Source organism: Balaenoptera musculus, chromosome 10 (assembly GCF_009873245.2).
Source record: "Balaenoptera musculus isolate JJ_BM4_2016_0621 chromosome 10, mBalMus1.pri.v3, whole genome shotgun sequence".
Classification (NCBI taxonomy): domain Eukaryota; kingdom Metazoa; phylum Chordata; class Mammalia; order Artiodactyla; family Balaenopteridae; genus Balaenoptera; species Balaenoptera musculus.
This window is the reverse complement of record NC_045794.1, coordinates 7,941,806-7,998,498: the sequence shown is the minus strand read 5'-3', so window position 1 is coordinate 7,998,498 and position 56,693 is coordinate 7,941,806. Positions and strand designations below refer to the sequence as shown.

General features: G+C 36.8%; 1 protein-coding gene across 2 annotated transcripts; it reads left to right on the top strand.

Moving 5' to 3' along the window:
• The first annotated feature begins 14,806 nt into the window (after window positions 1-14,806).
• LOC118901786 (pregnancy zone protein-like) lies at window positions 14,807-55,932 on the top strand. Of its 2 annotated transcripts, XM_036865381.1 has the most exons (36): window positions 14,807-14,959; window positions 16,985-17,165; window positions 17,945-18,098; window positions 18,246-18,298; window positions 18,864-18,884; window positions 19,344-19,512; window positions 20,792-20,876; window positions 22,978-23,101; window positions 24,562-24,676; window positions 26,311-26,420; window positions 27,817-27,978; window positions 28,607-28,834; window positions 30,135-30,198; window positions 32,669-32,811; window positions 35,596-35,745; window positions 37,822-37,986; window positions 39,950-40,049; window positions 42,790-42,952; window positions 43,345-43,573; window positions 44,078-44,204; window positions 44,404-44,525; window positions 44,744-44,795; window positions 46,793-46,876; window positions 47,411-47,587; window positions 47,875-47,962; window positions 49,573-49,729; window positions 50,113-50,187; window positions 50,469-50,646; window positions 51,085-51,308; window positions 52,192-52,410; window positions 52,582-52,712; window positions 53,082-53,172; window positions 53,719-53,787; window positions 54,184-54,286; window positions 55,082-55,123; window positions 55,760-55,932. In XM_036865381.1, exons 1-36 carry the CDS (start codon window positions 14,877-14,879, stop codon window positions 55,780-55,782), a joined length of 4,461 nt encoding a protein of 1,486 aa, XP_036721276.1. In that variant the 5' UTR covers window positions 14,807-14,876; the 3' UTR covers window positions 55,783-55,932. The 2 variants fall into 2 exon arrangements, with proteins under 2 accessions (XP_036721276.1, XP_036721277.1); XM_036865382.1 differs by lacking the exons at window positions 14,807-14,959; window positions 16,985-17,165; window positions 17,945-18,098; window positions 18,246-18,298; window positions 18,864-18,884 and having other exon boundaries at window positions 19,413-19,499.
• The last annotated feature ends 761 nt before the right edge of the window (window positions 55,933-56,693 follow it).

Below are 56,693 nucleotides of genomic sequence, written 5' to 3'. Positions count from 1 at the left end.
AAATGTTTAAATTAGGGATAGGAAGAGAGTATAAGCAGAGGAACAATGTTAGTGAAGGCAAAGGGGTGGAGAATCCAGAGAACTTTGGGAATAGCAATAATCCAGCTTTGCTAAAACATATAACAAACATAGTAAGAATGCACTTTACAGAGGAAGATTGTCTTTATTTAAATTGTCACAAAATTGTTTATTTCATGCAACCATACTCAAGAGGATAGAAATAGTTTTTTTAATATGACTCCTATTAACATCTACCAGTTAATAATTAAGCAAGTATGATTTCATCTCATTTTATGCTTATTTATTGAATGTATATAAATGTGCACTTACTATTTTATGCATTAGGGATAAATTATGGCTTACCTTAAGAAATCAGAGACAGGCAATAAATTAGGCTTGTAAAAAATAGCAGCTCCAAAATATACCAAGGGCTACAATATGTAGCTATGTGAACCCCGATGGGTTCAATTCTCCCTAGGGAATTAAAGGACATACTGATGTTTTGAATGAATAGGTTAGAATTTTAATAATTGGGAAGTTCCTTGCTAAAATTTTCCAATAAATGAAGAAATCCACCATGCCTCAAAATACACTTTATTTTCAGGCTCCACGTGGTAACTGAATACCGTAGTAGGTAAAGGAGGAGTCTGTGGGGTATCCTACAACTTCCAGCCAAAAGACACAGAAGGACAAATATTACATGATCTCACTTATACCAGGAATCCAAAATAGTCAGCCTTAGAGAGAGAGGGTTCATGATGGCAGCATAGAAAGATCCTGAACCCACCTTCTCCCATGGACACAACAGATCTATAACTACATATGGAATAATTTCCTTGGGAAGGGACCTGAAAACTGGATGAACAGAGTCCCCACAACAGAGGGTAAAGGAAAGCATCAAGATGGCTAGGAGTGATAGACAGATGGTCTCACCAAGGAAAAAAAACACACCCCAGTGATCCACAATCAGGAGGGACCACAAATATACGGATCTTTTCCCTGAGGAGTGAGGGATTCAAGCTCCATGCCAGGCACCCCAACCCCTAGACTCTACACAGGAGAAACACATGGCTTTGAAAACCAATGGGGACTATGTCCAGGAACACCATAAAACTGCAGAGAATGGAAAAACCCTCTTTTTTTCCAGTCCTTAGTGCTCAAGATTTCTGTTGATATATTCTTTTTTATTTTTATTAATTTTTATTGGAGTATAGTTGCTTTACAATGTTGTGTTAGTTTCTGCTGTGCAGCCAAGTGAATCGGTTATACATATACATATATCCCCTCTTTTTTAGATTTCCTTCCCATTTAGGTCACCACAGAGCACTGAGTAGAGTTCCCTGTGCTATGCAGTGGGTTCTCATTAGTTATCTATTTTATACATAGTGGTGTATATATATATGTCAATCCCAATCTCCCAATTCATCCCACCTACCCCTTCCCCCTTGATAACCATAATTCGTTCTCTAGATCTGTGTCTCTATTTCTGCTTTGCAAATAAGTTCATCAGTACCATTTTTCTAGATTCCACATGTAAGTGATGTTATACGATATTTGGAAAACCCCGCTTTTAAAAGGGCTCGTGTGCAGACACACTCCACCCAAAAACCAGTGCAAAAACACCAGATTAAAAAGCACATGGAGGGCTTCCCTGGTGGCGCAGTGGTTGAGAATCTGCCTGCCAATGCAGGGGACACGGGTTCGAGGCCCGGTCTGGGAAGATCCCACGTGCCGCGGAGCAACTGGGCCCGTGAGCCACAACTACTGAGCCTGCGCGTCTGGAGCCTGTGCTCCGCAACAAGAGAGGCCGCGATAGTGAGAGGCCCGCGCACCGCGATGAAGAGTGGCCCCCGCTCTCCGCAACTAGAGAAAGCCCTCGCACAGAAATGAAGACCCAACATAGCGAAAAATAAATAAATTAATTAATTAAAAAAAAAAAAAAAAGCACATGGACCAGAGGTGAAGGATAACCACTTGCTAACCTTGAAGCATCCGCCATAGAGGCAGGAACCAGTTGGGATGCTCACCAGGCACTGAAACTGGTGGGAGCCATTTCTACGATCTCAGGCTACCTTGCAAATACTGGCACTGGCGGGTACCTTTTTGAAATTCTCCCTGTCACCTATCAGTGTCAGTGGTCATACCCCACTGAGAGTCCCACCTACCCTTGAGACTCGGCAAAGCCTCGCTGCCAGCTCAGTGATAGTCCCACCCACCAGCACCCGGCAGCTGGCCCAGGGGTCAGCCCTGCCCACCAGCACCCTGTGGCAGATGCAACCCCACTGCAACATGAAGGCGCATTCAGCCCACGTAGGGAACATCCCTTGAGAACCTGGTGCTCTGGTGGCCAGAGGGGATTGCATTTCTGAGCCCCACCAGACATCTCCTAAATAAAACCACTCCTTCAAGACTGAGAAAGATAGCTGATATACCTAGTATGTAGAAAAGAACACAAAGAATTAAGCAAAATTCAATGACAGAGGAATATGTTCCAGTCAAAAGAACAAAACAAAACTTTATAAAAAGAACCTTATAAACCAAAGAGAGGTGAGCAATCTACTTGATAAAGAGTTTCATGTAATGGTTATAAAGATGCTCACTCTGCTTTTTTACTGGATGAGTAGCAGTTAATTGGACAGGGGAGGGGCGACTGACATTGAAAGGGGTCCAGCTCCACGAAGGAGAAGCATTTAGGACAGTTAACCTAATCAAGTCCATCTTGCCTGGCTGGGGATTAGGTCAGGCCCCAGCCTAAAACATAGGGTTAATTCAACCAGCAGTTTTAATGGGTCTGTAATTTTGAGAAAATGTTAACATTTCCTTTAAAATACTTCATGTCTTTCCTGCTACTTCAGAATGAAAATACATGTGTTGATAAACTTAAAATAATTGGTAAAGATGAGAGATAAGTGTAAGCTTAGTCCCTAATACAATTTTGTTTCACAAAGTCTTACTAAAATTGCATTTCTTTTGTACTCTGTTATGACACTTATCAATGTTCAAACAAAAACTATCAGTTTGAAGTGTGTATCTCTATTTTTGGACTTTCATCTTAATATCCCATTCTATTTTCATTTTCCTTAGGGCAAATCTCTCCACCTGTTTGGAGACCTGAACAAATCACCTTTTCCCAGTTTGCTAACTCTTCCTAAGTCTCTCCTCTTTTTCATCCAAAAGATGACCTTTCAGTTTAAAAGCAAAGTGTGACATCTATATTCCTAATAATACTTTTTCCATTCGCTAGGTTGCTGTGGAAGACACAGGTTACATTTATTTGGGATCATCTTTCTCTGAACATCAAAACCATTTCTTTTCAAATTCCTTTAACCTCATTATCGTTTTGGTCTTAACTCATACTTATTATCTATGTCAGTAGTTCTACCTTGAACCAGATTTATCAATTTTTAATTTTAAAGTAATATTTGATAATTTTAATGATGTTATTTTAGCTCAGTATATTTGAATATATTTATTTCTCTTATCTTCTTTTCCATTGTATTCCTTTTTATAAATAAACATGCACTTGAGTAATTGTTATATTGATACTTGTTGGTGATGAAGTTTTAAGTTTAAATTTCTGTCTAATTTATCTAGTAAATTATTTTTAAAAACTTAAGCTCTTCCTCTGAGTCAAATTTTATGGTCATTTTTTCTTGATATGTAGATTTTTTTTGTATTTCCATTTTTTTGCATCTTTATCCTCAAACAAACAGCAATCTTGCCAGACTCACTTGCTAAAAGGCTTGTAGATTTCCCTTGGTTTTGTTCACTTGATATACACATAGGTGGGTTGAATACTTTTCCAAGACCTATACCTATAGGTCTATTTGTGGTCATTAGCACTTATCTCAATTCCCAGTGCTTTCCTCCCACAATCTTTCATCTAGGGCGGTGTTTTTCAAACTGAGGATTCCAACCTCTTAACAGATCTTGAAATCAATTTAGGAAATCCCAGCTAGCAATGTCAGTGTGCATTGCACGTAACTGTTGAAATATTGCTCAGCTATCACTTTTTTCAGTTGTATGTACATACACGTATATGTATGTTAACTGCATTTCTTACTGCAGTCACAGTTAAAATTGTTTGAAGAGCACTGATCTTGGCTGAATCTGCTGTGCTAAACAGTCCCACTGCTTGTTTCTGTAATCCTGTGAAATATTGGAGCATAACGAAACTCAAATCCACCTTCAGATGCAGGCATTTTGTTACACATCAGGATGTCATCAAACTTCCTTCGATACCCAGATACATTTCCCCTTTCCCCTATCCCCAGCCCCTTCTGGCCCTGGCTTCTACAAAGGCTGCTATCAAATGCAATAATGGAGTTGCTGTCTTCCTCCGATAGACAACATACACAGTTTAGGTATAACTTCAATTTAACACAACCCTGAGGCTCTAAACAATGGAGCAGGAAATGAGGCGAAAATAAAGTGTCTGTCAGCCATCTTTCATGTAGGTGGAGCTGCTATATCTGTTTGGAAACCTCTCACCACCAGCCGTGCATTCAGTGGAAGGAGATACGATTTGCTTTGTCTTTTATTTAGCTATTATTTTCAAACTTGTCGGTTTCAATCAAGATGTTTTACAGAGTTTTGATCTGCATTTCTCTAATAATTAGTGATGTTGAGCACCTTTTCATGTGCCTCTTGGCCATCTGTATGTCTTCTTTGGAAAAATATCTATTTAGGTCTCCCGCCCATTTTTTGATTGGGTTGTTTGTTTTTTTAATATTGAGCTGCATGAGCTGTTTGTATATTTTGGAGATTAATCCCTTGTCATTGCTTCATTTGCAGATATTTTCTCCCATTCTGAAGGTTGTCTTTTCATCTCATTTATGGTTTTCTTTGCTGTGCAAAAGCTTTTAAGTTTAATTAGGTTCCATTTGTTTATTTTTGGTTTTCTTTTCATTATTCTAGCAAATGGGTCAAAAAAGATCTTGCTGTGATTTATGTCAAAGAGTGTTGATGTATCACCTCACACTGGTCAGAGGGGCCACCATCAAAAAATCTACAAACAATAAATGTTGGAGAGGGTGTGGATGAAAGGGAACCTTCTTGCACTGTTGGTGGGAGCGTAAGTTGGTACAGCCACTATGGAGAACAGTATGGAGGTTCCTTAAAAAACTAACAATAGAGCTACCATATGACCCAGCAATCCCACTATTGGTCATATACCCAGAAAACCATAATTCAAAAAGACACACGCACCCCAGTGTTCACTGCAGCACTATTTACAATAGCCAGGACATGGAAGCAACCTAAGTGTCCATCGACAGATGAATGGATAAAGAAGATGTGGCACATATACACAATGGGCTATTACTCAGCCATAAAAAGGAATGAAACTGGGTCATTTGTGGAGATGTGGATGGACCTAGAATCTGTCATACAGAGTGAAGTAAGTCAGAAAGAGAAAAACAAATATTATCACATATATGTGGAATCTAGAAAAATGGTACAGATGAACCTATTTGTAGGGTAGGAATAGAGACGCAGACATAGAGAACAGACATGTGGACGTGGCGGGGGGAATGGGGGGTGGGATGAATTGGGAAATGGGGATTGACATATATACACTACCATGTGTAAAACAGATAGTGGGAACATGCTGTATAATGCAAGGAGCTCAGCTCAGTGCTCTGTGGTGACCTAGATGGGTGGGATGGGGGAGAGGTGGGAGAGACGTCCAAGAGGAAAGAGATATATGTATACCTACAGCTGATTCACTTCATTGTACAGTAGGAACTAACACGACAGTGTAAAGCAACTATACCCCAATTTAAAAAAAAAAAATGATGTTTTATGGAGAAACTACAGTAACATTTCTAGCCTGATGACATTGGAAAGCACCTATTTGACTTTTTTCTTTAGCTTAAACTTATTCTATTGCTTCTCTTTTTATTTTTCATTTTAAGTGGTTTATTATTTTAGTAGTTTATTACACTATTTTAACCATGTATTTTTATTTTGCGTTTTCATGAAATTATTTATTTGTTTTGCATTAGGAAGCATTACTCTAAAGGTACAATTGTTTTGGTTCCTGGACTTTTCTTTCAGCCTCAAAAAAGTTCTAATTTCCTTAATAGTCACTCTGTTATCTAACCTATAGCCTCTCTTTTTCCAACCCCAATGCTAAAAATTTTTAATGGTTAATTCTAAACACTTACAATCCAAAATTTCCACCACTGCCCCTTAATATCTCACGTTAGTGGGCACTGTAGTTTTATTTTTTCAGATAATATATAATCTAATTCTTCTAAGAGAACAAATGAAATATAAAATACATGGTATCTAATATGTACAATCACTCAGTACTGATTAAATCCTGAAGAGGTATTACAGCAAAATAGGAGAGATTACAGTTTACAGAAAAACATTAAATACAAACCCCAGATTTAACTGTAAACAGTAGCCAGCTTGCTTCCAAGAGCCTCTCGAGAGTTGCTTGCCTCTGATTCTTGTAATAAATTTGTCAATTGGTTTGTCAACAGAAAATTAAGGAAATAAAACCTACTTTTGTTTACGTTTTTGACAAATAGACCTCCTTTTTTCTGCTTCTGATGTGATGAGTATGCCTAATAATAATAAATGTTAGATTGATTACTAAGGGAAAGATGTGAAATGAAATGCTTGAGAGGATCTTCTGAAATTTATTTTAAACACTTAAAACATGGCAACATTTTGTCATCTCAAAATCTTGAGTCCAATAAATCCCCACAAGAATGTGTGAAAAGTCTGGAATTCTTGTACACTCCTTGGGATCCGCTGTGGAAACCTGGTGTGTGTAAGGGGTGGAAGAAGGGGAAGGGATGCTCTTCTTTCCTGTATCAAAGCTACCATCTCGCTTGTCCTTGCCTTGCCTCCTGACACGAAGAGCTTCAGTGGGCTTGTTGTTCTCAGAAGCCCCAGATCAGAAGTTGGGCAGCAGCTCTTCCTGGATTTTCCACACCCTAAAGAGGTGCACTCTCCATGATGTAATTTGTCCCCCCTTGAGTCAGCCCAGTAGTTGGGGAAGGAACATAAGGCCATGTCTAACTTACTGTTCTCCCAACATCTCTCCTCTCTCCTCTAGCTTGGAGCTCTTTTATGTCACCTTGGGAACTGAGGGGTCCCTTTTAGATTTTCAAAATAGGGCAACATTCCCCCAAAACAATAAACCTATTTTTTTGAGTGGTTCCTTAAAAATGTCTGCTTATTTTCTTTTTAGGAAATTTCAGATTAGCGTCTCTCAAGTTCACATTTTTATTATTTACTATTAATTACCACTATCCACTATCATTTTCTTGCAAAATCAGTCATGAAAACATGAACCTGTTTACTACTTAAACTGACCTTCAGTTGACCTTTGACCCTCTGGTCATTCACTGGATATGGAATAAGCTAGCTGGACTCAAAATAGAGTTTTATCATCTTACAAAATCTTTATTTTAATACTACCTCAAAAAATAATTATATAGAAATATTCTACCATCAGAAAGTGACAAGTGCTATGCTGACCACAGCATCTAAACTTTCTATTTTGGGGCACTACTGATCTCCCTTGCTCTATTTTTTTCCATAGCACTTGTCACTTTTGACATATTATATAATGCACTTGCTTATTGTCTTTATTGTTTATTGCCTGGCTCCTCTCGCTGGAATATAAGGCAGAGATTTCGTCCTGTTGCTCGCTGTTCCTTGGCAATGAGAACTATATCCAGTAATAGCAAGCACGCGGTAATTATCTGTTGAACAAATGAATGAAGAATCATGTTCCCATGAGACATGACACTTGCTTCTCATTGAGAAGTTGATCGATGAGCAAAGGTTTACTGTAAGGAAGTTAGCAGTGTGAACATCTGGGAGAAGAGAAATACAGGAGAAGGGAACAAAAGCACAAGTCCTTAAGATAGGAGGGTTCTCAGGTGCTGGAGGAGAGCGAGGCATCAGTAGGACTGAAACAGACAAGAGGAGTCAGCAGGTTGGGGGGTGGAGGATGGGGGAGTACCAGCGTTTGGGAGGGGTGTGCAGGCATGGAAAATGTCCTTCTCCTGGACAAAACTTCCACGGATGACTCAGAGGAAGAAGATGGGGCTGGATGGAACATTATTTTGCCACTAGGTCAGTTTTTCATTATGTGTACTGAAGAAAATACTACTACAGTCTTGAATAAAGTGGGCTGGAGGAAGCACAGCTGGGTTGACAAGTCCACTGGCCTGATCTCTGAATCAGCATGCTAGTGTTCACCGTGAGTCTTTCTAATAAGACAGAAAAAGAGCACGTACCTTATATTCTTTTTATCATTTGTCCTGCCTCTCAGAATTGGTGCAGGGAAATCCTCGAAGCATGGAAATGTGTCATATAAGCCCCAGCATTTTCCAGTGTGCTCTCTACCAGACCAAGTACTCACAAAAATACTTGGAAATATACACAAGGTTAATCAGCAAGTTAATCATGGAGGACTATCACAACCAAGATTCCTTCTTCTTTTATTCATTAAATATATCGGTACGAATGTCCCGTTTGTGTTAATGTGATTTTCAATTTCATTCTACTTATGCCAGCGATTCTAACTGTACCTCCCCCAATGTACACTAAGTGACAAGGACACCTCCGTTCTCACCCACTCACGGTTGCTCAATGTTCTGTAAACATATTTTTCTTTGGAAGTAACAGTTTAGAAATATGTCCAAAGGTAATGATGTCTTTCATAGAATATTTTTTAAATAGCTTCATTTTGAGATTTTAAAAAATCTATTTTTTATACAATTAAAATTGTATCAGAATTATCAGCAATTACAAAGTCAACTCTTTTCACTTTTACTTATTCTCCTCTCTTCCTAGTTTATGTCAAAATTTAATGCTATTATTATAGTCAAAGCTTAGCTTTTGTTCCTTTTCATTTAGCAGTAAGTAATTAAAGCTTTTGATGTTGTGATAAAGTCTTCCTATTTTGATGGATGTGTAAGACAGATTCTACCAAGGCAATATACAGCATGTGTCTTCGTTGTTATTAAGCATTTCAGTTCATCTCAAGTTTTATGAATATTAATTTTTGCTTTAGTGAATGATTTGGTTTGTGCAATTGTACTCTTTGTGTGGGAATTTCTTGGCTGAGTCATTTACACTTGGTGCTCAAAACCATGAATCTTACACATCAGTATTTCAGGGGACAACAAAGGGCCCCTGCATAAAAAAAGTTTCTAAGATAAAAAACTGGAAAGCCAGTTTTACTAACAATAACGAACATTTATATAGCACTCACTCTATGACAGATACTTTCTAAGTACTTTTAAGTGTGTTAACTAATGTAATCTAATCCTTGGAGAGCTACCCTTAAGCCAACTTTATATATGAGCTGAAGCACTGAGAGGTTATGTAATTTGCCCAAGATGGCACAGTAAGTGAGGAACCTGGGATCCATTCCCAGGAGTTTGACAATTGAGTCTATTCTCTTAACTACTATGTCATCCTGCTTTTAGGTCAGTTAGAATATTCCCATACTGTATTTCAGATTATTTCTTTTCCAGATGTTTTCCCTGATTATATGAACATTACTTTAGACAAGAAATGATACCAATTTGTTTTATTTATTCTTTCACTCAACAAATATTTATTGAGTGCCTATTAAACCGATGACTGGAATTTCATTACTATATTTTCATTCATGTGAGTTAAGTGGCCACCTACTATTAAAAGTTGGAATACCGTAAATTGATCTTTGACATTTGGCTAGAATCTGCCGTTAAGGTTCAGCTTTGGCCTCAACCTATTTCAACATCATTTTGGAATCCCTAAAACTGTGCATGATCAATAATCTTATGATCTTTGTAGATAATAATTATATAAGATCACTATCATAATGTTGATAATTCAATCAGGACATGACTTGTGGATTTATTTTAATATATGAATATTTACTTATGTGTTTTAGATATATCTTGGAGTGAAAAACTTGCTTGTCTTTTACAAAAAGACATTCAAAATATTGATATTTGCACAAAGTCTCTTAAATCAAGTAATCATAAGCCCATTGTAGGCCTCATCCATCCATCCATCTTAAACATATTTCTGGTATAAAAAAAAGCATGACGTTAAAAATGGGTACTTTTGGCTCATTTTGGAATTTTCTGTACTCATTCATATTGTGGTGGTGGATGGCAGAAATAATACAAAATTTCGTTTTAAACCTCACCTCTTCCTTCCTCAACTCTTGTCAATGTTTGTATTGCCCCTGAGAGTTGCATAATAATAAAATAAAGAGCATGGAAAGAAACACTGAATCCAGGTAACAAATACCCAGTAAAGTTCTTTACCTTATCTTAGAAATCAGAAATGGGATAATTATCATAAGAATATATATTTGTGAGTTTATTACAATTAAAAATGAAATAATATTCTTCCTATCGGTCGTAAAACTAATTTTACTGATTATCTGGACAATGACACCTGGCTTTGCAAATCAGATTATTGGTAGATGCTTTCTAGAAATTTAATCAGCTACATGTGCAAGTCATAGTTTTGACAATAATAAAAAGCACCTTGTGAGGTTTTCTATTGACAGAAGTATATTGAAATGAATAATATTTCAATCTCCCCAAAGTTCTTGAGTATATCAAGTGTCTTTAAGTAAGACAGTAACAATTAGCAACCATTTATAAGTGCTGGTAAGCCTTTTTTGCATTCTTTCGAGACACTGAGAATGAGAATGACTCTAGTGACTGAATTCCAAACCCTTTTGCAATTGACCTAGCTTCCAGTGCTTTACTTTCAATAGAATTAAGGAGATCGTATTTGATTTATCAGCTGATAGGTAATTAAAATTCTTCTTTAATGATGATTACAGTGTGACCTTTGGCTTATAACTTAGACACCTAAATATTTAAATGATAATGTTATAACGGAACTTCTCACATTTTTATCTCTCTCTTTATGTGAACGAGATTTCTTGGTGCTTACATCTATAGGATAGGACGTAGATAGGAATATTCTAGAATAAAATAGAGTAGAATAGAAAACATAGCAAGAGAATAGATAGTTGAAACTTGTGTCAATCTAGCAGTAAGTAATATAAATCCAAAGACACATGATCTGATTGGGGGAGCCAACAGGATGGAATATACATTTAATTTCATTAAGAAATGATTGTCAAATAAGATTTTTTTCTTGTGTTTAATATACATTGAGATAATAGTATATATATATATATATATATACACACACACACACACATACATATATACGTGTGTATATATATATATACAGTTTTGATAAAGAATATATTGACAGGGACTTCCCTGGTGGCGCAGAGGCTAAGAATACGCCTGCCAATGCAGGGGAAACAGGTTCAAGACCTGGTCTGGGAAGATCCCACATGCCGCGGAGCAACTAACCTGTGCGCTACAACTACTGAGCCTGCACTCTAGAGCCGGCGAGCCACAGCTACTGAGCCCACGTGCCTAGAACCCAGACTCCGCAACAAGAGAAGCCACCACAATGGGAAGCCCGCATGCCACAACAAAGAGTAGCCCCCGCTCGCCACAGGTAGAGAAAGCCCGCACGCAGCAATGAAGACCCAACGCAGTCAAAAATAAATAAATAAATAAATAAAATTTATTAAAAAAAAAGAATATATTGACAATACTTGTAATGATAACTTGATCCAGAAAAGTTTATTACTACTCAGAACTGTATAGGTACAAGAACCTCTTTTACAGTTTTGATTATCTTTAGTTTCAGTAATGTATGATAGGGTGATCTTTAAAGTATATTGAAGCATAAAATACCAGGATAAAATTATCTGGGGAATTAGAATGGAAATCCAAGATCAAGGAAAAACAAGAATGATGTAAGATTTCCAACTTGTAAAAGAAGAGTTCATGTATGTTTTAAATGGATGATGGTAAGCAATAAATGACTGCAGTATTTACATTTCATTGGATACATTTTATTTATTTATTTATTTCTGGCTGTGTTGGGTCTTCGTTCCTGTGCGAGGGCTTTCTCCAGTTGCGGCGAGCGGGGGCCTCTCACTATCGCGACCTCTCTTGTTGGGAGCACAGGCTGCAGACGCGCAGGCTCAGTAGTTGTGGCTCACGGGCCTAGTTGCTCCGCGGCATGTGGGATCTTCCCGGACCGGGGCACAAACCCGTGTCCCCCTGCATTGGCAGACGGATTCCTAACACTGCGCCACCAGGGAAGCCCCTGGATACATTTTAAAAATGGTATTACAGTTTATTTTTTAAGTGTCAGTATTTATAATACACTTTTTGTTATCTTACTGGTGAAGAGAAGTTTTAGAAATCAAGTATGTGTGAAGGGTTACATGCTTAATAAAATTCTTTTAGAGAATACAAGGAAAAAAGAGTTGAAGACCACAGGAATATGTAAGCCTTAGCTGAGAATTCTGAGAACATATTGTTTATGCTCTACAATAAATATTTTAAATGTATCTACTAATATTTTCAATTAAAAATCACAACAATAAAGTTTTGATAATACTTCAGATTTATTCTTCTATTCCAGAAGTTTAAACTACAATGGTGATTTTGCTTCATGCAAATGTGGATTTTTATACTTAGTCATTAGGCATTTGGCCAAAATATAGGTTTGGTATATATCCAAAAAGTATAATTATGCCTGTGAAAAATAACATAGAGACTTCTTAAAAGTCATTTTTTATTTATTGTAAGTTAATTTATTCAGTATTAAGCTGGCAGAGAATGAAGATATTTATTTATGGCAGTGTAGGAGTGCAGGATGGAAGTGGAGAGAGCATAAAGTTTCTAACGAGAGAGGAAACCAAACTGAAGCAGAAGAGTTTTATATTCATTCAGCAAGCATTTACCAACTACCAAGAGCTCGCACAATGTATTATTACATTTTACTCTGACCTGGCATTATATCACTCATAGTCTATCATCATGATTGGGGGACTTCCCTGGTGGTCCAGTGGTAAAGAATCTGCCTTAGATTGCAGGGGACGTGGGTTCGATCCCTAGTCAGGGAATTAAGATCCCACGGGGCAACTAAGTCTGCATGCCACAACTACTGAGCCCTTGTGCCTCAACTAGAGCCTGTGTGCTGCAAACTAAAGAGCCCACGCGTCCTGAAGCCCGCGTGCCACAACTAGAGAAGAGAAAACCCGCACACCACAACTAGAGAGAAGCCCGCTCACCACAACAAAGAGCCCACATGCCTCAATGAAGATCCTGCGTGCTGCAATTAAGACCCAACGCGGCCATAAAAAATAAATAATAAATAAATAAATATTATCATGATTGGCATTTTATTTATTTTTTAATTAATTTTTATTGGAGTATAGTTGATTTACAATGTTGTGTTAGTTTCATGTGCACAGCAAGGTGAATCAGTTATACATATACATATATCCACTCTCTTTTTAGATTTTTTTCCCATATAGGTCATTATGGAGTACTGAGTAGAGTTCCCTGTGCTATATGGTAGGTTCTTATTAGTTATCTATTTTATATATAGTAGTGTGTATATGTCAGTCCCAGTCTCCCAAATTATCTCTCCCCCACCCCTTAACCTTAAGTTTGTTTTCTACAGCTGTGACTCTATTTCTGTTTTGTAAGTAAGTTCGTTTGTACCATTTTTTTAGATTCCACATGTAAGTGATATCGTATGATGTTTGTCTTTCTCTGTCTGACTTACTTCACTCAGTATGACAATCTCTAGGTCCATCCATGTTGCTGCAAATGACATTATTTTGTTCTTTTTTATGGCTAGTACTCCATTGTATACATGTGCCACATCTTCTTTATCCGTTCCTCTGTTGATGGACATTTAGGTTGCTTCCATGTCCTGGCTTTTGTAAATAGTGTAAATAGTGAATTTTAACATCTTACAAATCTGTAGTTTTATAGTTCACTAAGGACTGTCATGTACGGTATCTTCATTTCTCACTCTTTCAGATCATATACAAAAATGTATGTCAAGAACTAAATATACCTCATCCAAGGGAGTGCTTGTTTCTCCTCATATTGAATTTTATAGTTTAAACCAGTTCTCTATTCAAAACACACACACTTGAATTTTGTGGAGTACTAGTTATACTAATGTAATAGTGTGGATCTTTTTAATTTTCAGAATTCCATAAAAATAGATTCTAACATCCCATCTCCTTAGAAAAGCAAATAGGATGAGGATCACTATTGATAAAATGTTTATATTTCTCACGGTAAAATAAATAAGAATGTTCATCAAACAAAGATTATTTCCTTAGAGGATAAAATTAATTTATTGGCTTTATATTCTAGATGTTAAATGAACTAAGAAACTATAAAAATGCATTACGTGGGTTCATTTTCTTTATAAACAAACAAATATATAAGGACAGCTGTAAAAAGCAAAAGCTAAGCTTTTAAACAAAGGAGAGATCATCTTCATACTTATTTTGTTTAACATCTGTGATAAATTTTATTTCTTTGTTTCATTAAATAACTGTATTGGGTGAAGCTTGGGAGAATATGTGATGCTCCCTGGTCTACCAAGAAGAGATTTGGGAAATGTATTTACATAAATAGCTCTTGTTAAAAAAGAAAAAGATCAAGAATGTTGATTGATTTCATCAAATCATGTCATTTACTTTGTTTTTTCTTAAAGATATTTAAAGTGTTGATTAATAATCAGAGCTAATGTAGCCTCAACATACTATTTTTCAGGCACTTAGAAAATTTGAGCAAGTGGATGAAAGTGATCTGCAATTGATTTTTTTATACTGGAAGTAGTTAATATGTTACCAAAAAAAAATGGTTAGCCATTTACTTTTACTGCCCATTAGGTAAAATAAAAACCAGTGATTCTGGAACAAGAACAGAGTTCAAGGAATCAAGGACTCAAGAGTCCCATTCTTTCCTATTCCTCTCTGCACCATGAGGGGATGTCAGCTGCCTATTCCAGTCTTGATTCTGCTTTCCTTGCTCCTGCCCAGAGATGCTTCAGCTACCTCCAAACCGTAAGCAACATTTCCAGAAAAGTCTATTGCTCCTCTTCCCATTGTGTTATCAGCTTCTTGATGTCTGTCTTTTTATTTATTTCCTGATTCCCTCTGAAATTATCTGTTGTTGAAAAATCTCAGAAGTGTTGATAAATTGTTATTGCACAGGTGGTAAAAGGCATACTCCAGTTCTAGAAAACTCAGAGATATAGGGCAGTAACATTTGTGAATAATTTACCAAATAAGATTATAGAATTCTACGACATTCATCAAATAAGAATATAGAATTCCTACCGAAAAAAGATAAATTCTTTTTTGACTGGTGCAAAAGGCTGCAGTGTCTTGGCCATTGTAAAGTGACTCAGTGTCTGTGTCTTTTCCAAGCAGGTATTCCCAAGATGGATGCATGACTTACAGACAAGCCAGGGTTTGTGTGTCATTTCACTCAATCCTACAGCAAAACTTTAGGGCTGGCATTAGATTTGAGAATATACAGATTAACAAAATGTGGCCCCTGCCCTTAGTACCTCATAGTATAAAAAAGAGAGAGATAGAGAGATGGTGCACAGCAAATGAAATAAAATGCAAAAACAGAACCAGGCATTGTAGGATTCTGTGAGAATACTCAGAGATAACCTAACTCTTCATGGGAACTGATACAAGTGAAGGGGCATCACCAAAGTCTACATAAGAAAGTTGCTTTTGAGATGAGTCTTATGAAGCCAGTAGAAGTTTTCCAGCTAGACCAGGACATTTCAGAAAGAGAGAGGGTCATGGGCCAGCAGAGCATCACAAAGTGCAGCACATTTAGGTGATTGTAAATGATGGGCAAACCGCAACAGGAGAATATTTTCTTCTGGATGTATATGGTAATGTGTCTGATGATTAGCCTAGTTTTTCTTCCATCTCTAGAGAGTGGAAGAAAGAAAAGAGCTAAGGTTGCTTCTGAAACAGTAGTGAAAAGCGATTCAGCTCCTCTCCATGTATTATCGTTATCTCTTAATGTTTCCTGGAACAAAGAGTTTTGTGCTATCATCCATATGAAACCCAAGACCACATGTGGATAGGTTTTCTTACTGGTTTCAATGATAATTAATTGATTAATAATATTGTTTGTTACTAAAAAAATTTTAAGTTTTTTGGGGATTTATTTACATATAACTGAGAATTAAAATTGTAAGATATTTAAAGTGTACAATACATATATATTGTGAAAGTATTCTCCCCATTGAGTTTAATTAATCTATCAATCTAACAATTAATCTAACACATCTATCTCTCAAATATTTATTTGGGGGGGTGAGAACACTTAAGTTCTGCTCTCATAGCAAATTTCAATTATATAATTTCAATTATACAGTGTTATCAACTGTAGTCACCATGTTATATAGTACATCCTCAGACAGACCTTATTCAACTTATAAATGAAAGTTTGTGTCCTTTTACCAACCTATCCCTATTTTCCTCCATCCCCCTTTCCCTGGTAACCATTTTTCTGCTCTCTGTTTCTGAGTTTGACTTTTTTTTAAGACTCCGCATGTTGTAAGAGATACCATGCAGTATTTGTCTTTCTCTATCTGGTTCATTTCACTTAGCGTAATGCCCTCAAGGCCCATCCATGTTGTCATGAACAGCAGGATTTCTGAATAATATTTGTGTGTGTGCATGTGTGCGTGCACGTGCGTGTGTATGATCACATTTACTTGATTCACTGAAAATTTCTAAATTTGAAAATTATTTCTATACACAATATATAACAACTCATGGAGTGCTTATCCATAACTTATGAATAGGTTTACTAATATTGAGAGTGAATATTTCCACAGTGTAGTAGAAGCATACTGATGTTTAACTTGGTAGGGGTTTTCTGACTTTCTAAGGCCTTCTGGATTGGTCTTTGAAGAAATTACTCCTCTCCACTCCTGTTGAAATCTGGCTCTGCTCTCTGATTGGTGATGATAGCAAAGATCATCTAGAAAACAACCACAGTAATGATGTCTTTTTAGCCCCTCCATGGTTGACCCAGACCCCTCTTCTCCGCAGGCAGTACCTGGTCCTGGTCCCATCACAGCTGTATGCTGGGGTTACCGAGAAGGCCTGTGTTGTGCTTAATCACCTGAATGAGACAGTGGAACTGACAGTAACTCTGGAGTATGAGATGCAGAGCAGGAATCTCCTCACAGACCTGGAAGCGAAGCACTCCTTCTACTGCAGCTCCTTCATGGTCAGTATCCCTCCTTGGGAAAAGGGAGAGCATTACAGGGAGAGCATGTTAGTTGATGCCTTGCATTCTGACCCCCAACAATAAAAAAGCAAAAGGAAGAAAAAAATGAGGAGTACAGAGCAAATTTCAAATTAGAGTCTAAAAATAAAAGTTCTACTGAATATACTTACATAATATTTACAAACAGAACTAGTGCAATATACAAAAGATAATAATGGTTATAGGAAGGACTTCTATAACCATTATTATCTTTGCTCTTAAAGTAAACTTCTAAGGAAAATAATGTTCATGCCATTACAGGTATAAACACATAGATTCATAAAGTTAAGTGACTTCTCTAAGATCTCGCAGATGGTTGATGGTTAATGTATTGTCCTTGTAACCTTTAATTAACTTAAAGTATTAAATAGTTAATCATACCAGCTTACTGCCAACAATGATATGTAATGCTGTTTTTGACCGTTGAAAAATAAAATTTAATAATTATTTTAATACTACCATATTGCTGTGAAAATGTGAGCTTGTTATTGCCTTCATTGTCATAACTTGTTGAAGAATTAGTTCATTTTATTGCAATGACATTTTTCCTTCAGTCAAATCAACAATTCGTTGCTGTCATGTTACACGATCATAATAATCTGTAAAAAGAGGGGACATCACCTTTGACCCTATCCCTTACTAATTTTCATGGGACTAACCAGAGAAATGAGAAAATCACAGCGGCTGAGACATTCAGAAGTGGATCTGGGCAGATTCTTCAGCTCTTTTCGGTTTTACAGATTCCGGAGTCATCATCTTCCTCAGCCTTCATTACTGTGCAGGTGAAAGGGTCAACCCAGCACTTCATAAAGAGGAAGCCGATGCACATAACAAAAGCAGAAAGCCTAGTCTTTGTCCAGACAGACAAACCCATCTACAAACCAGGACAAACAGGTACAAAGAATCAAATGAGCAAAAGCAATTTGAAAGGTTGAAGGTGTGGTTCTCTATTAATTTATGGAAATCCTGGCACGTTGTTACCTGTCTTACCACCCTGAGTTCCCTCTGGAGGGTTTCATGAGAAAAATCTCTATGTTTCAGTGAGATTCCGCATTGTCTCTGTGGATGTCAATTTTCACCCTTTGAATGAAATGGTGAGTGTCACAACAGTGGGTAAGATTGGCAGAAACAGGCAAAAATGTAAAACCTATTCTTTTGGAGAACCGAGACCAATATGAGATTCTTAAATCTATCACAGAAAGATCTCAGAAGTGTATCACTGCTGGAGAATAAGGGAGATCAGCTCATCAACTACATTTTTAAAATAAATTAAATACTCAGTTAAAATTATCCCCTTAAAGACTCAATTATTTTCATTGAACTGAAGAAAATAAATGCATTTCATTTCTCTCCTAGAGAAATGGAGAATTTCTCAGAGATAAACATCATCTGCAAAATAAACTATTATTAGGACCTTTTTACCTAAATGCAGATTTCTCAATTGTACATTATTTCATTAAAGGGAAGTCATGATTTCTTAAGAGACGTATGTCCCAAACTAAACATAAAGTGTTGTGAATGAAATGGGGCCACATTTCCTCATTTGGACAAGAAATGAACAGGCTCACTTCCTCTGGTCCCGATACTGTATTAATGCTAATGTCATGGTGTTCTCTTTCTAAACTCTATCTCACACTCATACTATTTCTTTCTTTTCAGTTCCCAGTGGTTTATATTGAGGTAGGTAATATATTGTGTATCTCAGTTGGGGTGAGGACTCACTGCCAGTTGTGTTAAATTGCCTCTCTCCACCTCCACCTTCCCCACTGGCACTTCACCAAAACTAAATAAACACCGTTTTCCCTGTCTCTCTTAAATCCTGGGGAGAGTAGATAAGATATAAATGAAGGAACAAAATTCCCTGAGATGATGCAATTTAGTGGCTCTTCCAATATTTCTGACCAAGATGGGTATGCATAATCTCAAAAAGAGGTACTATCACCTGTCATATCTCATAGCTGGGAAAGATGTCCTTTGCTCAGTCTAGAATTCCTAGAAACCTTTGCTAATACCTCTGGTGCCAATTTACCAATCAGCTAATTTTCCAACTCCCAATGTCACTCTCCCTGAAAAGCTGTTCCTCTACTCAAAATTATATATTCAGTTGCTTCTATGAACTTGTGATGTTTTTACCTATAGAATCCCAAGAGGAACCGGATTTTCCAATGGCACAATCTCAAATTGCACTGGGGACTCAACCAGCTCTCTTTCCCACTCTCAGTGGAGCCCACGCTGGGTCCCTACAAGGTCATACTGCAGAAGGAGTCAGGGGAAAAAATAGAGCACTCTTTTGAGGTGAATGAATATGGTAAGAATTCTGCATGTGTCCAAGATATTTATGACATTATAGAGTGTAAGACTGGATCATTTTTACATGTAGGTGACAAGCAAAAATCTAGCATATAATAGTTGAAAATCAGCAAGCCTTTTTATTTATTTAAATATTTGCTAAGCACGTTTCATGCACTATCTCATTTAATCCTTACAGTAGCCCTCTGAGGCAGATCCTAAACCTTCTCCAGTTTACAAATGAACATATTAATACTAGAAAAGTTACTAATTTACCAGAATCACAGAGCCAACAAGAAGCAAGAGAAATTTTAATAGTTCCATCTGACCCTATTCAAACATCAATTGTTAACCAATACATTATGTTATCTACATGCATCTCTTGATCTATATCTTATAACAGGAGGTATTTCCTGGGATTACATCCTGGCTGTGTGTGACCTACATGTAATCTACTCTAATAATAGTAATCAGACATTGAAACCATCTTATTAGTTATCAGTTATGCGGATTTTCTAACGTAAGTTAAATATATCATGCCATGGATAAGGAGACCTATCACAAAAACAGGATTCCCAAAACTCACCAGAACTGCCATGAGAATTATAGAACAGGGATTCATTATAGAAATAACAAACCTTATACACAACTATGAGAGAGGCTGGAAAAGTCAGCGTCCAACAGGAGGAGATGGCAGATCAGAGGAAATTACTAACCAGTCCTCCTGAAGCATTGGTGGGGATGGACAGATCAGAACACACAAGGGCACCTTCAGATGCCAGAGTGGAACACGAAGGGAAACTGACAGAATCAATGGAAGACTGTTACCTCTCCTTACCTACCACTCCAGTATTTCTATAACCAGGTGCTGATGGTGGGCCTAGGGTCTCTGTGAGTCAGCAGGGTTTAGAAGTTGGGAAGGAGAGCTGGACACAGAGAGGGAAAAAATAAGGACAAACTGGAAACTGCTGGTCCCTCTGTACCTGTAACCACATCTAACCATGGTGATCTTCAGAGACTAATGATGCTACTTTCCTCCCACCTTTGAAATCTTGGACAAATTCAGAGAAGGAGATTCTAGGAACCATAATACCAGCTTTTAACCAAGTTAACATGGTACCAACTGCCCATGATTATGACGGCATCTCCTTTGCCAATAGTGGCCCTGCTGCCCCTTATTGTAATTGAAATCACTTTATGTGACCCTTTGTTACAAGGTTCTGTAGTAGAATCGTTACTAATACTTACAGGACCTCCTGCCCACTCTCACCATTTTTTTTCTCTTTTATTGATAACAGTTTTGCCCAAATTTGAAGTCCAAGTGAAAATGCCCAAGACTATTGGTTTTCTAGATGATGAATTTGTGGTATCCGTCTGCAGCCTGTGAGTTACATTTTTTCATCTCATTTCTTTTTCCCTACTTTATTTGTATTGCCCATGATGATCACTGGACTTTGAAGTGTTTTAATTAGCGAAGGAATGACTGTCTCCCCAACTTGTCTGAACTCAGACTAGGGAGCAGTGGTGGTGGCATACAACACTTTTACTGCTAATAATAAAAATTATTAACTGAGCACTGAAAATGTGCCAGGCAATGTTTTAAGTGCCTTGCACTTATTTACATTTTTTTTCTTACACTAATCCTATGAGATGGGGATAATTATCCTCATTTTACAAATGAGGAAACTGCAACACATAAAGGATAAAATAACTTGTTCAAGTTCCTACAGACAGTAAATTCCAGAAGACTGGAATTTAAATCCAGCAGTTCACTCCAGACCCTGAACCCTTCACCACTATTCTATATTGCCTCTGAAAGTAAAAAAAAAAAAAAAAAAAAAAAATCTAGCTTCATGAAGCATTTCTATATTTCTATATCCCAGACACTGGGCTAAATTGAACCTGGGCCATCCAACTCTGGAGCCCATGCTCATAGATTCCATGTTATTCCATGTCTTATTATTTCCATTTTTTTTATAGTTCCCAATTTCTTAAACTATGGAAAGCTAGAAAGAAGCTAAGTAGACCCTCTATCTTAAAGGCTGGATATATAAGGTAGAATTTAAAATACATGTCATTTATTTCTTCCCTGCTTACTTTTAGTGCAGTAGAGTTTCCCCCTACATGCACCAAGGAGGTTGATTTTACTTCTTGCTTCTAAAAACAACATGAAAAACATGTTTTCATTCTTCTCACCAGCTCTGATGCTATACATTTTTCCATCAGAGGGAAAGGCTTTTGATTCAGATTTAAAGATAAGATTCAACAAAGTGATTAAATTTAGTAAATAATTTATTACTTTATCAGCACTTTTTTTGGGGGTGGGAGACTATAAAAAGAGGAAGCTTGGGGCTTCACAGTTTGGGCAATAAGTCTCTAACCTAAGTCTGCATCAGAATCTATGGACGTTCTTAGTTAAAATGTAGATTCCTCAGCTCCACCTCTAGAGATTCCAATCATAAACCTGAGGAAGGATTTGCGACTCTGAATATCACTGTATATCTCAGGGAATCTCAATGTGGGTGGTCCATGAAGCATACTTTAAGAAGCAATAGACTAAGTTCAGCTTCACATCATGTCTTAGTCCGTTCAGGCTGCCATAACAAAATACCACAGACTGGGGAGCTTATTAACAACAGAAATTTATTGCTTACAGTTCTAGAGGCAGGTAAATCCAAGATCAAGATGCCAACATGGTCAAGTTCTGGTGAAGGTCCTCTTTCTGGTTCATAACTGGTGTCTTCTCCTTGTGTCCTTGTGTGTGGAGGAAGGGACAAGAGAGCTCTCTAGAGCCTCTTTTATAAAGGCACTAACCCATTCATGCGAACTTCACCCTCCTCCCGAAGGCCTCACCTCCTAATACTATCATCTTTTGGGGTTTAGAGTTTCAACAAGTGAATTTTGGGGGGACATAAATATTCAGACCATACCACGTCACATCTCTCCATCAGATTTGGCAGAATCCGACTGTCATCATGATACTGTTCACTTATAATGTTTTTGTTCTATAGCTAGTGCTTTCCCATTTAATTCCTCATTTATCCTCTTAAAATATACATGAGTTAGGGAGGACTTAGAAATACACTGTGTATGCTTCCCTAATTTTTTTCCTAAAACAACTTAGGAGGTATTGGCAAAGCTAGAAACATAACCTAGATAATCTGACAGCAGAGAAAGAAGGAAATAAGGCAGTTTTATAGTAAGACTTCAGCTGAGAGGGAAGAAAGATCTGAGAAAAACTGCATTGTTACTTTTCCATTTGGAGGTGTTTCAAAAAGTATTTCAGTATTCAGTAAGTATTTTCTCTTAGAGTTGTAGATAATTAAGACAGTTTCAGAATAAGTGCTTCTAAAGTACATATGCTTTGGAAGGAAATACAATTGCTGTCAATGAGTAAGATGGGTATATGAATGGATCAAATCCTGTGAAGAACATCTGAGTTATTTATGTTAAGTATTTTTTGTATGACTCTTTACTGTTATAGATACACATATGGAAAGCCTGTCCGTGGTCTGGTGACAATTAATGTGTGCAGAAGATATTCACGATACAGTTCTACCTGCCATGGAAAACATTCACAAAGTATCTGTGAAGAATTTAGTCAGCAGGTATATGGAAATTACTCTCCCCAGGACACTAACACCAGATCTTGTTTTCTTGTGGCTGATAATAGAATAGAGAATACAATACAATACAATACAATATGAGAGTAGTGTTTGAAATAGTCACCTAGGAGAAGTGTGGAGTAAGGGAAACATTTTAAGATTGCCTGGCAATGATCGGAACCAACTTGAGGGCTGGGCTCATGGATTTATAATGGTATTTATTTGGCCAGTTTTGTCATTTCCTTCTAACCGCAATTGACATGCCAGGTATATGGGCATAAAAGGATGTGGAAGTCTCCAAAGTTGGCTTTTATCAAACGGATAATAGAAGAAGAATGTGACAGATGTTAAGAATTGGGCTAGTGGGAGAATCAAATGACACCCTATTGAATCTACCCTGCGTAGAGGAGACTGAAAGCAGCATCAGGTTGAGGAGAGGGGGACTGAGAGGGATGATGAACTGGAGGCCTCGATTACATCAGAGAAAAAGTGGAGCAAGAATAACTAAGGGAAACAGCAGTAGGACACGTATTAATAAATGAAATGTTTGAATACTGATTTCAGGGGAAGAGTATATAAAAGTCCAGGGTGCGGCAATGTGAGCGGACGCTATAAGGGTGTGGAAAAGCAAGTTATCAAAGTTGTAGAGACCAAATAAATGAAAGGCTAGGGTGGTGAATATGATGATGAAGTTCAAGATAAACATCGATAAGCAAGATAAACATGAGAGAAATCTAGCTGCCAAAATCCTTACTATATCAGGGAGACTAGGATTAATTTCTGTTTCCAAATGAGTCATGAGATCTGCATATAAGTACATTAAATAAGATTAAATTTAATTATGCAATAAATATTTTCATGTAAATAAGTAGAAAAATGAAAAATCTTGATTATAATATGAAACCCGATGTTTAGTTTAGAGATCTAATTGCTATAATGATTCATCTAGTCAAGGAATATATGTGTTTTTTTTAATGTCCTAGATATCAAGAAAACACAGTTAAGAAAATACAGTCCCTAGTCGATATTTAGGTGGAGGTCATTACAGAGGCTCCTTAGAACATGTTATGTCTGAGCTGAGTTTAGAAGAGCAGTAACTGTTGGCCAAGATGAGAATGGAAGAAAGAATGTTATTTGAGGAACAATATACACACACACACAAAGAGATAAAATGACAAAATACCATGGTACATTGGGGAAACTCTAGGAAGTTTAATATGACAGCAGTGGGATAGGCTTTTGGAAGAGAGGGGAGAAGGCAGAGGTTGGCAATGATTAACTCAATGATTAATGAAGAAATTTTGTATCATTTGGGGGCTTGGGAAAAGATAAGCACCCAAAAGATGGTCAGAACATTTGTAAAATTTCCTTCTGTGGCCAACACAAAATGTTCATAGGTTGGTAACTGACTTTTTTTTTATCACAAATCAGAGGACCCAGGAATTCTCTTCCTTTCTCTTCAGGCAGACGAGGAAGGCTGTTTCACACAACTAGTAAAAAGTAAAATATTTCATCTGAGACAAAAAGGATATGACATGAAATTACAAGTGGAAGCCAAGGTCAGAGAGGAGGGAACAGGTTTGTATTATTTTTAAATATTTATTAATTTATTAAACATTTATCAAACTTCCATTCCATGTAAAATGCTTTATAGTTTCTGGGGACTGTAACAACGGCATGGTCTCTGCCTTCAAGGAATTAGGAATCTACAAAGAAATTATATATATGGCTATGTATATACGTATGCACGTATTATATATAACCGTAATAAAATTTCCCCAGGAAATGTAAAAAATAAGGGCCAAATGAGCATGAAGAGAGAGAGTTAATTCTAATATAGAGCTGAAGAAGGCTTTGAAAAGTAACATTTGAGCAGATTTGAATAGAATGGAGAGTATTTTGAAAGATAGCAATGGAACAGGAAAGCGCAATAGGCATAAAACAAATGTGTTCAGTCCCAGAAGAATCTTAAAAAAGTAGGCTGGTGCTAAGGTGTTTTAGAAAAGTAAATCATGTACTAAAGAGATTAGACTTTATTATGAAAAGCATTGGATATCTTCAGATATATTTAAGGAGAATGACCTAAATAAATTGATTTTTTTTTTAAAGTTAATTCCAGTAGGCATGAGAAGGACAGGCTAGATGAAAAATGTGTTACAATGTGATACATCAGAATACTATTCAAAGGTGACCCCAAAGATTACAACTTGGGGGCCGGGGAAATGGAAATGTCATTAACCAAGATAAGGAAAAGATGAGAAAGAGCTATGGTGATGAGAATGTGTCAAAGATAATTAATCACAGTTTGGAACATCAAGATGGAAGTTGATTCATTCCATTCATGTCAAAATGAAATTCATTTTGACAATTTCAAAAGAAAGCCAGAACAAAATCAGAACCAGAAATGTAAATCTGAAATCATTCTCATTGTGTCCAGATCCTCCTAAGAGTAAATGCAAGTGTTCTGAAAGTGAGCTCACTTAGCATTGCTAAATTGAGGCTAGAGGCAGACAATGAGGGGCCCAAGAACAGAAACAACTGCAGTTAGGAAATAGTATCAGATAAGTCAGCAAAATAAAACTAGAAGTCACAGGGTTAGGGGAAATAAGGACAATTTCTTAGATGCCACTGGTAGGGTTTCAGTGGTACTTATGTATGAAGTACTTCTGAGGGTTCATTTTGATGAGGTCTGAGATGAGAACACCATATTGGAGGAAAATAAGGATCTTTTAGACTTGATAGAGCGGTGCTTTAGATGATGGAGTTAAAATACAGATCACACTTCACTGAATGGAAGAGCACTGGGTATTGGCTATACTTTTCACCATGTGGTAAAAAGAATGTTTTTGCTGGGGAAGTAGTTTGTGATAGAAATTTAAGAATATTTTTAGGCCAATGTGAAGAATCAAGTTGTATGCAGAAAGTTGTTGGGGGAAGGCGTGGATGTGAAATAGGCACAAAGATAGAGCAAGATCCCAGAGGAGATGAGGTGAAAAACTTCTCAAGAACATGTGTGGAACAAGCAGAATATTTGTGAAAACAGAGAATTGAGGAAGTATGGATACCAATGATTTTCTAAGCATGAGAAATTCTGGAAAGACTAAGAAAAGAGTATATGGATGGTATTTTGTTACAATGGAGTGAAACTGGGATGGAAGTAGGAGGTGAGCTGAATATATGGAAGAGTTCAACTTCACTGAATTATTTTTCAGGGTTGGAATTAACTGGACATGGATCATGTGAAATCACAAACACCTTAAGCAAACTGAAATTTACAAAAGTGGATTCCCATTACAGACGTGGGCTCCCTTTCTTTGGGCAGGTAAAGTAATCTTTTCAATATAATCATGATTGGGGGGATGTGGCTTTTAAGAAAACAACTTTTTATATCACAAAATCAAAATTTATTATAAAAATGAACATTTATTTAGAGTAAGAAAAGAATATAACAAATTACAAATTTGAAAGGCAAATACTGTCACAGAATCCCCCCAAAAAAAGCACATTCTTACTAATTAACTTCCTAACACACCTTTATAATACACTTTTCCTGTATAGTTTGGCTGCATACTCTTTGATTGCCTCTTTATAAACAATGATTTTATAATATAATTTTCTATAGAAAGAATAAGATATTTTCATCTAGTTTTTTTATTATTGTTAGTTTTTAAATTTTTTTTTAGTTTCAAGGCTCAATATTCATAATAATATTGCTAAATTATAAGACTGATATCCAATTTAGTAAACTATCAAGGAAATGTAAGATTTCTAGGCATTTTACATTTTATTTTGTAATTACTAATCTTTGAATTGACAGTTTACAGGCAATTTCCTCATTTTATTGACGTATACGAATTTGATATTGTCTTAAGGTATTCCAGTATTTTGTATCAAATTGGCAAGAAATTAATAATGGGGCAAGACCATTTCAGGTCAAGAGAAAAGCATGAGAAAACTGAAGACTTGGAGGATGAATATGACTTGGCCAGAAATTTAAGAAAGATGAGAGAACAGCCAAGGCTGTAGGTGTACAACAGCTTTTTCAGGATCAAAGAACCAAGTGTGTTTTAGGTTATGTTCAGAATTTTGGATTGAGAAATTACTGAAAGTTTTAGGGAGAATGACATGAGCAGTGTAGTTTAAACTGTATAGAGAATGGTTTGAAGCAAGGACAGAGCAGCAGAGGGTGGTGTACTGCATAAACTTAAATAGAAAGATATAGGAAACCGGATGGGAAAAAATATTGTGGTTTTAACTGGAATGGAAGCAGTAGATTTGGAGAGAAGTAAATAGGAATAAAAGATGTTTAGCAGGGGAAGGGTTAGCACTTGGCAATGGGTTAGATATAGGCACTGTTATATATAGGCAGTGAAAGAGAGAACATGACCAAAAAAATAAGGTCCTACATATTCCTGCATAAATTACCGGATGGATAGAAGCCCTATATACTGAGATAGAGAACACCAGAGATGAAGAAAATTTGGGAAGGTAACATCATGAGTCCACTATTGGCTATTCTCAGTTGAATGCTCATAAGTTATCTAAATATAAATGTCAAAAAGAAAAATATTTTAGAGCCCAGAAAACAAACCTTATTTTCATATTCTAAGATCTTCGTTAAGTGACAATGGCCAAGGCGTCAAGAGGCGAATACGACAGAGTAGAAAATGTTATTGCTATATAACACCCGAAACCAGCTATCACTTTCCTATTTCTAGGTTCTTCTAGTTGATGAGAAGGATCAGCCAATCCCCAATAAAACTGTAGTTGTCAACGTGGACGTACCTGCATACCGTGCCGGCTTTACTACGAATGAGCATGGTTTGGCGAACATTTCCATTGATACCAGTAACTTCACGTCTTCTTTCATTTCAGTTTTGGTAAGTGGAAAGGGGCATCTGGGACTAAAAAGACACAGATCACTGGGGCCACAGAATTTAAGGGTACATGGGAAGCAGGTGAATTCCAGGGAGAAAAGAAAAGGTGATAAAGACTAAAGTAGAAATTAAGCAGTGTGGAGAACTACATAATAAGAAATGAAAAATTCTCTGTCAGAAACTTTTACTTTAGATAGACTCTGTTTACAACATGATCTAGTTTCAGGAGACTTTTAAATATTAGAACATCTTGATAGTCTCTTGAAAATTCAACATTTTTACAATTTTATTACAAATTAGCTTTTGCCTTGTTTCCTTGGTATACCACTATTTTTGTTTTGTGTTAAATATTCAAATGTCCTTATGCAACTTACAACCATAAGGGTATGAAGAAAAAGTAATTAATCTTGACTATGAGTGAATAATACCTACTAAATCAGTATGGCATAAACTTAAATAAACTTAAGGGAAAGTTGTTTCGAGATTATGCTTTATTTGGGAAGGCAGCCTATAATGAAACCAAGTAAGCATGATTCTTATAAAATCTTCAGTAAATGACAGAGTGACCAATATATACATAATATATGTTAATAACAAATAACCTACTTAAGACCTTTATTCTATCCATTAGGTCACTTACAAGCAGAATAACCTCTGTTTTGATAACTGGTGGCTTGAAGAATTTCACACACCAGCACAGCACACTGTAAGGCATATTTTTTCCCCGAGCAAGAGTTATGTTCACCTTGAAACTGTGGCTGGTACCATGGCCTGTGGGCAAACCCAGGAGATTTGGGCACACTACATCCTGAATGGACAGATTCTGAATGATGAAAAAGAATTAACCTTCTATTATTTGGTAAGAATAAAAGCCAGTGTAGCTCTTACTAATTATGTAGACCCTAAAAAGATAGAGTTCCTATCTAAGTAATGCTCTTTATATCAATATAATGTTTTTATGAGTGAAGAGAAGTTGTTTCCTAACAAATTAATGCTTTAATTTTTCATTTATGTTCTGGTCTCCACTGAAACTTTTAAGTTTTTTTTTTTTCTGAGTTCCAATGGAAAATTATTGAATGGAAGAGAGAAGAGCTTAAGACAAATGCCTTGTTAGACAAAAAGATTGTTTTTCCTAGAACCCAGTAGATAAATAAGCAAAGGATAAAAATCAAGAACTTAGCCAATAGGAAATAAAAAGTATAAACAATCTTCTGGAAAAATGTCAATTTAACATTAATTGGAGAAGTGAAAATTAAAAGAATAAAGCAGTAGTATTTTATTCTTATAAAGGTTCTAAATAATTTACAAAGTTCAAGAACTGGTGTAACTGCAGGGAAAAGTACATTGACAGGCATATTATAAATTGATATGATCCTTTTCAGGTCAGTATACCTATTTATGTACAAAAATTTAAAATATTCAAAGCTGGTAGTTATCCAAGTAAGTCTTTTTAAGAAGAAAAACTTATGTTTAGGAAATTCTGTATTGGAACATTAACTATAAATAGTATTTTTTTATTCTATAAAAAAGTGAAAAAGTGGCAGTAAGTTAGAATCTTAGCTTTATTGCTTCCTAGTTATGCGACCTCAGGTAATTTACTTAATCTCATTTGTAAAGAGAAATGTCAATCATCTCATCTGAATACTGAAGATAGTATTTATACCTACTTCATAGAGTTATTGTCAAAACTAAATAAAAATCTTAAAACTAAATTATTTAGTTCAGTACCTGGCCCATAGAGAGTGTAAATACTTTTAGTTGTTTGTTTTTTTTTAAATAGAGGCAACAATAGAGAATACTTACATATATTTTATACCTGCCTTCACTATAATATATTGCTTTGCGCATAATAGATGCTTAAAATATTTGTTGAAAGAATATGTAAATTTAAAATATTAATATTCAAGATAAGTAGTAATATTAAGTAAAATACTAAAACACTGTAAAATTTTATGTTTATTTAAAGTATGTTGTTTGAAGTAAAGTTTATTATTTAAACTATATGTATAGGAAAATATTGAAAGAGAAATTTAGTGAACAAAAACAATTTCTGGGTTGAAGTAGTGAGTTATTATTTATTTGTGTATTATACATATGTTTAAGTAAGTTTAATAAGTACCCTTTAAAATGATAATACATGTATTTCCCTCTGCCTTCAGATCAAAGCAAGAGGAAGCATCTCTCGGTCAGGAACCCATGTGTTGTCCATTAAGCAAGGAGAGAGTAAGTACTTTCAGGATTTCCTATTTTTTCTCTCAAATTGTCAAATCCTAAACGTTTTAGCAAGATGAAGCTATTTCTTACATTGGAGGAAATGGTCACCAGCTTTCTTCCATCAACCGAAGAGGAGGAAGCTGATAAAAGAAGGATACTAGGTTCATTTTAGTCCATTTAGAACTTTTTTTTAATCCTTTTTATAACATTTCTATATTCTAAATATTATTTCTAAAGTAAAATATATTCATTTTATTATTAAATTTTGTAAATGCAGAAAATAATTGAAAAATGCAGAAAATCACCAAAGAAAAATTTTACTCTGTATGTTTTTGTATTAGTTTCCTATTGCTTCTGTAGGAAGCTCTCTGGCTAAAAACCGCACAAATTTATTATCTTATAGTTCTGTAGATCAGAAGTCTTACGGGCTAACATCAAGTTGTGAGCAGAACTACATTCCTTCCGGAACTCTAGGAGATTACTTGTTTCCTCACCTTTTCCATCTTCCAAAGACCTCCTGCATTCCTTGGTTTATGGCCTCTTCTTCCATCTTCAATGCCAGCAACACACTATCTTCAAATCTCTCTTATATTCCTGCCTCTCTATTTTAGATCATACTCTCCTTCTAGATTTTCTTGAATCATAAATATCCATTGGTATCTGTTATCCCAGAAAGAATAACTAACTTTTCAAGAAATAATCTATTATGAAAAGATAAGTATATTTAGTCTCTTTATTTGTTACATGTCCCCAGGTTAAATCTCATAAGTAGCTTCCTTTTTTTCTGTTCATTTGAATAGTTATAGGCTATCATTTTACTAAAGCAATATTTATTAACAAAGCATATTTAGAAAGATCGAAAAGCCCATTCACCCAAAGCGAGTCAATACTTCCAAGAAAAAATAAAGAATATGTATTGTAAAATATCTCTTGCTAAAAGTATTTTTATTGCTTAAAAAAATTGAATTCAGGCACTCAAATATGGACAGTGCCTCTAATTCTCCATTTAATCATTGATTTTTATGGGATTGATCATTATATTGGTTTTTCTAGAGCAGGTAGGGTTGTTCCTAATAGCATATCAAAAATCAAGCTGCCTCCTAAGGCAATTTCTTCAAAATCAGTTCCTGTAATAGAGTTTAAATCCTATACAGTATACTGAGTATCTTGAGAGGTGAAATGTGGAGAAGGAAGTGTCTCTCTAAGAAAAAATACACTTCATTTTATTTGATGATAACTATGTAAATGGTTGCTTTTCCATTTGTCTTTGATTTCTAGGAAACTCAGTGTTAAATTTAAGCACTCTAGTGTTTAACCATCTGTTATAGCTTCTTTTTTTAAAAAAAGGGAACTTTATTTTTATTTATTTATTTATTTATTTATTTATTTATTTATTTATTTATTTATTTATTTTTGGCTGCATTGGTTCTTCGTTGCTGCGCATGGTCTTTCTCTAGTTGCGTTGAGCGGGGGCTACTCTTCATTGCGGTGCGTGGGCTTCTCATCGCGGTGGATTCTCTTGATGTGGAGCACGGGCTCTAGGCGCGCGGGCTTCAGTAGTTGTGGCTCATGGGCTCTAGAGCGCAGGCTCGGTAGTTGTGGGGCACAGGCTTAGTTGCTCTGCGGCATGTGGGATCTTCCCAGATCAGGGCTCGAACCCGTGTCCCCTGAATTGGCAGGCGGATTCTTAACCACTGCGCCACCAGGGAAGCCCTGTTATAGCTTCTTAATAAAATTTATTCCTGCCTATGTTTAACCCTGCTTCAGAAATCCAATTTCATATGGTTTCAGTATCATTGTTTCAAATTTATTTTGACCCTGCTGTTTTTGTGTATTTTCACCACAAGCTGCCCTCAGATCTTCTATAGATATAGGAAGGCTACAGTTTTTAAAGAAATTTATGCTACAAATATAAAACAGAACATTTATGAGATTAAGCAGATACATGAATTAAACACTATGTAATTCACACAGAAAGTAACCACTAAGATAAATGCATTGAATTCTTTTATAAAAATCAGAGGCGTACTGTTTTGTACGTGATTATTTGTACCTGTATCTCCGCTCTGTTTTAAATGGCCTGAAGGTAGAGACTATGTTGCATTCTTTGACTTGGCCTCATGCATATGACAAGAACTGTGCTGATTGGATCATAGATAGAGATCATTAAAGGTGTCTAAAAGTTCTTCTCTCTTCTTAATGTCTTTTTTTTTTAATTTAAAAATAGAGACATTCACTAAATGTTCTTTTCTACTTCCGCAGAGGAAATGAACAATTTAACCTACATCTTTAGGGGAAAATGTCATTAGTTCAGCATATATTTATTGAATACTACTGCACGCAAAATGGTATAAATGCAAGTCTTACTTCAGTACGCTCCAAATGTAAATAAGTTAAATAATTTGAGAACCTCTTCTTTATAAAATTGAAACTCTTCCCTCTTCCTAATCTATTATCTTGAACTTTCTTTACTCTCCAGTGAAAGGGGTATTTTCCTTCTCCTTTCAAGTGGAATCAGACATTGCTCCTACAGCCCAGTTGCTTATTTATACTATTTTACCTAATGGAGAAGTTATTGCAGATACTGAGAAACTCGAGATTGAAAACTGTTTTGCCAATAAGGTGGGTGTTTTGTTTAAGCCCAGTCCTTTTCTTCATCTCCCCTTTTGAAGTATGGAAAATAAGGAACTTATGTACATTAAAAGACTGCCATGTAGTGCTCCCAAAACTTTCTGCCAAAGGATCTCTGAAGGAAAGATTGACGCTAAGCCCTGGGAGGTCTAGAGGAGTCATTCAAAGCAGGTGGCCATCAGCACAATTTTTTCTCTTGCTTTATCTGAAAATTCATGTGGAATTCAAAATATATTCTACAATTAACCTTTAATAGTTTTAATTGTGAAATGTTTGTTCCCCAAATTTTCGGTTAAAAATGATGCTTCACAATGATGTCAATTTTATTCTATCATATCCCCCTGACACGCCTCCATGTACTACTGCAGAAATCAGTAATTTATTGTGAGTTAAATTCACTTTGAATTTGAAACAGAACAGGGGTATATGTATGTATCCCATTTTGAGAAACATAGCCTGGGCACTCTAATAATGACTATAGCATAAAAATCTAAGTTGCATATGGGATCTTCTTATATTTCCAAAGAATGCATAGTTGTAATGAGAAGCCTACTGAGATATTAATAAGCTTTATCCCAACAGAATTTTCTGTGTAATCTTAACATTAACAATCAAATAGGATCCACAGACTTCAGATATATTTTTTAAAATATACCTACAAGGACTCTAACATGAGCTTTATGAAGATTAAAACAACATGCATTTACAGGAAGTGAACATTTCTGCAATGAGAATTATATTTAGATTTTCCTTTTTAACATGCAATGATCTAAGAAACTACACAGTGGATTCTGAATAAATTTTCAACTCCATCTTAGTAAAGAATGCTGTTAAACCTGGACAGGTGTCCAAGAGCATCATTTGTGTTCTGTTTGGATGTTCTGTGTGTTTCATATAAACCTAGAAGAGACTTTTGTTTCGAGCTCCAATGTCTTTATTGCTAATCATGGGTAGTTAGTTTTTTGTTAAACCTTGGAATGGCCATCTTATGCTACAGCTTTCAGCACACTTTACTCATCTCAGCAGTGGTTTCACTCTGGTGCAAAAACATGTGACAGCTTCTGTGTCATATCATAAAACTTCCACATAGAAGCAAAAGTCCATGGACATTATATTCAATCACTTCACATCAAATATCTTTTCACTTATCATTGATCAGAGATGGAGCTAAGCTATGATAAATATAGATGAAGATTTTTGCAGTATTCAGAAGAAAGTTGACTATGTGTTTAAAAGTTAGAGAGTTATTAAAGTTAACAATTAAGGACCCTAGAAGTGAGACATCCTGACAGGGTGATGAGCAGAGTAAAAAGTGGGTTGAGAATGTGAGGAAAGATCCAGGTCAGTCTGAGACCTGTGTTTCTTTAAACCAATATACTTTAAATAATTTTTTGACCTTTGTTGGGAAGAGGAAACCTGTTTTCTATTCACCACCCATATACCACTTTCTTACTTTAATAATGACAGATTTATTATACACATTAAAGACTATGTAACAGTTTCAATTGTCTGTTATTCCTAACTGGAAATAATTATTCATTAAGGATAACATTGATTAATGTGGATAGGTACAGGCTCTCAAAATACGCCTTAAAGTTCTTTTCTGGTTCTCATATCAGTAGAACATTTTACATTTTCAAGCATATCCATTTCTTGGTTAGAAGTATTTTCAGTGATTATAATCTCAAATAACTCACTTGTTCATTTGGTATGGACATTCACAGACATATTTTAATGAACTTAAATTTTCTAAAAATAAAAACAAACATATTTAAAACAGAATTCTCCAAAAGCAGTGTTTTCATAATATACTGAACTATAGAGATGAATACTACTGCACCTTGAGGATAAATCAATTAATTTTTTTCATATATGTCATATGATATACATGAATCCAAAGTGTTACATTAATTCAGTAGACCACATAGCAGATTATCATAGTTAAATTCAGCAATCCAAGTCAAATATTATTTAACAGAATGTACTATTTCATTCCAGTCCAAATCAGCTTTCAGTTCAAGAACGTGGAAGCTTAACAGATGCTACTGCAGTGACTAAATTCCAAATTATTTTATAATTTACTCAAGATTCTACTCAAAAAATTCTAACATAAACATAAGGAACCAATAGATTCACTTACAGATGAATTTCTACTGGCCAAACCAGTCAAATCTCTGAAAAAAATTACGCACAATTTTTCATTATTTTGTAGTTCTTATTCTTTATTCACAGTCCTTTGAATATTGTCAATGAATTAACTCTTAGGATGCATATTAGATGTTTAGTTTTTTTAATTAATGAGTAAATTCCTGATCCTGATAAACAGTACTACACCACTTTAGAATGCCAGGTGATTAACAGGGCCAACTGAAGGAGACTTCATTGGCTGGTCTTAGAGGTGGAATAGGATTTTTCACAGCCCCGTGCAAACTACACACATTCATCACAAAAACACTGCGTGGAGATAGGTATGTATCTTTGTTAGCGTGTGCATTCCAGTTCCCACTCAAGGTTCTCTTTTACTGTGATCAAAATCAATTTATATTTCACTGGTTATAAAAAGAGTGGGAAACCTGAGTTAACCGAACCACATTTCCAGTTTATTCCAGAGATGGTTAACTGGTAGTTGCCAGGCAGATTCATCTCTTAACCCTTCTCTAACATGGATGAAGAGAAAGGAAGTGTGGAAAGGACTAGTCCTACCCTGGGGTAGAAGAGAGTTTTAAGATTGTAACAATTAGAAGATTTGTGGCTATAATCATATCCTCTTTACAGGTAAATTTGAGCTTCTCTTCAGCCCAGGGCCTGCCAGCCTCAGATACCAACCTGAAGGTCACAGCCGCTGCTTACTCCCTCTGTGCCCTCCGTGCAGTGGACCAGAGTGTCCTGCTAATGAAGCCTGAAGCTGAGGTCTCACCTCAGTCAGTGAGTCCCATTTCAGTCTTGCGTATCAGAAAATGCACACATGATATGACTATTTTTGGAAGCTGGAAGTTATAACTGCAAAGGACAAGTTCTTCAGAGTGTCAGGCATAGTGTAGTAAGTCACATATGAGTTTGGATTCAATTCAGTTCCAAAAAAGACATTGCACAAGGTGCTTCACACAGATCATCTTACTTCATTCTCTGCTATAACATATCAAAGAGTGAGCAGTCTCGTTCACTACTACATTCCCTGTGCCTAGCACAGTCTTTACATGTAAAAGATGCTCAAAACATTTATTTTTTTTTTGTTTTTTGGCAGTGGGGGAGGGCCACGCTGCATGGCTTGCGGGATCCTAGCTCCCTGACCAGGGATTGAACCCATGCACTCGGTAGTGAGAGCGTGGAGTCCTAACCACTGGACCGCCAGGGAAGTCCCTCAACACATTTTTAATGAACAAATAAATGAATAATAATTCCTTAACGTGGATATTATTACCTTAATTTTATGAATGAAGAAAACACAGCCAGGATAAATTAAGCAACTATAGAAAGAACATGCCAAAAATATATTTTAAAGGTGGGATTTGAACCAAATTTTATTCAATGTCATGTCTAACACACCACAATTCAAGATAGTATGTGAAATGCCAGGTTTTTAAGTCTTCTCTAAAAAGCAGGCACTTACTCATTGGTTTTAAGTACGGACAAAAGAGAGTTTCCATTCACACTTGTCTTTTAAAGATGTTTCTTATAATGAAGAACTTCCAAAAGGGCCCAATAGTTTACAGTCTTCGTTGTCCATTTATTTATTTAACGAATATCCCCTGCGTCTGGACTATGGGATAGATACTGCTCCAGGAATAGGAGTTCTTATGGTGAACAATTAGATGTGGTCTTTGACCATTTTAGACGTATAGTCTTGTGAGTTATTGAACAAGCAAGCAACAAAAACATATAAACATATAATAGTTCTGAATTTTGATAAGTATCATTTAAGGAATAAACAGGATGTTGAGCTAAAGAAAAGAGTTGAACAATTTTTGATACAGTGATTAGTGATTAGCGGTGTCTTCTTAGATCGTCAGATAATGGACGGGCAGGGGTAGGCATGGCAAAGAATGAAAGCAGCGTGCCTGAAGGTCTTGCAGTCAGAATAAGTCTGCAGTGTTCAAAGAGGAAAAGGTAATGACCTTATACGTAGTGGTGAGAGAAGAGGATGGTAGAGGTGGTAGGCGGAATGGAAAGTAAAGAAGGTCATGACAAGCGCTGTGAGCTTGCCGTGGAGTTAGGAGTTGACAGCAAATGTAGTGGTAAATCACTGAGGAGTTTTAAGCAGGGGAGTGATTTAGTGATTTAGATTTATCTAGTAAGAAGATCTTGTTTGCCGCTCAGGGTATGGGAGCAAGAATGGAAACAGTTAGGAGGCTATTGTAGTAGCGTAGATAAGAGATGACAGCAGGTCTGCAGGGAGTCACTGTGTGTTTAATGAACACTATATGACTGAGCAGGTAGCCTCGTGCAAGGCTCTGGGCAAAAACTGAACTGGAATGGATTTATTTCTAGGTTACCCCGTACCTAGTTTTTTTCCAAGTTAAACTTGGTCTTAAAATAGTAGACTTAAAAAAAAAACAAACTGGTAAGAACTTAATCATATAAAATGGGAAAAGGGAATGAATTAAGTATTTACAGAGGTTGTTTCTGGGTGATGGGTATGAATGACTTTTATTCTTTCATTATGTTTCTCTGTACTGTCCACATTTTTGCTTTCTTTTAAAAGTAGGCGTTTGGGCTGGGAGACAAAGAGACTTGAGTTTTATACTTACTCAGCCAAAATGGGCTCTGAGTCTTTGATCAATTAATTTGATATCTTTCTGTATTAATTTCTTTTGTACAAGAAGAGGATTAGGATCCATAACCCTTAATATCTCCCCATGATTTCTGTGTCACTTTTTATAATGTTGGTATGGGAGTGTTAAATAAGCACCATGATCTCTTAAACTCCAGATTGAACATTATCACACTCAAAATAAAATAAAATAAAATAAAATAGAGTTTTTCCTTTGTTCTATTTCACAGGTCTATGATTTGCTACCAGTAAAGAGCAGCCTTAGTGTTAGATATGGAGGTTCCGTGAATGAAGATGGGGAAAAATGCATCAATGCAGAAGATATAACTCACAATGGAATCATTTACACACCAAAGCAGGTCCTGAGTGATGATGATGTTTACAGTATCTTTGAGGTAATTCTTCTTCCTAAAAACATAACCAAATTTGATTTCTGAGTCTTTGTTAAGATGGAGAACAAATGGATTTCTAAGCTCTAAAATCTGATCTTCCTCCCACTCACCAAAAAAAAACCCTACGATTAACAGAAAAATATTGAAATCTCAGAGACATAGAGAACTTTGTATACGCACAGAGAGTCAATCATGAACTTCTCTGGCACTTTAAACAGCAAGGGGTATACTTTTAGGGCCACAACTTTAACCAGGTTGATCCCAAAGCTAGTTATCACTGTCGTATTCCCCTCTCAGTGATTCTCAGAGATTCCAATATGTGAGAAAAACAAAATTTCCCATAGCACCTCTGACACCCTTGGAAAGGTGAGTACCCTATTGGCAGCCATTATAACAGTCATTTTCACAATAAATAAATGATTGAGTAAATGACTGAATACACAAAGTACATTACTTCAGCCAACACCTTCTGTGCAGTAAAATTTCAGGAAAACTGAAAGTAGCTGTTCATAAAGAAAAGATTTACAAAACTTGGAGTAGAAACGTTAGCATGCCTTAGGTACGTTAGCTCAAATGTGTATCTTTAATTAGGCAGAGTTATGAAAAGGAAGTTTATCCAGGTTGTGAGATTAAATCTTATCTCTACCAAAAAGGACTGAAAACTCTCATTATACCTTGAGGAAAGCATACATCAGCTTAGCTGATGAGGTCTGCAGCTTAGCTGAGAACAATTTAAACCTCCCTCTTCTGGAGCCTTCAGAATCACAAATCAGACGGTGGTAGAGGGAGAAAAACAAGACTCGGTTTATCAGCTAACTGCAGCATCTTTAAACATTTCTTTCTGACTTCTTTCTCCCCATTCCATATCACTGCCACCACTGACAACTGTGCTTCAGAGTCCTACAGTTTTCCGAGTACTCTGAGATAGGACAGCAAGTAGTATTTAACTGTGACTAACATCAAAGAAAGAGGAAGCTTAGAACAGGGGGGCTCTAGGAATCAGGCTGCTGTGGACATCTGCGGTTGTGTTTTGCATGCAGAGATTCAGGATACTTAAAAGACAGTGAGAAAGAAAAAAGGAAAGGATAAATCACAAAAGGGATGAGTTGAACATAGATATTCAGGCCCAGGAATATTTTCCGATAAAACATAGACAAAACAAAGTGTACTGACTGTGAAGAAAAATCCCCAGGACTTCCCTGGTGGCACAGTGGTTAAGAATCCACCTGTCAACACAGCGGACACGGGTTCGAGCCCTGGTAGGGGAAGATACCACATGCCAACGGAGCAACTAAGCCCGTGCGCCACCACTACTGAGCCTGTGCTCTAGAGCCTGACAGCCACAACTACTGAAGCCTGCGCGCCTAGAGCCTGTGCTCTGCAACAAGAGAAGCCACTGCAATGAGGAGCCCGCGCACCGCAACTAAGAGTAGCCCCCGCTCGCAGCAACTAGAGAGAGCCTGCGCACAGCAACGAAGACCCAACGCAGCCAAAAATAAATAAATAAATAAATTTATTTATTTATTTATTTAAAAAAAAAAAAATCTCCAACATGCAACCCTACAAATTCAAATGAAAAGAAACAAATATTACTCTCTGCCACAAAGTTAATGTTTGGTTTTGGGGGGGAAAGGAAGGAAAGAAAAACATCCAAAATTAAAATACTCAAGTTTCTTGGAGGCACAAGATAATTAAAGAGGCATCAGCACACAGGAGACGAAGTTCAGAAATAGGAATCAGAAGTGGAGCCTAATCCCAACTCGCATTCACTAACTGGATGATCTGGGCTTTCTGTGACTCCATTTTCATATTTATAAAATACCCCTCTTCTCCATTGTGTGGGATTTTCATGATGATCCTATGAGCTATATGTACAATAATAGTAAAAGTATAATACAAATGTAAGGAAATATTCTAGTCTCCACACTGGATTGCCAGTATGCTTTAATAATTATTTTTCCTCCAGTCTGTAGGATTAAATATTTTTACCAACTCAAAAATCCACAAGCCACATTTTTGTCAGCTGTTTCAGCCATATCCAGGAGCACCTATGATCTACGCAGGAGGTAAGGGTGAGAATTATTTATCTGCTAAAATAATAGAAGAAAAGTGATGCTTTGCTGCGTTGGGTTGGGATAAAAAGCCATTTTTTAAAGTACTGAATGTTGTGACTCTGCAGCAACTTCTTGGTAAATTTTCTTCATATAACATTTTTCCCCGGAAAATATAATTTTTAAGCCATTATTATTTCTTTCCCTCTCTCTCTCTGTCTCTCATCCAAATCAAATGCTTTTTTGTCATAGTCTTCAATAGTCTTGGTACTTTAAATCCCCTTTACCCACTGTGGCTTCAATACCTAAATTAGTCAGGATAAGATAAATTATATTGCAGTAACAAACAAACCCCCACGTCTCAGAGGCTAAGCATATAACAGTTTATTTTTTCCTTTCACAAACACTGCTTGTGAGTCCAGTAGCTGTTCAGAACACCTCCTGACCAGTCATTGTCAGGGAGGTTCATTGGGCTTTCATCTTGTGACTCCATCTCCAATGTGCCTTTCAAGGTTACTACCACGGGGAAGAAGGAATAGATTTGCACATGACTTTTATGGCCAGCAGTGGAAGTGGCATATATCTCATTGCCCTACCTGCAAGGGATCCTGAGAAATGTGAAGGATTATATAGATATTGTTTGCCTCTGTCATATTCTTTTATGGAAATCAAAGTGATTTTGACATATTGAACAAAATAGAATAATTCAGCTTTTGGTGAATATACTTAGTCTCTTTGTGTGTCTCAAGTATACCTAGAAAAGAGGAAAAGTTGAAACGATTCTAGCTCTGACTATTTTCTTTTCTGCTGCTAACAGGCCTAGAGAAGTGTCTAGAGGCATGCTGGGATGGCTACTAATCCTATTTTCTAATAAGAAATTTGGTGGTATAAAGTGTTTTTTAAAAATAAATTAAACACATTTAATACAGAAGAAATTATTTGCCTAGGAAGACAAAGAGTAAAGTTATGAAAGCAGAGGAATGAATAAGAATATTCCCTCCACAGAAACAAATTCATGTAGTAAAAAAAAAACAACAACAAGTTTTCATCATACCTTTATCTGGTATGACACATATAACTTTGAAAATTTGCAGACTCAGGGACTTTCCTGGCTGTCCAGTGATTAAGACTCTGTGCTTCCACTGAAGGGGGCACAGGTTCGATCTGCGGTTGGGGAACTAAGGATCCCACATGCCACGTGGTGTGGCAAAAAAAAACAAAAAAAATTTGCAGACTCATTTAACATTTTTGAGGCTCAGTTGAAAGTCAGAATGACAACACCAAAGTCACTGAGGTATCATGAGCATAAATTTAAAAAAATATAATCATGATTCCATATAACAGTGTTTTTTGGTTAAAAAAACTAAAAAACATTATTATTACTTTATTTTCACATCCCTCTTAATACCAAGTGTATTATTTTCTTTTCAATCTTAAGTGAAAACATGTAGGTGGAATGATCCAGAAAAACCTGAAAACAAAGTACCATCATTACATTCTTATCACAGATACTCTGTAACACTCTAGACAAATTTTACATTTGGTATTCGTCACCTATCCATTCTTTCCTTTTCCTGTTCAGTTACATCACCTTAGTCCTGTCCTTCATTGTTTCATAACCAAAGTACTAAAAAGCCATCATAATTTACCTTCCTTGCCTTCCGTCTTCTCCACTTCAATCCAGCCTCTATACCATGAAAGGCGCATCACCCTTCAACATTGCTTCTGTCATGTCACTTATTTCTCAGACATAATCGCTACTTCCAGAATTCATAGGTCATCATATTTAAGGTTTTAAAAGAGCATGTTCAATGCTATTATTTTATGTATGTTTATATTTATATATTTATACATACTATCTTTATATGTCTTCTGATCTCTGGCAGGTCACTTTTTTTTTTAATTAATTTTTATTGGAGTATAGTTGCTTTTATCACTTTTTAAAATCAACCTAACTCCTGCCTCCTTAACAGATCTAATTTATTTGTCCCAACCTTCATGGTGTTTTATTATATAATTACACCTACTATTTACTCAGCTATGTTAAACGTGCCCGCCCCCACCCGGAGATAGACATTCTACTCCTGAGGGGTAAGTTTTTTGTTATCCCTTTGGAGCATTGCTTCTGACATCTGTGTACATACATGTGTAGCTGTTTCCTTGGAATGCCTTCTTCATTCCCCTCTGATTCTCATCTTTTCATGGTCTTCTTAAGTTCTGCTTTGTAAAAGTCTTTTCTGGCCAATCTAAAGTTTATTTTCTGTCCTTTATTGAGTCTCTGTTGTCTATAACCCATACTTTACTATATTATTGTTTATGTCTTCATATCTTATTAACTGTTAAAAAAAATTCCTGAAATCCTCTTGTTGTAGCTACTATCAATTCCTCTTGTTTGATTCTCACTGCAAATGGAGAACATGTGATCATCCCGTCAGGGTATAAGCAGTATTTCGTGTTTTAAATTACTCTTTATTTTTGCCTTCACCAGTTGAAAACTCAGCTTAGGGAGAGCTACATTTGTTTTCACTTCTAGAGAAAAATACAGTTACCTTTAAACCATTTGATGAAGCAATAGGATTTAGCCTTCCAATAGGACACATAGATGAGTGAACAAAGAAACCAGTAGGTTAAATTGTTGTAATAACAAACATTCCCTGAGCATATGACCTTATTCTACTTGATAAATAAGGCAGCTGTAAGAAATTAAGGATAAAATTGAGGCTTATGTTGGGCCCTGCGTGTTTTCTCTCCACAGGTCAAGCGGGTCCAATAGGTCCAGTAGGCTCTGCTCTAGCACGTGGAAATTCAGGGATAGTTTATCCAATGGTAGGGAGAGAAAACTCTCCAGCTGTGGAAGTGAAAGAGACAGTCCGGAAGTATTTCCCTGAGACCTGGATCTGGGACTTGGTGGCACTCGAGTAAGTTGTGTGTTGCCCAGAATTGAGTTCATAAAAGGATCTGAATCCTCCTCTGTGATGCTGGTGTGATCATTGATTCCTGATCCTTTCCGTTCCACTCCACTCTTTTCTGGTAGTTGTTTAGATTCATAGTTCATTTATCTCATAGCTAAACAATGCAGTTTTCTTTTTCTAATTTGGTCCTGAGATACTTAAAATAACAGAAAGTAGGAAGCTACCCTCGACCCTAAAAAGAAAAAAAAAAAAAAAACTTTCAGAGACCTCATTAACGAGCGCCAAACTTTATATCAAGTTTAACATGTATCACACTAAGTTTTCATGCTCTAGGATCAGCTGTGGTCCTTGCTAAAGAGGGGACTCACTGACTCTCCTCCTCTTTTTCCCCTCCCTAGTGTATCGGGTGGAAGTGAGTTGGCAGTGAAGGTCCCTGACACCATCACGGAGTGGAAGGCTGGCGCGCTCTGCTTGTCTGGAACTGCAGGGCTCGGTCTCTCCCCCACCATCTCTCTTACAGCCTTCCAGCCCTTCTTCCTGGAACTCACTCTTCCCTACTCTGTGGTTCGAGGAGAGGCCTTCACACTCAAAGCCACTGCATTCAGCTATGTGTCCCGTTGCATCCGGGTAAGGGCACTTCTCGGCGTAAGCAAAAGTAGAAGGAAGGAACAAAATCACCATTCATTACCTAGATTTCCCAGGTAATCTCCTAGTAAGTCATAATTGAACATGATGTAGCCTAATTTTAGAATGGAATAAGTACTAAGAACAAAGCTCCCCAACAGGTCTGAGGTGGTAAGGTTATATTTATTCAGGACTCTGCATTATTTGTGTACTCCTAAATTCAGATATTACTTCCCCCTGATTATTTTTTCACTCTAACTAAAGAAAATATCTCTTCCTTGTGTTGGCACAAGCCTAAATCCTGAGTATTTATCCTGATTCCTGTCAGTTTTTCAAAGTCCTTATGGCAAACATCTAAACTAAAAAATATTTGACAGGATTTACCTTGTTTGAACAGCTTCTCAAAGCCTCTCAATTAGTATGCATTGTCCCTTTAAGCTTCTTCCCCCTGTTACTGACCTTTTGCCTGTGTTCTTTCTCAAATTTGTGGGTGGGAATGGGGGACAGGTCAGCGTGCAGTTGGAGGTCTCTCCAGCCTTCTTGGCCATCCCAGTAGAGAAGAATGAAGAATCTCACTGTGTCTGTGGAAATAAGCAGAAAACTGTGTCCTGGGCTGTTACCCCAAAGTCACTGGGTGAGTGGTAAAGTTGTTCACAAATCCTAATTCTTATGTTGTAATGATTTGCTTTCCATTCCCACTCAGATACATGTTTTTTTATCCTCCTTTGACAATGATCGATTGAAAGAAAACCATTATAAATATTGGAGAGGCTTAAAAAGAAACCATTCAATATAGAATCACTGTTTAACTCCTTAAGAATCTTATTCCCCAGGAAAGGTGAATTTCACAGCTACTGCAGAAGCCCTGCAGTCTCAGGAACTGTGTGACAATGAGGTGCCCCACGTCCCAGCACTTGGACAGAAGGACACCGTAGTCAAGCCCTTATTAGTTGAGGTATGCGGGTCTACTTTCTCTGAGTCTCAGAGGCCTTATTATGTAAATCACATTATCTAATAGGTATGCAACAGTGACATTTCATTCCCAAGAATATGAATATGTCCACAACTCAAGTTTTCACTAACAGTTTCTCTCCTAAAGTGATTGCTTTTTCTCTATCACTATCTACATTCACTATCACTTTTCTTTTTGATTTTTTTTCTTTCAATACAAAGCCTGAAGGAATAGAAAAGGAGGAAACTTTCAACACACTTCTTTGTGCTTCAGGTAAGTGTCAAAAAATAGATAAAATTCTTTTGTTAAGCCACTTGCCAAAGTATATAGTTGTGAAATGTTCTTTGGGGCATGTTTCCTCTGGGGGGAATAAAAGGAAACAAGTATACTATCCCATGTGCAAATCAAAGGACATTTGAATGGAGAACAATCTTTTCCTGATGAAGACATAGAGAAGTTAAGAGACTCACCTAAAAGCTCTTGGCTAATAATGAAGACTAAAGCTGATGACTATAAGACAGGATTCTTTCCAATACACCTGTGCTTCCCAAACTTCTTCCAACACAGTTTTCAGACTATTGAAATATCTTTGTGGCACTAGTACTATTGGTTATTCTGTTAATAGTTGAAGTGTACTCATGTTTTTATTTAAACAAGTTATTTTAAGAAGAACTTTAGGTCATTAACATATATAGAAAACCAATCTTTTTCTATTACACTTAAAACTACCATTTAAATATTCACACAGTCATTAAAAAATTACTATTAAAATATTCAACTCTGCACTATCTAAAATCATCTAGAGAACAGCGCTTAGTCTACAGATCTCTTCTCTTCTCTCTATAAGTATCCTCTGATAATCTCATCTAGTCACAGAACTTCAGTAACAACTTTGTACCAGAGACCACAAAATGTACATCTTTGATCCACACCTCTTTCCTGAACTCAGACTCATGTATTCAACTGCTCACTTATCATCTGCATGTCTAAGCCTGGAGGTCTAAGAGGTATCTCAAAACTAGCATGTTCAAAACTGAACCCCTGCTTAGTCCCCACAAGCCTGCTCCTCCTACAATTTTCTCCATCTCAGATGATGGAAATTCCATTCCTCTACTTGCTGGAGATAAAAAATTTTGGAGTCGTCCATTATTATGTCCTTTCTCTTCTACTCCACACCCAATCCATTCCCAAATCTAGCTGGTTGAACCTTTAAATATATCTGAAATCTGTCCACTTCTCATCATGTCCACTCTTACTCTAGACCGTCCTCTCTTGGACCAACTCAGTCACCTCCTAACTGGACTCCTGGTCATCTCCCCCTGTTCCTATACAACAAGAGGGATCATTTAAAGCATATTTCAGATCATGCCCCTCCTCTGTTCAAAATCTTCCACGAGTCTCCCTTATCCCTCAAAGTTCAAGACTACGTCTCCAGCATCACCTACAAAGCCTTTCTATCCTCATGACTTCATATCCTGTTACCCTCTCCCCTAGTCACCCTGCTCCTCCTAATCTAATCCTAATCACACTGTTCTCCTAATCTGATTTTAGAACACACCCAGCATGCTCTAATCTCTGGAGTCTTTTCACATTTTGTTCCTTCTTCCTGCAAGTCTCTTCCCCTAGGTATCTATAAATTTTACTCCCTGACTTACTTAGTCTCAGTCACCTATGATTTTTTAATCAATGAGCTTTATCATTGGGAACCTTCTCCCCACACCCTGCACTTCCTGATTTGCCTTGCCTCACTAGCTCACCCATATAAGCACTTACTCTGCTTTATTTTTTTCTATAGAACTTACCAGTATCTATCACACTAAATATTTATTTGTTATTTTATTACTCCCATCAAAATGAAAACTCTAGGATGTCGGGAAACTTCTTTTGAAAATTGCTATATCATTGCACTTAAAACAGAATCTGGTACATAGCACGCACTTAATACATATTTATGGAGTGAATATGATTTTTTTACAACCACCAGCTATGGTAGAAATGAACATAAACAATGAAGAGAAAGAAATAAATATAAGGTATACGCTTATAAGGAAATCTATAGAAGTTTAACACAAATATATATGATTAATATGAACTTCACTGTGAGATGAATTGTGGCTTTAGGAGAAACTTGGATTGCATCAAAGAGATTATATAATTACCAAGAGAAATGAGATGTTGGATCTTGATCATATAGATGAAAAAATTCAAACAAAACTAGAACGTTTCTCTCATTTTTCCCTCCCTTATATATATTTGTCTTGTTTCATTAGAAACTGGAGAACCTGAAAAGTTGTCACTAAAACTTCCTTCAAATGTGGTTGAAGGCTCTGCCAGGGCAACACATTCAGTTTTGGGTGAGTCTCCCAGCCCGAAAGAAGCAGTTGTCCATCCCCATAATTCTAGTGCATGGGGCCTCACCAATCCCTTACTAATGAAGTCCCTGAGTCTAGGCGTTGGATTGAGAGAAAGAGCACCAAGCTAAGGACTGCACTGTTGAATAGATGTTGTGCTACATCTTATACCTTGATACACTCTGAAAAGTAAAAAGGGTCATCTCTTTGTGCCCTCATCTTCAAGAGACTGGCTAGGTAGTGATACTTCCTAATAGATTTTAAAATAATTGTTTTTTACCAGATCTGTGGCTCATCACAAAGATGTATCCTACCATTCAGATTTTTTCCTATTTTTTCCATCCTTGAACTATCTACTTTATTGTTCCCGCATTTCTCTTTCCTTTCTATTTCTTGTTTTCCTTCACCTCTTATGCTTTCTTTTCCTCCCCTTTACATATGATTTGACTTCTCACTTAGTAATCTGTCTTCTTATCCCAACGTAAATCAGCTCTGAGTTCCTCTGATTTTTTTTTTTATATATCTTTCATTCCCCAGGTGATATACTAGGCTCTGCAATGCAAAATCTTCAGAATCTTCTCCAGATGCCTTATGGTTGTGGAGAGCAGAATATGGTCCTTTTTGCCCCTAACATCTATGTTCTGAAGTATTTGAATGAGACAGGACTGCTGACAGAGAAGATCAAGTCCAAAGCCATCAGCCACCTCACCAGTGGTGAGAGAATACCCCAAAAGGAAAAACATTAACTGATTCCCTAAATATCTCCTCCAGTGAACTCAAGTCAACATCCCTTTGATTAAGATTTAATAATTATTGTTGCTGTGATATCCAACAAGTTGTCCCACTATACAACCAGGAAATTCGATGGTATTATCAAGTCTTGGAGACTTCGTAGTAACATAGTAGTTTCCCTGTGACACCTCAACAAGTTTTGAGGAAAACCCTGATTCATTCTCCAATGTCTCTGCTATTTCATAAATCTATGTAAACTTCCTCTTCAGGTTACCAAAGACAGTTGAATTATAAGCACAGCGATGGTTCTTACAGCACCTTTGGGGATCGTCATAGTAGAAGTCAGGGAAACACTTGGTAAGATAATTATTTCCATATGCTCTCTGTAGATCCACAATATTTCAGAATTCTGGAAATAGCTATTCTCTGATACCTGGAGTTCATGCATAGAAATTTATCTTTTTTTTTTTTCTTAATTGGAGTATAATTGCTTTACAATGGTGTGTTAGTTTCTGCTTTATAACAAAGTGAATCAACTATACATATACATATATCCCCATATCTCCTCCCTCTTGAGTCTCCTTTCCACCCTCCCTATCCCACCCCTCTAGGTGGTCACAAAGCACTGAGCTGATCTCCCTGTGCTATGCGCCACTAGCATAGATAGCTTCCCACTAGCTATCTATTTTACATTTGGTAGTGTATATATGTCCATACCGCTCTCACTTCATCCCAGCTTACCCTTCCCACTCCCCGTGTCCCCAGGTCCATTCTCTACATCTGCGTCTTTATTCCTGTCCTGCCCCTAGGTTCTTCAGAGCCATTTTTTTTTTTTTTTTAGATTCCATATATATGTTAGCATACGGTATTTGCTTTTCTCTTTCTGACATACTTCACTCTTTATGACAGACTCTAGGTCCATCCATCTCACTACAAATAACTCAATTTCGTTTCTTTTTATGGCTGAGTAATATTCCATTGTATATATGTGCCACATCTTCTTTATGCATTTATCTGTCGACGGACACTTAGGTTGTTTCTATGTCCTGGCTATTGTAAATAGAGCTGCAATGAACAATGTGGTACATGATTCTCTTTGAATTATGGTTTTCTCAGGGTATATGCCCAGTAGTGGGATAGCTGCATTGTATGGTAGTTCTATTTTTTAGCTTTTTAAGGAACCTCCATACTGTTCTCCATAGTGGCTGTATCAATTTACATTCCCACCAACAGTGCAAGAGGGTTCCCTTTTCTCTACACCCTCTCCAGCATTTATTGTTTGTAGATTTTTTGATGATGGCCATTCTGACCGGTGTGAGGTGATACCTCATTGTAGTTTTGATTTGCATTTCTCTAATGATTAGTGATGTTGAGCATTCTTTCATGTGTTTGTTGTCAATCAGTATATCTTCTTTGGAGAAATGTCTATTTAGGTCTTCTGCCCATTTTGTTATCCTTTAAAAACTCCTATGTGTGTCATCACTAGTGGAGGATCTCACCATTTCATCTATGAAAGCTCACTGTTCTGACAGTATAGTAAATAGCAGTAAAGTAAGGATCCCCCAAAACGGAAATAGAAGGCAGAAAGTGTCATAATGTGAAATGATAGAGGAAGAAGCTTCTACATTAAGGGAGGAGAGGAGGGGAAGGACAGAAAGAGACTGTGATGTAGTAAAATCATTCAGAAAATGGCAATTTTGGTGGTGGGAAGGCACCACATTTTACACATTTCACATTTTATGAGAAAAAAAAGTGAAAAGTATCGACTCTGGGGAAACCCATCAAGTTGAGAGATTTTAAAACAGATTCAGAAGTTTGCTGGACAAATAAGAGTATATTCAGTATTCAAGTATCATTTCGCCACCAATTTTCTCCACGGAATTGTGAAGCTACCTGGAGGCAGTTGCACACAGTGAGCTTTAAAAGTGAGATGGTCCTCAGGTCTCCATCTCTTCCTTGCTGGACAGGCTCACTGCATTTGTATTCAAGTCCTTCGCTCAAGCCCAGTCATACATCTTTGTGGAGGACTCGCACATCATGAACTCCCTTACCTGGCTCTCACAGAAGCAAAAGGAAAATGGTTGTTTCCAGCGCTCTGGATCATTGTTAAACAATGCTATTAAGGTGACGCCTTTACATTTGTTCTGGGCCCTGAGGACAGTGGCATGTAGGCGCTACGATGCTCCTATTGATTCCTCAAGTCCTGGTGACATAGCTCTGAGAAGGACAGCAGACTCTAAAGCTTCTGAAACCTAGCAATAAAGTAGTTGTTTTGTATTGAAAGAAAATAACATGCCCCAAAAGCTCCAGTACATTACTAAAAGTGAGAGAAAGTGATTTGGGACAGATTTAAGAATTTTAGGGTGAAAGAGGAAGAGGAAAAATCAATAATACTGCCCAAGGAAAGATGCTTTCTGGTGAAGATGGCCAAGGGGAAAATTAGAGTTAGCTGATTCTGGCTGATGAATACTGGAGTGTTTGAGTGTCTCTGCCTCTGATCCTTACAGGGTGGGGTAGACGATGAGGTGACGCTTTCTGCCTACATCACCATTGCTCTGCTGGAGATGCCACTGCCTGTCACTGTATGTACTACCACACTCCCTGGACCTCCCTCACAAATGTAAGGAATAAAACTTGTGGAACTAGGAATCTCTGAGGAAAATGAGTTGTGATTTTCATGTTATTTAATATTAGTATACTTCACTAGAGCATAATGGATGACAGATCCTTTGGGAAGCTGCAAAGAAAATTACCCTCTGGTCAGACTGTGATGTTGCACAGGCACATCGGGGCATTTAATCTAGGGTTAGCCTGGAGACAGTTCGTTAGCCTGGTTCTATCTTAAGGTCCATCTTCTTTATAGCACCCAGTTGTCCGCAATGCTCTATTCTGCCTGGAAAGGGCCTGGGAATCTACTTCAGAGACCCAAGGAAGTCTTGTCTATACCAAGGCATTATTGGCCTATGCCTTTGCTCTAGCAGGAAACCAGGCCAAACGAAGTGAGCTGCTTGAATCACTAGACAAAGAGGCTGTAAAAGAAGGTAAGAGCTGCTACCGCAAAAGTGACTTCCAAAAATCACCAGTGATCAAAGGGAGATGACCTATTAAATTCACACATACCATGCTTATATTATATTCTATCCATTATATTATTATAAGAAGAAGATGATGATTTATTATTGACCTAACACTTAAGTTCTCTAGGTGACATGGGTCATTTTATCCATTCACACATTATAGACTTTAAACAGCCCAGCTTCTAATATCACACAAGTATGTAACAGACACAAAGACACAATGTGATTTGCTAGAACCTCAATTTACTTTCATGGCAAAGATTTGCTTGATTGGTGATTACTTAATACTTTCACTTCCTGTATGTCCATTCACTAGGTGAGCTCTAATTATAATGATCAGTCATGAATTAGGTTTTGAAAATGTTCTCTAAGCTTAAGATTGTATCCTTTTTTATCTCAAAGAGGACTCCATCCACTGGCAACGTCCTGGGAAACCTCAAGAAGTTAATGCACTCTATTATCAACCCCGGGCTCCTTCTGTTGAAGTGGAGATGACAGCTTACACTCTCCTTGCCTATCTTACTGCCCAGCCTGCCCCATCTTCAGAAGACCTGTCTGTGGCTACACGGATTGTGAAATGGATCACCAAGCAACAAAACCCCAGTGGGGGTTTCTCCTCCACTCAGGTCTGTGAAGAGACTCTAGGAAGAAAAATAAATATACTAATACCCATGTAGACACAACCACATTCTAGGAGTTGAATAACTGAATAATGTTTCTAATTTATACTTTGTCTATTCCTCCATCACCAGAAAGGTTCCAGCCTCATTATTTTATATATGGATTATTTCTCTGTCCTCTGCACAATCTCTCATATTTTCTCTCCTTAGTGGATCCTCATCCATAAAGTCGATCAACCTTCCTAAAGCAATGTTTTCATAACGTTACTTCCCTTGGGGACTTCCCTGGTGGTCCAGTGCTTAAGACTCCGCGCTTCCACTGCAGGGGGCGCAGCTTCGATCCCTGGTCAAGGAACTAAGATCCCTCACGCTGCGTGGCATGGCCAAAAGGCTGATCCCTTCGCTTTTTCTGGAATTGGCTCACTCTTTTCCATGTCTTTACTACAACAACATTTCCCTCCCTGGTACTGCCTGATGCCTCTCTTCTGTCTTTATAAACCTTTCTCATTATTCAGAGATAATCTTATTTCTCACCTTCTTCACAGCCTTTTCTTATTATGCTAGATCCAATTTCTTCTCCATTCTCTGAATTTTTCCAACATATGTTGTTATATAAATTTATAATTATTGAAATATCCTCTACTTTATGTCAAATATTTGAGCCTCATTCCCATATGTACATTGTAAACTACTTGAACAAGGAAACTTCATTTCCCCCAAAGTACCTAGAATAGTTCATGATTAATAACCAGGTCTGAATTGACTTGAAATCCAGTTAATGAACTGTGTTTATGACTAAATAACTCTGAGAACAGTGTTGATACGGTTTACATCTGGTATGATTTTGTCACCTTCCTCTCCTGTGCTTTCTGAACCCATCTTTTTTCAGGATACAGTGGTAGCTCTCCAAGCGCTCTCCAAGTACGGAGCAGCAACTTTCACTAAAAGGGAGAAAGCAGCTACAGTCACCATCAAGTCTTCAGAGACCTTCTCCGAAGAATTCCAAGTAGATGAAGGCAATCGCCTATTGCTGCAGGAGGTCACTTTGCCAGAGGTTCCAGGGGAGTACAGCATGGCAGTGTCAGGGTCGGGATGTGTGTACCTCCAGGTGAGACTGCCAGGGTTCAGGGGATGCCACAAATGGGAGAACAAGTCTCAAGAATTCGATTTGAACTTCAAAATAGAAAAAGAAACGTGTCCTAAGGGGAGGTATAAATCACGTAGAAGAGACAGACTATTTGAGTGCAAAAATAAAGGATTTTTTTCCAATTTGTTTTAGACATCCCTGAGATATAATATCCTGCCCAAGAAAGAAGGAAAATCTCCCTTTACTCTGAAAGTTGATACTCTCCCCAAGAATTGTGATGGAGTCAATGCTCACAAGAAAGTCCAGATTCTCATCAACATTAGGTAAATCCTAAACCACTATGAGACATTTTGTAGAATATGGTGAAATAGATTTTCTTGTGCAGGGGATCTTCATTGTCCAAGGTCATACATAATAAACAAGAAATTCTTGCAATAGTTATTTAAAAGAAAATTTTCTTCACTCTTACTGAAAAGGCTTAGCATTGAGAATATGATGTTACCATACCTGCAGAGTATGCATTCATAATGAGTTTTCCAAACAACTATAGCAGAAGAAAATCGAGTAGATGGCAAAGCTGAGTGGTAGCCAGGGATAAGGAACAGTAGAAATAAAAGAGGAGAGACTTTTGTCTTGAATGAATTCCAAAGAATTTTGTTTGACTGCCTTGTCCCTATGCCTTGACTTCATAGTTATACTGGGGAACGACCCAGCTCCAACATGGTCATTGTTGATGTGAAGATGGTATCAGGCTTCATACCTGTGAAAGCATCAGTGAAAAAGGTAAACCCTAAGTTTTTTACAGATAGCAAAGTCATGGCAAATGCTGTCAATTTTATTGTGTTGATTCAGTTCTCCAAGAGATTTATTCCCTCAAACTTGTTTCTCTAGTGTGTGTTTCCATCATTTTAAAAGTGGGCCTCCTAGCTATGTGGTCTCAACTATAAGATATAAATCATTAAACATGGCTAATAATGTTCCAGCAGGCCCTGAGACTTCTAGAAATGTGTAGTGCATTGAATTATCTTCCAACTATGTACAAAAAGAAAAAGGGAGACTGTATCGTATGTAAGCATATACATATATTCTTTTTTTTATATAGTTGGAAGATAATTCCCTCTCTAAATAGATGATAGATAGATAGATAGATAAGGAGGGTTTAATAAATATTACTTTTATTATTTGTATTATTATTACTATTATTCTTGAAGAAATCAAGATTAGTGTTTGGATGTCTCTGAGAAGCCATTTAGAACATAAATACCTGTAAACTGCCTCAGCCTGAAAGTTCGTCATCCCATATCTTTGGCCTTTCCTCTTGGTCAACAGCTCCAAGAAAGGCCTCAGATTCAAAGGACTGAAGTGAGCACCAACCATGTCCTGATTTACTTTGAAGAGGTAAGATTCTCTGCGATTCTGCTAGATCCGGGAGAACCACTACAGATTCTAACAAACCAACCCAGGTTCCAAAGAGTGTATTTCGCCTACACAACTTCTCATATTATAAAACTCCCCGGTATAGCATTCATGAATTGTGGGGAAAGAAAATAGCTACAGAGGGAAATGAAGCTGGGCCAGGTCAACAAAGCTCAATTTACTACATTTGACTGTCCATAGAATCGTCTTTTTGCCTTTCTTTTATCTGTCATTGAGTGTATTATGCAAGTCTTAAAACCTCTCGTTCTTTTCATAGGTTTTGGTACGGAGGACAGCATAAGTACAGGGTTTGATACTATCTTAAGAAAAGAGTAACTGTTAATCTTTGATTCCAATTCAGTTTTCCTGTCTCTCCAGCTAACCCATCAAAGCTTGAGTTTCTCCTTCTCAGTGGAACAAGACATCCCAATAAAGAATTTAAAACCAGCTACCGTAAAGGCCTATGATTATTATGAGACAGGTGAGTGGGATTCAGACATGCTGAGCCTTGAAAGGAAAAAGATGACTAACTAGGGCAGGGTCACCTTAACTGAAAGAAACTCTACAATCTTTCACTGGAAGAAAGAGTTGAGTTTATGATCACAGGATAATCATATTCCTGTATATTAATCTGTCTTATGCCCCCAAACAAGTATTAGAATCATTCTTATAAATTGATCATAAAGCAATAAGGGGATCTATTTTTTCTAAATTCCCCATGACGTTGTTTTTTCTGGACTGAATTATTCCAGAAAGAAAAGAAGGGTAGCAATAACTAAGAATGTGCTATATGAGACCCAAAATTTGATCTATTTTTGACTTGGGCCTCAGTTAGTTTCACAAATTTTGGGAAACTTTGTATATAATATGTCAGGAAATTCTTCCATTTGCTCATGACTTTGAACTAGAAACTTACCAGCATCTTAGCATGCTGGTAGTGTTCAAACTTTACTCTTTCTTAGAAAAGAAAAGGTTCAGAGAGGAACGTACAACTCCAATAAGAAAAACATAGTTGTGAAAAAGGGCTATACAGTGTCCTATAGAAAGACAGTTATCCATTTGTGAAATCTGTCCCTCAACTTTATGTCCAAGCCCAATTTTCTCTTACTCCTCACTAAGCAATCCCAAAAGGCTTAGTACAGAAGTAAATCCTTTTATTGGCTCTGTAACTGTGCTTTATACTTTCTTTTGTAGCTTACACACTTTATTTACAACTAACCATTCATGTGCTTATTACTGAATGTCTTCACTCTGTCTCGTCATTTTTGCATTTCAGAGGAATTCACCATTGAAGAGTACAGTGTTCCCTGCAGTGCTGGTAAAGTATAAACAGTAAAATCTAATGCCAACAAAAAGAAAATAAATAAAATATGTGTTGTCTGTGTAAAGCTGCTTCTTGAGCATATCCTTACCATATTATAAAACTCCTTGGTAAATCATTTATGAATTGAACTATCTCAAATGTATTATAGAATTTCACAGTAGAAAAAAAATGCAAGTAAAATATAATTACTGGTGTCTGGGTTGACTTGTTTGAAGATGAATCCAGGAATTTGCCACATATAAAAGGGAAATCATCTAATATTTAGTTTATGTTTCTATACTCAGTGGTGATATATTTATTACCCATGGCCTTTCTGGGATGTTTCTAAACTTATACTAGTTAAAGTCAGGAAACTGTTCACTATAAATTATCCATATGACACAGCACAAGAGATGTGATCTACAAGACCTTCCTTTAGGCTGATTGACAGTGTTCATCTTTGACAATACAACACTTGCTGTGAGACCTTCCACTTTCCACTTTAAAACATGAAAAAACTGAGAACAACCTTATCATTAAAAATAATTAAACTTATTAAGTTCAAATATTTATAATTAAAATATGAAAAATTATTCCTGTATTAGATCACAAAATTTCCCTAATACTTCTAACGTTTCTTCTACTGTTTAGAATCTGAACATGGAAATGCTTGAAGATGGAAACTTACAAACTTCATCAGATGAACTTCTCCAGAAACGAAGAACAAAGACTTATCAGGAGAGAAGATAGTGGGAGAAAGAAGGGACGGGAATTGGAAGTACATGAAATTTGTGTGTCGAATAAATTTGACATTTACAACTCTATCTTTTCTTTTGTTCTTTACCAATGTTATATTTCCCTTCTGAAATACATATCCATTCTCCACAGTGTTTTTTCTTGGTTGTAGGTCCTTCCCTTTCATCACTTTAAGTATATCATGCCACTCCCTTCTGGCTTGTAGAGTTTCTGCTGAGAAATCAGCTGTTAACCTTATGGGAGTTCCCTTGTATGTTATTTGTCGTTTTTCCCTTGCTGCTTTCAATAATTTTTCTTTGTCTTTCATTTTTGTCAGTTTGGTTACTGTGTGTCTTGGCATATTTCTCCTTGGTTCTATCCTGTATGGGACTCTCTGCGCTTCCTGGACTTGGGTGGCTATTTCCTTTCCCATGTTAGGGAAGTTTTCGACTATAATCTCTTCAGATATTTTCTTGGGTCCTTTATCTGTCTCTTCTCCTTCTGGGACCCCTTTAATGCAAATGTTGTTGCGTTTAATGTTGTCCCAGAGGTCTCTTAAGCTGTCTTCAGTTCTTTTCATTCTTTTTTCTTTATTCTGTTCCGTGGCAGTGAATTCCACCATTCGGTCTTCCAGGTCACTTATCCGTTCTTCTGCCTCAGTTATTCTGCTATTGATTCCTTCTAGTGTATTTTTCATTTCAGTTACTGTGTTGTTCATCTCTGTTTGTTTGTTCTTTAATTATTCTTCTAGATCTTTGTTAAACATTTCTTGCATCTTCTCGATCTTTGCCTCCATTCTTTTGCCAAGGTCCTGGATCACCTTCTCTATCATTATTCTGAATTCTTTTTC

Excerpts from the sequence above, each read along its gene's own strand:
- LOC118901786 (XM_036865381.1), top strand. The coding sequence starts at position 14,877 with ATGAGGGGATGTCAGCTGCCTATTCCAGTCTTGATTCTGCTTTCCTTG. Across the intron at positions 44,205-44,403 it reads TGTTACCCCAAAGTCACTGG|GAAAGGTGAATTTCACAGCT; the intron begins GTGAGTGGTAAA and ends CTTATTCCCCAG. Across the intron at positions 47,588-47,874 it reads CATCAGCCACCTCACCAGTG|GTTACCAAAGACAGTTGAAT; the intron begins GTGAGAGAATAC and ends CTTCCTCTTCAG.